This window comes from Helianthus annuus, chromosome 2, assembly GCF_002127325.2.
Source record: "Helianthus annuus cultivar XRQ/B chromosome 2, HanXRQr2.0-SUNRISE, whole genome shotgun sequence".
NCBI lineage: Eukaryota > Viridiplantae > Streptophyta > Magnoliopsida > Asterales > Asteraceae > Helianthus > Helianthus annuus.
Window position 1 is genome coordinate 131,586,808 of NC_035434.2, and position 72,089 is coordinate 131,658,896.

At 41.0% G+C, this 72,089-nt stretch overlaps 1 protein-coding gene across 1 annotated transcript; it reads right to left on the reverse strand.

The window, feature by feature from the left end:
- Window positions 1-9,993: 9,993 nt before the first annotated feature.
- Window positions 9,994-23,758, reverse strand: LOC110926798. The gene is made up of 4 exons (XM_035982170.1): window positions 22,968-23,758; window positions 22,126-22,919; window positions 10,188-10,672; window positions 9,994-10,002 (listed from the first exon to the last, which is right to left on the reverse strand). The coding sequence occupies exons 1-4, from the start codon at window positions 23,756-23,758 to the stop codon at window positions 9,994-9,996; spliced, it is 2,079 nt and encodes a 692-aa protein (XP_035838063.1).
- Between the last annotated feature and the right edge of the window lie 48,331 nt (window positions 23,759-72,089).

Here is a 72,089-nt window from a genome sequence, read left to right on the forward strand (position 1 = left end):
TTCTAGACAGAAAGAAGGTAATCAAGCGTGATTAAGAACTTGTGATGATGATGATTGATTTCCAGAGAGGACCAAAGAGAATGAAACTACGTGCTTTGTTTTGTGTGCAAATGATTAGTGAAAAGGGATTAGGGTTAAGTATCTCTAGGATTTCACTAATTTCCCTCTACCTCCCTAAGTATCATATTTTACACATGTACACCATCTCATAACAATTTCATAGTTTCACCACCAAGTTCATATATTTACCAAGTCTTTCACAATTGACAAACAACCATGCACAATCACACAATACGATTCATTGCATCAAAACGTATATAATTCCATGGCAACTAATTGTGCAAATAAACAACTAAACAATAAATGAACGTGCAATAAATGTGAAATAGGAATCTTGGAAATTCGAGTTGTCACATTATCCCCAACTTAAAAGAAATTTCGTCCCGAAATTTAGCATACGGTTACTGAGGAAGCTAGGTGAGTTGTATCATTTACTGATTTTCCTGGGGTGTCACACTTGTTGCTTCATTTAATCGCCTATAGTCTATACAAACTCTCCATCCTGTGACGGTTCTTGTCGGTATTAATTCATTTTTCTCATTAGTTATTACCGTCATACCTCCTTTCTTTGGGACTACTTGGACGGGACTTACCCACGGACTATCGGAGATAGGGTAGATTAGTCCGGCGTCAAGTAGCTTGATGACTTCATTCTTAACCACTTCTTGAACATTAGGATTCACTCTTCGTTGTGGTTGAATTACTGTTTTGTAGTCATCATTCATTAAAATTTTGTGCGTGCACATGGAAGGACTTATTCCTTTAATATCTACAAGCTTCCAAGCGATCGCGTTTTTGTGTTTTTTAAGGAGATTAACTAATTTTTCTTTTTCTATGTTACTTAATTTAGAAGAAATAATTACAGGTAAACCACCATCTTTGTCTAGAAAAGCATATTCCAAACCTTTAGGAAGTTCTTTGAGCTCAATGGGTGGGTCTTTAGAAGACACCTTATTTTGTGGCTCATCTAGATCAAGAACCTTAAAGGTTTGTTCTATGGCGATCTCTTCTTCAACAAAGTGGTCATCTTCTTTAGTTGTATCGGGTGGTTCAGCTTCATCTTCAATTAGGGGGTCATTATTGCCAAAAGGATATTTCATTGAACGCTCAAGATCTATGCTCCTTTTGAATGCCCCTAACTGAAGAGGTAGATTGTTGAATTTCCCGTTTTTCAAAGCCTTATGAGTTTGTACAAAAGGTTTTCCCAAGACTAGAGGAGCGTCATCAAGGATGACAAAGTCGGTTGGGATTACCATTTGATTTGTTTGAACCAAAACATCTTCAACTACACCGATTGATTTTATCACTTTTCGATCGGATAGAAAAATGGGTATTTGAAGTGGAGTAAAATCACTAATACTTAATTTTTCAAAAATGTAGTTAGACATCATGTTAACACAAAGATCTTTATCAATGGTGATATTACTAATAAATGAATTTTGAAAGAAACGTGGAACCGGTGTAATGTTAATTTCAAAAGGATCTTCTTTTATTAGCGAGGTTTGATCATTAGTTAACTTAACACTTACCATTTCTTTGATTTTAGCACTAGTGTTTAGCTCTTTTAAAAACTTGGCATGAGGGGTTACTAAACAATGATTTTCGAAAGTAGGTGACAAGAGATTAATTTCTTCAAAATTAGACTCTTCTTGTAATTTATCGTTATCGGCCTCACCTTTTTCGTTGTTTAACTCATGTGTCGGTTTTTCACTTTCTTGTTCTTCCATTTTTACATTTTCAACTATCTTTACGTTATTATTACAATTTAATTCTTCTCTTGCGCGGGACTCCTCTTCCCTTGCGCGAGATTCTTTCATGTAACGTTTGATAGTTTTAATGTGTTCTAATATCCTATTGGTCACTTCGGTGAGAGAAAAAGAATTTGGATCCTCAAAGCTCGAATCCGGTTGTTCGATCCTTGGCTCCTTATAGTACTCATATGAAGTAGATGGTTCACACCATTGTTCTTCATTGTAAGCATATGATGGATAAGGGTCGAAACTTTGTTCTTCATAGTACTCATATGAGGTGGGTTGTTCACGCCATGGTTCCTCATAATAAGTGTATGAAGGTGGTGGCTCATATCTTGAATCTTCAAAGTATGAGTATGAAGATTCATACCTTGGTTCATCAAAATATGAGTATGAGGGAGGAGGTTCATACCTTTGGTCTTCATAGGATGTATATGAAGTTGATGGCTCGTACCTGGGCTCCTCATAGTAGTTGTATGAATTGGATGGTTGATATGAGTTACTATATTGAACCGAGCGTGTGCTACGACAATTAGTGCAATAATTACCCCTATAATCATCCTCCTCATAGGTGTAGTTGTAACCTCCTGAGTATTGATCCATAAGAATCACTCAGCAGACCACAACTGAGTCTCGGGACCAAAAAACAAAAATAAGACGGAAACAGAAGCTGGACACGGCCCCGTGTCTGGTGAAGACGGCCCCGTGGTCAGGGTCTGTATCTGGGCGTTTTAATTAAGGTTACTGGTCACGTTGAGCACGGGGGCGTGTTGAGTGGACACGGCCCTGTGTTCAGGCTCTGTATCTGGGTATCTAACTAAAAATATGCAGCACGGGGGCGTGTTCAGCGAGCACGGCCCCGTGTTCAGGCTACTGTAAATGCAAACTAAGCTAAAATGCAGAAAAATTTGCACGCGTTTTAAAAAGGTTTTGAAAAACTGATTAGGCCGTTGATTTTAATCTTTCTTAAAATCCTTGTGTCCCCAGCAGCGGCGCCAAAAACTTGATGCGTGTGTAGTGTGTATATAATTTAGATATATAATTAAGCTCTTTTTACACCTTTAGCCAAGTTTTAAATTTATAAAACACGATATTTACTAACACTAAACACACATATGGGCAAGTGCACCCATCGTGGACGTAGTATAGTGTTGGTAAGATACCGAGGTCGTCCAAGGACACAAGAGCTTTTAATACCGGTTTACCCTCAATGTCTAATCAAATCAAAAAGTTAGAAAAATGTTTTTAAACTAAGAATATAAAAACTAACTAAATGCTGTAAAATAAAAATAAAACAAAAAACAGATAGACAAGATGAATCACTTGGATCCGACTCGTGTATTAGTATAAACTTTGATTATTTTCGCACTTTTGCACTTGTTTAAGAGATTATCTTAGTTATTGTAGTAGGCCCCTCTTTTGAAGGCGACGTTACCCTCAACCCAGTAGTTTGAGTCAGCAAGGATACAATCCTAAAAGGTTGGATTATTGGAAGATAATGAATTAAGTTATTAATGCAAATTATGGTAGGCCCCGCTTTTGGCGGTGATGTTACCCTCGACTAAGTAGTCTGAGTCAGCAGGGATACAGTCCTAAATAGCCGGGTTATAGTATTAATAGTAGTTAACTTATGAGGGGGTCAAAGAGTTTGGATCCCCGCCATCCATTACCTATGGGCATTGAAGGAGATCCTACTAAATTTGACCCAGGTCCCTTGCAGGACCTCTAAACGCTGAACAAGGGCAAGACCCTTACCAAACCGTTCCCTTAACCCCCGACCAGGTAGCCAACATACCTCCATATAGAACGTGGAGATATGAATGGTGAAAATCTTTTATTTTATATAGACAGTAAAATAATGCCAAGACACCACGGACAAACGATAAGGAAAGATCACCTTCAACATAAGCAACTAGTTATTAAAGTCATTAATACAAAACCAAATAAAAAGTGCAAAAGACTAAAAATAAAAAGTATTATACTAAACACTTGTCTTCACCAAGTGATGTAAGAGACTTAGGCAAACATGGCCTTGATTGTCAAGAAGAACTCTTACTATCAATCTTGGATCCCGAGACGACTCACACACTCTACGATGGACAATGGATGATGGTGGTGGATGATGGTGTTATGGTGGTGGTGGGTGGTGGATGAAGTGTGAGAGAGGTGGTGTGCCAAGGGATGAGTTGGAATGAAACCAAGCACTCCTATTTATAGGCTGAACAGAAGGCTGGGCACGGCCCCGTGTCCGCTGGACACGCCCCCGTGCCCATCTGACACTATCTCTCTTCATTAATTGTAATTCGCAATTACAATTAATGCGCCTGCTGTACTTTCGCCACGCCCCCATGCTCACTGGACACGGCCCCGTGGTGGGCAATAGAAGCTTCTACAGGTTTGTCTTTTCTGCTGCTTCTTGGGCACGGCCCCGTGCTGGCTGAGCACGGGGCGTGTTCAGGCTTCTGTTTTCTCTTCTTTGCTTGGGAAGATGCCGTTGAGGGTTCGGGCAGTCTACTTTTGTTCCTTTTCTTGTATTTATGTTAGAATTAGCTGTCTTTTTGCTTCTTTTGTGAATTTGAGCTCATTTCATCTTGAAAATACAAAAGGAAGACAAAAACACTCTTTTTCCAACATTAGTACTTAAAAAGGGTTAGTTTTATGCCTTATTTGATGTAATTTATATGTTGCATTTTACACACATCACAAGGACGTCGAGATTGCAGAGTTGAAATGTCGCCTACAAGAGCAGGTTAACAAAAGTGAGTCCTTGGAGATTGACCTTGAAGCTGAGATGGGAAAAGCTGCTTCTACTGAGGAGGCCAGGCAAAAGGCTGAGGAGGCGTGCGCAATAAGTTCAGCTGCCCTCAATGTGGCGCAAAATAACTATTCTGAGGTCCAAGGCATTGTTGACACGCTGGTCTCTGAAGCTGAATGGATGCGTGGCAGAGGATAAGTCCTGGTACTGTTCTCTCTCTTAACTTAGGCTTTATTTGTTAAAACCAATTTCTCATTTGTTTCTTTTGCTATAGATGGCCAACTCCATCCTAAATGTTGTAGAACTAGATGGAGTCGTTGCTACTCTTATAGATGCCTCTCGCTCGGTTGGTCACCGGGAAGGTTTTCTGGAGTGTGCGCAACATGTTGAAGCGGTGTTTGGGCAGGAGTTTGACACTAGTCATTGCTCAGTGACTAATGAAGCTGATGCCGAGCTGGCTCGCGCTGAAAATGCTTATCATCATCTATCACTGCCTGTGATGGACTTGGTCGCAAAGGCTTTAGAGCATGACGACTGGTGCCAACGTCTAAAAACCATTCTCGATCCACCAGAAACTGTTGAATTATCTGATGAGGAGGAACTAGCGGGCAATGATGGTGATGGTGATGGTGACAACCATGACGAAGATCATGATGGCGACGGTCATGAATGAATAGCATTGACAGGCTTTTGTGCCTTGTAGTTTTTGTTTTTAGATGTTAGATGTAACCTGTTGCGCTGTCGCACTTACTTTGGATTGAATCAATGATGGTTTGTTTCTATGTAACTATTGCGCGGTTGCGCTTGTTGAATATGATGTTTAAGTTTGCTTTCTTTTTGTCCAGTTACAATTATTGCATTGTTGTTAGAAACTTTGGTTAAGTTAGCGCGAATAAATGTAAGTGTGGCTCTTGTGCGAGTGTAACTTCCCGGTCTCGCGCTATGTTCGCGGAGGACCTTGGAGGCATAACTCAAGAGCTCGTAATTTACTGAAGTGTTTTCGTGCTAATCAAAAGTTTAACATGCATTTGTAACGTAGAAGTCATCATGATAAAAGAAAATATAAGTCGTATGCTTTCATTGATTAAGAAACAGGAGCTTAGGCCAACATATATCGCATGTAAGTGATGTGTGTAAAATGCAACATATAAATCACATCAATTAAGGCATAAAACTAACCCTTTTTAAGTACTAATGTTGGAAAAAGAGTGTTTTTGTCTTCCTTTTGTATTTTCAGGATGAAATGAGCTCAAATTCACAAAAGAAGCAAAAAGACAACTAATTCTAGCATAAATACAAGAAAAGGAATAAAAGTAGACTGCCCGGACCCTCAACAGCATCCTCCAGAGCAAAGAAGAGAAAGCAGAAGTCTGAACACGCCCCGTGCTCAGCCAGCACGGGGCCGTGCCCAAGAAGCAGCATAAAAGACAAACTTATAGAAGCTTCCATTGCCCACCACGGGGCCGTGTCCAGCGGGCACGGGGGCTGGTGAAAGTACAGCAGGCGCATTAATTGTAATTGCGAATTACAATTAAATAGGAGAGAGAGTGTCAGACGGGCACAGGAGCGTGTCCAGTGGACACGGGGCCGTGCCCAGCCTTCTGTTCAGCCTATAAATAGGAGTGCTTGGTTTCATTTCAACTCATCCTTTGGCACACCACCTCTCTCACACTTCATCCACCACCCACCACCACCATAACACCATCATCCACCACCATCATCCATTGTCCATCGTAGAGTGTGTGAGTCGTCTCGGGATCCAAGATTGATCGTAAGAGTTCTTGACAATCAAGGCCATGTTTGCCTAAGTCTCTTACATCACTTGTTGAAGACAAGTGTTTAGTATAATACTTTTTATTTTCAATCTTTTGCACTTTTTATTTGGTTTTGTATTAATGACTTTAATAACTAGTTGCTTATGTTGAAGGTGAACTTTCCTTATCGTTTGTCTGTGGTGTCTTGGCATTATTTTACTGTCTATATAAAATAAAAGATTTTCACCATTCATATCTCCACGGTCTATATGGAGGTATGTTGGCTACCTGGTCGGGGGTTAAGGGAACGGTTTGGTAAGGGTCTTGCCCTTGTTCAGCGTTTAGAGGTCCTGCTTGGGACATGGGTCAAATTTAGTAGGATCTCCTTCAATGCCCGTAGGTATTGGATGGCGGGGATCCAAACTCTTTGACCCCCTCATAAGTTAACTACTATTAATACTATAACCCGGCTATTTAGGACTGTATCCCTGCTGACTCAGACTACTTAGCCGAGGGTAACGTCACCGCCGAAAGCGGGGCCTACCACAATTTGCATTAATAACTTAATTCATTATCTTTCAATAATCCGACCCTTTAGGATTGTATCCTTGCTGACTCAAACTACTGGGTTGAGGGTAATGTCGCCTTCAAAAGAGGGGCCTACTACAATAACTAAGATAATCTGTTAAACAAGTGCAAAAGTGCGAAAATAATCAAAGGTTATACTAATACACGTGTCGGATCCAAGTGATTCATCTTGTCTATCTGTTTTTATTTTATTTTATTTTTCAGCATTTAGTTAGTTTTTATTTTCTTAGTTTAAAAAAAACATTTTTCTTACTTTTTTATTTGATTAGACATTGAGGATAAACCGGTATTAAAAGCTCTTGTGTCCTTGGACGACCTCGGTATCTTACCAACACTATACTACGTCCACGATGGGTGCACTTGCCCATATGTGTGTTTAGTGTTAGTGAATATCGTGTTTTATAAATTTAAAACTTGGCTAAAAGTGTAAAAAGGGCTTAAATATACATCAAAAATATATTACACTACACACGCATCAGTAAGTAACATAAGGGGCGTTAGCCAACTGAAGGGGTAAGGTCCTAAAAACTTTGTAACAAGTACTTAGGACCATACCACAACCTGGTCTCCCAGCCCTTTTTAACCTTGTGCGGCCGCGCACTGGTCCTACAAAAAAGGCTTAAGAGACAGATAGCAGACAACACTCGCGCGCCCAAAAGGAAATCATAAATCCTTGAGTTCTCTTCCATAAACAAAGGATGAAAATCCTAAGTTGAACACTTCCGCTTAATAATATCTAGAATTGGATATTATTTACTTAACTGATACCACATGATAAAGAGTCACACCAGATTACAGCAGTAATCTTCTAGAAGAATTCAATCGTGCACCACCAGGATGGTTACAACCGCCTGGACACGTGTCATCACCTCAGGCATCCCTGAAATCACAAGGATGGCATGGAATTGGAGAAAAAACCTCCACTTGATCACTTTCCACGTGGCAATTCCCCAGCCATAGATCGGATCAGCGATCCGTGTGCACTCACGTCGGATCGAGAAGGTCAAACAGAAGGAAATGTAACCGCTTACGGGGTTAGCATTTTTCGTTAACATTTCACTAACAGGTTTTCCCGCCCAAACTCTCGGTTATAAATATGAGAACAATTCAGGTATGAAATTCAAGTTACACACACTTCTTCAATACTTCTTTTTCTTCATAAACACATACTTATTCTCACGCTGGAGTCGGGTCAAGGAGAGAACCCTTTTCTCCCCTTGACGAGGCTAACGGTGCTTTGTTTTGCAGAAATTTATCGGAGTGGAAGATCAGTAACGTCGAATCAAAGGAGAGAGAACAAACCCTTTTATGCAGATCCAAACCCCCTAGATATTTCGATCCCGGTCGTTTATCTAGTGTTTCTTCATTGGCGCCCACCGTTTTTTCCTCTGTTTCATCCGTTTTTCTCTCGTTTTTTTGACTCGCTTCGTTGATTCCATTTGTATATGGAAGAAACATCAGCTCATCGACAAACCGGCCCTCGGCCGAATTTTGGTAACAACGTCCAACCTGAAGGAATTCCGGAAGAAGTCTCTGATGATAATGAAGTTCAATCCAATCGAGTAAACGAACCTGTCACTCCAGTAGTGCTACCAACAGACCCTGTTCACTCAATTTTACTACCAGGAGAAACTCCAATCTCCTGGTACGTCAAGTCTCAAGGGGCACTAAATGCAGTATACACACAGCTGTGTGCACAAACTGCACCCTTAACCCAATCACGAAGGCCAGGATCTCGTGCTCATGCTTCCCAACGGGAAGAACCATCTTACGAGAATACAGAAGTTTACTCCAGATATACATCAAGGAATGAGTACACTCAGTCAGGAAGTCATCAGAGAGAGTATTGTGGTGAACTACACCCTCACCGAAGACAATCAGTTCATACTAGGCTGGGTCCTCAACCGAACACCCACACCGGTGAATCTGATCCTACCTATCGTGTGAGTGAGAATACTAGTGTGTTTAGTCGCTTGCAGCCCAATTACAACAAGTGCAGACCTCGTGCGGTTTACCACCCTGAGGCCGAGCATAATTACGATCTGATTTACCGCCTTGCGGAAGCAACGGAAAATTCAAAATTCATCATGGAAATCGCTCTCGCGCCACTTGAGAAAGAGAAATACCATCTAATGTGGGAAATTTCAAAGGGTTGACAGACCCGGATGATCATTTAAGAGTGTTTACAAGCGCAGGGTTGGTTGGGGGCCGGACCCTACCATTATGGTGTCACCTATTCGTACAAACCCTAACCGGCGCAGCGAGAATTTGGTTCGATAACTTACCAATTGGAAAAATCACGTCATGGAAAGATCTGCGCGAGAAATTTCTGACACATTTTAGCCAACAACGGCGTTCTATTCACTATACATCTGATGTAATGAACATTTGGCCTCACGATGACGAAAATCTGGAGGACTTTATCACTAGATACAACAAAGAGGTACTGGAGATAGGCGATGTTCATGAGCAACTAATTCGCGCTCAATTCAAATACGCGGTTAGATGCGATGACATGATTAAGGTCTTATCCGGAACAGAAGGCCTCCCGAAAAGCTGGGAGAAGGTAATGGCAGCGGCAAAGGTTTACGCTCAAACTGAAAAGAACCTTACCACAAATAAGCCGCCGCCACCACATAATAGACCCGCGGACTTAAGCTCCACTGGCAGGAGGAAGTTTAGGAAATCATGGCGTGATTCTGGCTCGGGAAATCATTCGTTTGAAGATGCTCGAGCAACGATCAACAAACTTACCGCGCAGAGGGAGACCAAGCAGGAGAATAGGGAGAGACAGTGGACTCCCTTAACTAAGACCCCGGCGGAAGTTTTATGTACTGAAGACTACCAATTCAAACCTCCAATCCCCATGAAAAACAAGCGTGGACAAGACCCTGCCCAATACTGTGAGTATCACAAGGACAGTGGTCATACCACCAACAACTTCATTTCTTTACGCACAGAAATAGAAAAAGCCCTTAAGAGCGGCGAACTCACACATTTGCTTCAAAAAGTGCGCAAAGAAATAAAGCAGATAACTCAGGGTGAGGAGGGCCCAAGCAAGAGGGCGAAAACATAAAAGGCAACTCTATGACTTCTTCGCAGGAAAACATGGTTATCAAGATACAGCAGGAAAAATAGAGAGTAAGTTATGTTTCGTCTATTTATATTAGCAAACTTTGTAATGGCCTCCGAGCCATAGACTAGACTAAAAGGAGTTTTGCCAGTACTTGTTTTCGGAATGGTTCGATGAGCCCACAGGATGCTTGGGAGCTCATCTACCCATCCTCTTCTCTTTGTGCCCAGTCGGGCTTTTATCCCATCGACAATACTTTTGTTTACACTTTCAACCTGCCCGTTTCCTTGAGGGTGCGCAACGGAGGAGAAGGTGTGTTCGATTTTCATCTCTTTCATCCACTTCTGGAGGTCGTCAGACGCAAAGTTGGTGCCATTGTCGGTTACAATCTTGAGTGGGAGACCGAACCTGCAGATGATGTGTTCCCAAATAAACTTGCGTACCATCATTGCAGTAGTTGAGGCGAGAGCTTTGGCCTCCACCCATTTAGTAAAGTAATCGACAGCCACGATTATGAACTTGACGGCACCAGGAGCTTCGGGGAAAGGGCCCACCATATCGATCCCCCACTGCTGAAAAGGCCAGGCAGTGGATACAGGGATAAGATCGTTTTTCGGGCGCAGGGTTTTTGGGGAGTGCCTTTGAGAGGAGTCGCATTTGCGCAGCTCCTTTAGAGCGTCAACGTGCATCCCTGGCCAATAGTAACCAGTGTTCATAATCTTCGCAACAACCATGCGCGGGCATGCATGGATTGTAACACCCCGTGTTTTCCAAAGTCAAAGTCAAAGTCAAGTGTTGACTGTTATTGGAATTAAAGATTTATAAAGATTAATTTCATTTTAGTTTCATTTTGATTTTCGTATTATTTGGAGTAAGTGTTGTATAATCAAACTAATCGACCGATAATCGAACTGTGAATCAACGACCGACTGTGAATGGTAGGAAGTAACAATGCAATAAAGCTAGTCAATCAATAACCAAGGTGAATCGAATCAATCATTGAACTCAAGTGTGGGGATTTTAGTACTTTTATACGTGTGCGTGTGCCTTACGTGTTACTTGTGCATGTTTACTTTTATGTTAAAGTGTGTGGTGAATCAATCAAATCAATCGAGACTCAAAGGTGAGTCAAACTCAATGGAAATCGAACCCGAAATGGTTGTAAGGATGCTTGTATGTAGATATAGTAGTTGGAACTAAAAGTAATTTGATTAGGAATTCTATCATCCTCAAATCATCGTTCATCGAACTCGAAATATCGAAGATCATCGCGAAACACTCAAAAACCAGGCAAGCCGATCGAACAGGGCAACCTGATCGAACAGGCTAGCCGATCGAACAGGCTGTTCGATCGGACAGCTGCTCGATCAGGGATGCTGTTCGATCAGCAGACCCTTTCCTCTTTTGGAAGCCTATAAATAGGGCTGTCCTTATCAAGCTTTCCACTTTTGGAAAAGCTCTGACCGACCAGCCTCTTCTTCTCACTAAATCTCAGATTTCTCTCAAACCGGTAAGTATTTCGTTCTAATCCTTGTACGTTTTTGTTCATTAATCGATTCTCCTCCTTTCTATCTTTCAAAACTTGGATTTCATCCATGAAATCACCAAGATCTAGGTGTTCTTGAGTGATGTCATCATGGTGTTCTTGGTGTTCACCAGGAGCTTCATGTTCTTGACTTCATTCAACCATGAATAAGCTAGATCTAACCGATTTCCACATAAATAACCCAAAATCTTCCAAAGATCTTAACATTTCACGGTGGAAAAGGATTGGAAGATGGGTTTTCATCTATCTTTCAACTCTTCTACACTCAAACCGGTGAAAACGAGCTTGAACCGATTTACAAATCAATCTAAACAAACACATGGTTCAAGATTCGGGTTCTACCGAGAGATATACCGATTTCGGGTTAAACGTTAAACTTGGGTTCCAAACCGTCTCTGACCGAGTTTGGGTGATTCCTGCTCGAGTCAGTAGACTAAGTAGGGACTTCAGCTTGGTGGTTCAACTCGTAGTCAAAATATCTCTAAAACATCAACAATTCACGGGAAGAAACAAGTGTTAAGTGATAGGTTAACCAAATCGAGAAGCTGGCCGAACGGCTAGGCTGTTCGATCGAACAGCCCAACCGAACGACTATGCCAGCCGATCGGTTAGGCTAACCGATCGACTAGCACTTAGACCCACCAACTCACCAAAAGTGTAGTATTGACGAGGTACGGTTCGATCGACTACGCCACTCGATTGTAATCATTACTGCTCGAATCATGAGATACTATACTTCAAACACTTAGACTTTTGAAACATTGGAATGTCACCCGATCGAGCATGCCAGCCGATCGAGTGACATATTTGAAAACAATGCAATGCTAACCGATCGGTTGGGCTAACCGATCGAACAGCTGTTCGATCGGCCAACTTGAAAGGTAGTACAAACCATCGTACACAAACACATCCTTCACATCAAAGGAAGAAACAATCCACTTGAAGGAACCAGCCGATCGAGCCAGCCAGCCGATCGAATGGATGTTCGAACGGACTTTCAAACCAATCGAACAGCCCACTCGATCGAACTGCTGTCCGATCGAATGGCCTATTCGATCCAAGTACATTGTTTACTTTTTCCGCGTTACTCATCATTGTGTTATCAAACTATTCAGGCTAACCTATTCTCAGTGCTCCCTTCAATCCACAACCAACCACTGTGAGTATACTCGATCCCTTTTTGCTTTCAGCACTTTTGGGTGTTACATACGTAAACTATCAAAATCACAATCAAAACAAACTATTTGAACGCTAACCTACTTGCATGTATTACTTGTCTAAATGATTGCTGTTTATTATGTTTACACGTGGAGTGCTATCTGCCTGCTTTAGCAACGTAGTACTATAGTTTGGACTCAGCACCCGTTCACACGGGGGTTGCTAAGGACAATTACTTGCATGGATTACGGTGGTAATCATGTATTGCGAACTGTCTCGGACAGTCAACTCGAAGTCGTTGGTATCGATGGTCCCATGTTGATAATTTACATACATCGTTTGCCCTTGTGTACGTGCTTGGTTATGCGTAAACTATTCGAACTTTATATGCTATATCAAACTTGTGTACTCACCTTTACATTATATGTATTGACTGTTATTTTAACGTATGTGACAGGTGTTTAAGCTACTAGTGTGCTAGGGAAGCGAGGCAATAATAAGCTTCTAGGAGTTCGTGGCCTTAGGACAGTGTCCACGTACCTGATCCAGGGCCATAATTATCTGTAGATCTTGCACTGGCACCTGTAGTCAGTAAGATCTATAGTTAGCAGTCTAGAAGTCTTAAAACAATATTTACTTTCGGTCTGTAATAATTAAGAACATGAGTTGTCGGAACAGTTCCCATATTGTTTGGTTGATTTCTATGATAACTTGTTATTGTTTGGTGCACGGTATGGGACGTGTTATATAACTGAATTGTATGATAGTTGTTGTGGAAACTTCTGAACAATCTGTTTCGCTCAGTGCCGCGCCCCGATGATTCCGCCATCGGTTGGGGTGTGACAGATTGGTATCAGAGCCATAACTATAGGGAATTAGGTTAGACACGATCTAGTCCGGATCGCTGTCTTAGAGACCTAGACTATAGTTAGGAACCAAGAGACCAAGTTTATGTGCTTATTTTATGTTGTTTCCTTCTATTCTATCATTACATCCGAACTCCGAGCCAAATTTTGTAATTTGGACGGGATTAGGAGTGAAACCCGCAAATTCCTGCCTAAATTACAAATTTTTGCCAATTACTTTGTGCAAATTTCCATCAACAAACGGGGGAGAATTATACCAAATTAGGGCTGAAACCCGTAATTTGATGAAAAGTTTCCTCTAAATTTTCTTAAAACAAGGAAGAAATTGCTGAGCTAGGGGTGAAACCCTAACCTTGGCAGTTATTCCGATTTTATTTCATCTCGCCAAGGCAATTGACGGACTCCAACGACCTGAACTCACGAGTATGGCCTAGGATACGCATGCGTAATGCCCAAGAATCGAGGCAGAAACATGTCCCCTAGAGTCGAAAGTGACGACAAGTCAACTGTGAATAGTTAAATTGCCATGGTTAGTCAAAGTCTAGTAGCCGCAGACAATCCATTTTCCGATTTTGAGAGTGTTGCTTTGTTGATTTTATATGATTTACCTGTTTACGTGTTTTAAAATTTGTTGGTTACTCCATTTGTTATCAATCTGCGTGACCTTTGTTGCTATCCTATCTCGATTCAAATCCCTGTTGATGTGATCTAAACGAAACCAGTGTGCTATGCTACGCTATACGACTAAGTTAGACGATACAATGTGATGCTATCCGATACGCAAAACGAACGACACTCGACTTGTGGATTATAGGTCTCTGTTTTCTGACCGCCTCTGTGATAAAAATGCGTACGTGTTTAGGAAATTAAGTGCCCTACTTGCTTAATTGCTTATGTGCCCTAATTGCTTCTGTGCTTAAGTGCCTCTATGATTATGTGCTTATGTGATTATATGTGTTACGTGACGAGAGATGCGACGTGATTCTAAGCTTTAGAGATCTAAGAACGTGTGAGACTCGAATTCGTTGTGTTGAGCCTGTGACGATGTCTATTGCAGACCATGTCGTCATCTGGACAACCTAGATCACGCTCACGTCTTACCCGCCAGGAGAAAAGAGATCGACGTCTGGCTGCTATCATCTCTAAGACCCTGGCAAAAGCCGTCAGTGATGTGTTCGAGAACGCAAGCAAGTCATCTGAGGAATCCCGAACCCTCACGCCCAAAGATCCCAACAAAGCTACTTTTAGCTTCAAACAATTCAAGGCATGTGGGCCAAAAGAGTTTACCGGTGAAGATGGCCCTACGGCTCTGTTTCATTGGTTTGACTCGGTAGAAGTCACCCTTCGTCAAAGCGGATGCCCAGATCACCTCCGTACTCTCAATGCTACTGGTGTCTTCCAGTCACGAGCTTTAGACTGGTGGACCGCAGAAAGGAACAAGCGCGGGAACGACGCTGCATACGAGCTGACGTGGAAGGAATTGAAAGCGATCATGATGGACGAGTTCTGTCCTCCCCACGAACGCCAAAAGTTGGAGGATGAGTTCTGGGGTATCAAGAAAAAGGAGGGGGACAATGCTGGTCTTACCGCCCGTTTCAAGCAATTGAGTATCATATGTCCCGACCAGGTCAAGACTTCTGACATGACCATCAAGAAATACATCCGTGCTCTCCCGGATTGTGTCGCAGATTTTGTTCACGCCTCCAAGCCCGCAACGATCGAGGAAACCTACCTACTCGCCGCTGAGATTAACGACAAGCGGGTGAAGGCTGGTTTCTGGGATAAACAAACCAAGTCTCTGCATCAAGTCACCGCAGCATCAACCGATAACACCACTGCCCAAGCCTCCAAGCCTTCAAGAAGAAGAAAGAAGAACAAGAGTTGCGCTGCCGCAACCACTGCTGCTCCACTACAGTCTGTATCAGCCCAGCAGCAACCGCCACAGCGTTCAGCGCCAGTGATCAATGCGCCGCCAGCAAAGCGTGCGTACACCGGCCCCCACCCACTCTGTGCTACATGTTCTTATCATCACCCGGTGGGTGTGGCCTGCCGATTCTGTACCCACTGCAACGTCTACGGGCATTTCACTGCGAGTTGCCGCTATGGTCCCCGTCAAGCTCAAGCTCAAGCCGCTGTCAACCAGGCTCTACTCCCAGCTCCTCAAGCTCCTCAAGCTGCACAGGCCCCGGCAAACAATGTTCGGACCTGCTTTGCATGTGGTGACCCTAACCACTTCGCAAACCGGTGCCCGAACAGGGTAGTGAAACAAGAAGCTCAACAACCCCAGCAACAACAACAACAGCCTCAACAGCAAGCAGCTCACGCCAGAACCTTCAACATCAATGCACGTCAGGCTCAAGCTGACAACAACGTGGTCAATGGTACGTTCCTCGTGAATGGTATATATGCATCATGTTTGTTTGATACTGGAGCCGATAACTGCTTTGTGTCCTTTGAATTTGAGAAGCTTCTTAGACGTAAGCGTTCTTATCTTTCGACACCCTTCGAAGTAGAAATCGCTACCGGAAGAACCATTGTTGTCAATTCTGTGCTCCGTGATTGTACTCTCGAGCTCAACAATCATATATTTCCGATTAATCTCATTCCAATGCAGCTCGGAAGTTTCGATGTCATAGTAGGCATGGACTTTCTTCGTGAAAACCATGCTGAAGTTGTGTGTGCTGATAAGATGATTCGTTTTGTGCTAGCCAGTGGTGATATTCTATGTGTTTATGGTGAAACTACTGCAAAAGATCTCAAGCTCATGTCCTGTCTTCAAGCTCGCAAATATCTCCGCAAGGAATATCGAGCCTTCTTGGCCAACATTGTTGTAGCAGAGACGGACAAGAAAAAGAAAGTTGAAGTCAAGGATGTCCCCGTTGTCCGAGAATTTCCCCAGGTATTCCCTGATGATCTTCCTGGATTACCTCCAAGCCGTGATATCGACTTTCGAATCGACCTTATTCCAGGAGCCAACCCAGTAGCCAAAGCTCCGTATCGACTCGCTCCATCTGAGATGCGAGAACTCTCAAACCAACTCCAAGAGTTACTTGAAAAAGGCTTCATTCGCCCGAGCACTTCTCCATGGGGCGCACCAGTCCTTTTCGTCAAAAAGAAGGACGGGTCGTTCCGGATGTGCATCGATTACCGGGAATTGAACAAGCTGACCATCAAGAACCGATACCCCCTACCAAGAATCGATGATCTGTTTGACCAACTACAAGGTGCTCAGTGTTTCTCCAAGATTGATCTACGATCAGGCTACCATCAGTTGCGGATTCAAGAGGAAGACATACCCAAAACCGCTTTCCGAACTCGATACGGCCACTACGAATTTGTTGTCATGCCTTTTGGTTTGACCAACGCACCCGCGGTCTTTATGGATCTGATGAATCGCGTGTGTAAACCGTTCTTAGACCGTTTTGTCATTGTATTCATCGACGATGTCCTGATCTATTCCAGATCGAGGGCCGAACATGCGCAGCATTTGCGATTGGTTCTCGAGTTGCTTCAGGGAAACCAACTCTACGCCAAATTCTTCAAGTGTGAGTTCTGGTTGGAGGAGGTTCAATTTCTGGGTCACATTATGAATAGTCGGGGTATACACGTTGATCCTGCAAAGATTGAGGCAGTCAAGGGATGGGTTACGCCAAAGAATCCGTCAGAAGTTCGCTCTTTTCTCGGATTAGCTGGTTACTATCGACGATTCATCGAAGGATTCTCAAAGATTGCTGTACCGCTTACCTCCCTTACTCATAAAGACAAGCCTTTTGTGTGGGGAACCGCGCAGGAGACTGCTTTCCAAACCCTCAAACACATGCTGTGCCATGCACCAGTTCTTACACTGCCGGACGGAAGCGACGACTTCGTTGTCTATTGTGATGCTTCAAACCTTGGACTTGGCTGTGTTCTCATGCAACGAGACAAGGTTATAGCTTACGCGTCTCGACAGCTCAAAATCCACGAGAAGAACTATACAACCCATGACCTCGAGCTAGGTGCGGTTGTCTTTGCCTTAAAGATTTGGCGACACTACCTGTATGGTACAAGGTGTACGATCTTCACCGATCACAAGAGCCTACAACATATCTTTAATCAGAGAGAACTCAATATGCGTCAACGCCGATGGGTAGAACTTCTCAACGACTACGACTGTGAGATCCGTTATCACCCAGGCAAGGCGAATGTAGTTGCAGACGCCCTCAGCAGAAAGAATTACGTGATAGGTGTCCGAAACATCCAGGCTCAGTATAACCTCGAAGCTCTCATCCGCGAAGCACAACACGCTTGCTTCAACGAGCGTACGTTGAAGAAAGAACGAATCTATCACGATGGAACTCAACTTGTGAGCAAAGCCAACGGGATATTCTACTATCTGGACCGAATCTGGGTTCCGAGGAGGACAGGTTTACGAAAGATCATCATGAACGAAGCCCACAAATCCCGATATTCCATTCATCCCGGTGCGGACAAAATGTACCAGGACCTTCGCTACAAGTACTGGTGGCCTGGGATGAAAAGGGATATTGCTCTATATGTTGGTAGCTGTTTAACTTGTGCAAGAGTAAAGGCTGAACACCAAAGACCTTCAGGCTTACTCGAACAACCGCCGATACCCGTATGGAAGTGGGAAAGCATAGCCATGGATTTCATAACTAAGCTTCCGACCACGCCATCAGGTCACGACAGTATTTGGGTTATAGTCGACCGTCTAACCAAATCAGCCCACTTTTTGCCAATACGAGAAGACTACAAGGTGGCCAAGCTAGCCCAAATCTACACCGACGAGATCATTAAGAATCATGGTACGCCTCGAGACATCATTTCGGATCGCGATGCTCGGTTTACATCGAGATTGTGGGAAACTTTTCAAGCAGCTCTAGGTACGGCGCTGAATTTGAGTACCGCATTCCACCCGCAAACCGACGGGCAGACTGAAAGAACGATACGTACTATTGAAGACATGCTCCGTGCGTGTGTTATCGATTTTGGTGGTAGTTGGAGCAAACACCTGCCATTGGTCGAATTTTCGTACAATAATAGCTATCACTCCAGCATCGAAATGGCACCTTTCGAAGCCTTGTATGGTAGGAGATGTCGCTCGCCTATTGTATGGCACGAGGTCGGTCATTCACAATTAACTGGGCCCGAGATTCTGCAAGAAACGACTGACAAGATCCACCAGATAAGGGAAAATTTGGTGAAGGCCCGGGACAGACAAAAGATGTACGCCGATAAACGACGCAGGCCCCGCGAATTTGCAGTTGGCGACTACGTGCTCCTAAAGGTATCACCTTGGAAGGGAGTAGTCCGATTCGGCAAAAGAGGGAAACTTGCTCCTCGATTTGTTGGACCTTTTAAGATTCTGGAAAGGATCGGTAAAGTTGCCTACAAACTCGAATTACCGGAGGAACTCAGCAATGTCCACCCGACTTTCCATATTTCAAACCTTCGGAAATGCGTAGCCGACCACGACGCAATAATACCACTCGACGATCTTCAGGTCAATGAGACACTACACTTCGTGGAAAAGCCTGTCGAAATCATGGACCGACAGACCAAGCAACTCAGACGCTCCCGCATTCCTATTGTAAAAGTACGATGGGAAGGCAAACGAGGCGCGGAGTTCACTTGGGAACTCGAAAGTGACATGAAGGCCAAGTACCCGCAGTTATTCAGATAGATCTGAAGCATCAAATTGGTAAAATCACACGGCGATGTACGGTTCTCGGCCTAATTTCGGGACGAAATTCCCTAAAGGAGGGGAGACTGTAACACCCCGTGTTTTCCAAAGTCAAAGTCAAAGTCAAGTGTTGACTGTTATTGGAATTAAAGATTTATAAAGATTAATTTCATTTTAGTTTCATTTTGATTTTCGTATTATTTGGAGTAAGTGTTGTATAATCAAACTAATCGACCGATAATCGAACTGTGAATCAACGACCGACTGTGAATGGTAGGAAGTAACAATGCAATAAAGCTAGTCAATCAATAACCAAGGTGAATCGAATCAATCATTGAACTCAAGTGTGGGGATTTTAGTACTTTTATACGTGTGCGTGTGCCTTACGTGTTACTTGTGCATGTTTACTTTTATGTTAAAGTGTGTGGTGAATCAATCAAATCAATCGAGACTCAAAGGTGAGTCAAACTCAATGGAAATCGAACCCGAAATGGTTGTAAGGATGCTTGTATGTAGATATAGTAGTTGGAACTAAAAGTAATTTGATTAGGAATTCTATCATCCTCAAATCATCGTTCATCGAACTCGAAATATCGAAGATCATCGCGAAACACTCAAAAACCAGGCAAGCCGATCGAACAGGGCAGCCTGATCGAACAGGCTAGCCGATCGAACAGGCTGTTCGATCGGACAGGTGCTCGATCAGGGATGCTGTTCGATCAGCAGACCCTTTCCTCTTTTGGAAGCCTATAAATAGGGCTGTCCTTATCAAGCTTTCCACTTTTGGAAAAGCTCTGACCGACCAGCCTCTTCTTCTCACTAAATCTCAGATTTCTCTCAAACCGGTAAGTATTTCGTTCTAATCCTTGTACGTTTTTGTTCATTAATCGATTCTCCTCCTTTCTATCTTTCAAAACTTGGATTTCATCCATGAAATCACCAAGATCTAGGTGTTCTTGAGTGATGTCATCATGGTGTTCTTGGTGTTCACCAGGAGCTTCATGTTCTTGACTTCATTCAACCATGAATAAGCTAGATCTAACCGATTTCCACATAAATAACCCAAAATCTTCCAAAGATCTTAACATTTCACGGTGGAAAAGGATTGGAAGATGGGTTTTCATCTATCTTTCAACTCTTCTACACTCAAACCGGTGAAAACGAGCTTGAACCGATTTACAAATCAATCTAAACAAACACATGGTTCAAGATTCGGGTTCTACCGAGAGATATACCGATTTCGGGTTAAACGTTAAACTTGGGTTCCAAACCGTCTCTGACCGAGTTTGGGTGATTCCTGCTCGAGTCAGTAGACTAAGTAGGGACTTCAGCTTGGTGGTTCAACTCGTAGTCAAAATATCTCTAAAACATCAACAATTCACGGGAAGAAACAAGTGTTAAGTGATAGGTTAACCAAATCGAGAAGCTGGCCGAACGGCTAGGCTGTTCGATCGAACAGCCCAACCGAACGACTATGCCAGCCGATCGGTTAGGCTAACCGATCGACTAGCACTTAGACCCACCAACTCACCAAAAGTGTAGTATTGACGAGGTACGGTTCGATCGACTACGCCACTCGATTGTAATCATTACTGCTCGAATCATGAGATACTATACTTCAAACACTTAGACTTTTGAAACATTGGAATGTCACCCGATCGAGCATGCCAGCCGATCGAGTGACATATTTGAAAACAATACAATGCTAACCGATCGGTTGGGCTAACCGATCGAACAGCTGTTCGATCGGCCAACTTGAAAGGTAGTACAAACCATCGTACACAAACACATCCTTCACATCAAAGGAAGAAACAATCCACTTGAAGGAACCAGCCGATCGAGCCAGCCAGCCGATCGAATGGATGTTCGAACGGACTTTCAAACCAATCGAACAGCCCACTCGATCGAACTGCTGTCCGATCGAATGGCCTATTCGATCCAAGTACATTGTTTACTTTTTCCGCGTTACTCATCATTGTGTTATCAAACTATTCAGGCTAACCTATTCTCAGTGCTCCCTTCAATCCACAACCAACCACTGTGAGTATACTCGATCCCTTTTTGCTTTCAGCACTTTTGGGTGTTACATACGTAAACTATCAAAATCACAATCAAAACAAACTATTTGAACGCTAACCTACTTGCATGTATTACTTGTCTAAATGATTGCTGTTTATTATGTTTACACGTGGAGTGCTATCTGCCTGCTTTAGCAACGTAGTACTATAGTTTGGACTCAGCACCCGTTCACACGGGGGTTGCTAAGGACAATTACTTGCATGGATTACGGTGGTAATCATGTATTGCGAACTGTCTCGGACAGTCAACTCGAAGTCGTTGGTATCGATGGTCCCATGTTGATAATTTACATACATCGTTTGCCCTTGTGTACGTGCTTGGTTATGCGTAAACTATTCGAACTTTATATGCTATATCAAACTTGTGTACTCACCTTTACATTATATGTATTGACTGTTATTTTAACGTATGTGACAGGTGTTTAAGCTACTAGTGTGCTAGGGAAGCGAGGCAATAATAAGCTTCTAGGAGTTCGTGGCCTTAGGACAGTGTCCACGTACCTGATCCAGGGCCATAATTATCTGTAGATCTTGCACTGGCACCTGTAGTCAGTAAGATCTATAGTTAGCAGTCTAGAAGTCTTAAAACAATATTTACTTTCGGTCTGTAATAATTAAGAACATGAGTTGTCGGAACAGTTCCCATATTGTTTGGTTGATTTCTATGATAACTTGTTATTGTTTGGTGCACGGTATGGGACGTGTTATATAACTGAATTGTATGATAGTTGTTGTGGAAACTTCTGAACAATCTGTTTCGCTCAGTGCCGCGCCCCGATGATTCCGCCATCGGTTGGGGTGTGACATGGATGCCATAGATTCCTTCATGAATCTCCCTAACCAAGTAATTCGCATCTTGGGGGTCCACGCAGAGTGGCCCTAAGAAGGATTTTCGGTACAAGATATCGCCATTCATCTCATAATGCAAGGCCTTGTTCTGAATTTTCCTTGCCTCTGCTTTGCTCTCAGGGAGTATTCCATCTTGCAAATACTGGATTATAGGGGTCATCCAAGATGATTGCCCTATCTCTATCACATTCACTTGATGCAGCAGAACCGACGGGTTTTTTAATACTTTGATTCTTACATCTTTGGCGAGATGCTGAAAAGAAGTTGACGCGAGCTTGCTCAAGGCGTCTACTGGTTTGTTCTCTGAGCGATTAATATGCACTACCTTGTAGGACTTGAATTGTTGAAGCAACTCTTTTGCTTGATCTAAGTACAAAGCCATAACTTCGCCCTTTGCAACGTATAGTCCGCTGATTTGGCTGGCGATCAAGAGTGAATCAACATGCGCTCGCAGATTTTGAGCTCCCATCTTTTCGGCGAGGCGCAAGCCTACCAAGAATGCCTCGTATTCCGCCTCGTTGTTGGTATTCTTGAAATCCAACTTGATGGCGTATGTAAATTCATGTTTCTTAGGGCTCACAAGGCACAATCCAGCTCCTGCGCCATCTTCGTTTGAGGCCCCATCAGTGTACAGCAACCATAACTCATTGGACGTGTCTTTCACGGGAGTCTCAACAATCTCACAATCCTTGATTTTATCCACTGGGACTTCTGTGACGAAGTCCGCTAGAACTTGACCCTTGATGGCTGGGCACGGCCTGTACAAGATGTTGTGGCCCCCCAGCTCGATCGCTTACTTTGCTTACCGCCCAGACGTCTCTGGTTTTTGCAATATTGTGCCGATGTGAAAGTTGGTTAGTACTGTGATCACGTGCCCTGTAAAGTATCTGCGCAGCCTTCTAGAGGCGTGTAGCAGCGCAAGTACCAACTTTTCCATTGTTGAATATCTCGTTTCTGGATCGGTAAGCACCCTACTCACGTAATATATTGGAGTCTGCACTCCATCTCTCTCCACCAATAATACCGACCCAACCGCCTTGTCCGAAGAGGACAAGTACAGGATGAGTGGTTCCTTCTCAAATGGCGCGGTCAGAGTAGGGAGCTTTATCAAACATTCTTTCATCTGTTGAAATGCGGTTTCTGCCTCTGGCGTCCATTTGAATTCTTGATTTTTTACGCAGTTGCGCAGAGTGCTGATAAAAGGGTATGACTTTGCCGCATGGTTTGATAGAAATCGATTAAGCGCGGCTAGACGACCGACCAATCGTTGCATTTCTTTGATTGTTCGAGGTGACGGCATTCGCTCTATGGCTTGAACTTTTTCTGGGTTAACTTTAAAGCCGCCATTTGTGACCACGAAGCCCAAGAATTTGCCTTCTTCCATACCAAAGGAACATTTGGCTGGATTCAGTTTCATATTCACGCTTCTCAACGAGTTGAACGTTTTCTCGATATCTTTTAACATTTGGTCCTCCTCAGGACTTTTAATCACCAGATCATCGATGTACACCTCGATATGCTTCCCAATATCTTCCGCAAAGATTTTGTCCATCAGGCGCTGGTATGTTGCGCCAGCGTTTTTGAGACCGAACGACATCTTTGTGTAACAGAAGCTTCCGAGGTCGGTTCAAAAAGTTGTCTTGTCTTCATCCTCCAGCTTCATCTGGACTTGATGATAACCTTTGTAGCAGTCCAGAAAACATTTCCATCTGTATGGTGCGAGAGAGTCTATCTTTTTGTCGATCTTAGGCAAAGAGTAGCAGTCTTTAGGGCATGCCTTGTTGAGATCGGTATAATCGACACACATTCTCCATCCTCCATTCGACTTCTCCACTATCACGGGATTTGCAACCCAACTCTGATAGCGCACCTCTCTTAAGATTCATGCTTTTAACAGCTCACAGAGTTGCTCATTCATTGCCTTGGTCTTATCCGCCACTAGACTGCGCCTTTTCTTTGTACTTTTGGTTCAACGGAGGGATAAGTGTTCAGAAAATGCTCGGTAACGTCGCGCGGGACACCGGTCATGTCTGCCGGAGTCCAGGCAAAAATGTCCATATTCCTGAACAAAAGTTGTTTGTGGTGCGTCCTGATGTTTGGTGAGATCGCGTGGCCTATTGTCATCGTTTGCTCTAGGTATTTGCGATTTAAGACCCACTTCTCCGGTTCAGTTGTTGAAACTTTCGCCGCTTTGGTTGGGCGCGCATCCTCTGTCGACATTACCTCCTTTTTTGCATATGTGATCGCCACACCCATCTCAGTTGGAAACCCGATGGCTGAGTGGGGTGTGGAGGTTACCATGTTCAACTCTCCTTGGGTTTCTCTCCCGATCAAAACATCATGCCTTGATTTGACAGGCATCACCATGAAGTTGACAATTGTTGTTCTTGAATGTTTTCCGTCAGACAGCTTGACGGGGAAGCTGATTTGGCCAAGTGGGAAGACCATTTCGTTGCAGAACTCTGACAGAGGGTAGTCGACTGACTCAAGTCTCGCTTTATCTTCATCATCAAAATGATTAAAGCATGCTCATAGATGATATTCGCTGTACTTCCCAGATCAATGAATACGTATTATGTTTCGTAATGGCCCAACAATACCGGTAATGACGACGGGGCACGTGGCGCGTGGACCCCCGCGTACTAACGGGAAGATGACCTGTTGCTCTTGCCATGCTGGTTCGAAAGGTCGCTTGCCTTTATCTCTTGAGCTATATCTTGGTCCGTTGACCATGTGTGTTTCCAAGCGTCTAACCTTTTTCTCTCTTCCATCATTGTTGCGCTGAATCTGACGTGTCTCTTTGCGCATGTTCTTTACCAGATGGCTTAGCTTTCCACTTTTCAATGTTTTTTTGATTTCTTACCTTAAGCTGATACAGTCATCTGTCAGATGACCTGTATCCTTGTGGAAGTCACAGTACAGGTTGGGGTCCTGCCCCTTCATGTTCGTCATAGGCCTGGGAGCCTTAAAATCATGGTTCTTCGTCATGAGCACCTCTTTTGGTGTCTTTATGAGCGGAGTCCAGTGTTTTTCTTGATTCTCGTTCCTGACTGCCTTTCGATAACCAATTCGATCAATAGTGTCTCGCGCGTCTTCTCTGTATCGAGGTCGCTCGTCATAACCGCTGGAATGGCTGGCTTTCCATCCAGGGTTTTTGCCTTTGTTGCGCCTGTTGTTATCGCGCGAGCTTCCTTTGGAAAATCTATCTTCAGTGTAAGAGTTCTTGTGACTGGCCAATGACTCCTCAGTTTGCGCGACTATCTTCGCAGCTTCCTTGAGCTTATCCCATTCCTTGGGCATTCCATCTTTTCCCGTGATAGTCCTGATGAGGCTATCACAGCGAATGGATTTCTTGAAGTGAGCGCACATGAGCTATTCGCTTACACCACCGATTTCCAAACACTCCTTATTAAAGCGAGTGATGAAATCTTCTAAACCTTTGTTCTCTATGCGCCAAATGTCTGTTACCTCAGCTGTGTCGCGCTGGTAACGTCTTTGCTGACTGAAGTGATTCACAAACTGTGTTCTGAAATCAACCCACGACTTGATCTTTCCTGGAGGGAGGTTGTCAGACCAGGCGCGAGTAGCCCCAGTAAAAGTTTGGATAAAAAAATGGCACCACATAGGCATATTCCATCCTCCCATGTAACCAACGCTTGTGAAAACTCTAACGTGATCATCAGGATCAGTCAGCCCATTAAACTTTCCAACTATTGGAGGCAATTTTTCTCTTGATAGCGGCGCTAGAGCGATCTTTGGGATGAACTTTGAATGTTCTGCAGCTTCACCTGGTCGATAGGCGAGGCGGAAGTCTCGCTCTGCCTCTTCACTGTATCCGACGTGCTGCCTTGGCTTGTAGTATTCATGGTTCTTCTTTAAGCGGTTGAAGACTAAGGACCCTTCATCATCTTGCCAAGTTGGATCGTTTGGGTCTGTGTCATCCCACTCATTATTCAAGTTGCGCGCCCCAAGCCGGGTCTGAATTGGGCCTCTTTGCACATTTGACGGATAGTCATAATAGCTTTCTATCTCTCCCCGTGTGTCGCGCGTGTCATGCATGCTCGGCCTTCTCGTGGGGGGAGGTCTGTTAGCTCTTCCTTGGATGTTTTGCTGTGGGGGTATCTGGCGCGCCCCCTGACTCGGACCTGGGGGTGTAACCAAAGATGGTTCTGCTTGTAAGACTGCTTGTTGTGCGCTCAAAGATTGATACGCAGCATTGATGGTAGCAATTTGCTTGGCGTACCAAGAGGCTGGAGTTTCGCTTTCAGGTAGCCCTAATAGCGCCGAAATGTTCTGAGGTGGAGCTGGATTTGAAGTTCCAGCACCATTGTTTCCTGGGGTTACCGTCTGAGTGATGCGAGTGATGCTCGCGCGGGGTCCCCCAGTGTTGGTTACTTCGATTTCACTGATTTCTTCTATATGTTGGGCTAGGACGTTTTGATTGTCCTCCCCCAACACTACATTAGAGTTTGTTCCAAAACCAAAATCAGGAACGATTCCTTGACCAGCCATGATCGAAGGAAAATCGACTTAGAAAACTCAATAAAAGAAGATGAAAGTGATTTGCAAAAAAACCGGTGGGCGCCAATGAAGAAACACGGAACTAATTTTAGGTCAATTAGTTTGGTTTATGTTTCTACCATAAGGGTTAATCTTCTTATCACTTTCTGATCTTCTTAATGATCCGCTAATCCTGCAAAATAGAACACCGTTAGCTCGTTAAGAGGGGAATATGGGGGTTTCCCTCTTAACCAGATTCTGGCATGAGAATAAGCGACTGTTTTGAGTAGATAAATGTGTATTAAGAGTGAGAGTGAAGGGAATAGAATGTTTAACCTGTGAACTAAGGTCTCTATTTATAGCCGGAGAGGTGTAAGAGGATGTGGGCTGATGGGCCTTGGGCCGGAAGGCGACAACATAGCGGATATGCCCCTTGTCTCACTGGTGTCGACCGTTAGTGGCTTCTAGAAGTTCTCCGGTGCTGGCGCACCGTGATTAGAGCCACATGTCACTGTTGTCGGCCTTGTTGTCCCTCTGCCATCAGCAGGTAAGTGGAGATCATGGGGCAGGTGTCTCTGCCCTGTGATTGGTGCTACGTAGGCGTCCTTAAGTACTTTCTATCTCCTGCACGTCAGACGATCGTGGAGCTCTTTTTTAGAACACGGAACTAGCCCGCGTAGGGTATGGGTGGTTGGAGGCTCTTTTTCAGAATGCTAAGTGTTGAATGTGGTTTTCTCTTGTTTAGACCTCGCGCGAGATCCATATATGATGACATAACCCGCGCGAGGTTGGCAGTAAGCAATTTGAGGAATAAGGAGTATGGTCCTGCGCGCGACATGCATGAAGGTCTGCGCGACTTTTTGGGACCATACCCCTTCAGAATCCAACATATATCAGGGTGTCCGGTGTGGGTGCGACAAAGGGTTCGGCAAAGGCGGTTGCCGTGCGGCAAACACCGCCGCCTACCCTTTGCCGATGCGGTTTGTTTGCTGAATCGGTGAGGGCTTACCGTGCGGTGAAGGGAGGGTATGAGAGAGAGAGGGTAGTGTGGGGTGGGGTCCATTGCAATCTCAAACAATCACACCTTTTCTTTTAAGTTTACCACTTCAGCAAGTGTCTAAACCATTGCCAACACTTTTCAACAAAGTTTAAACATTTTTCACTTATTGACGTGGCGCACTCTAATTGGTTGTTTTTTTTTGGTTTGCCACTCTAAGGTGTTTAACCACTCCTTACACCCTCATGTATATAAACCAATGTAATAAAATAAGCAACCAATAATCTTATGCCTTTCAACTTTCCAGCTCTGATATTCGCATCATAAATATATCCTTTTAAGTTGTTTTTAAAAGGTAATTCAGTAACATATATATTAGAAATACCAAACAGAGACTAAATCACAATAAACAAATTGACGATGCGGTTATCAAAGAGCACAACAAATGCACATAAATTGACTAAAATGTAGGTTTAAATTTGTAAATATATGAAAAAAAGAAGTTACCTAAATCCTGTTAAATGTGAGAATGGCATAGGTCGATGAACATTTCCACTGCAATTCACATTTTCGTTACAAGATGAAGGCTCAAGTTTCAATCTTCCATGTAAAACCTTTGCAAGACATAAATATTCTTTCAAGTAATCTTCGTCATCTGGCACCAGATTTCATTTCAAGTATGACAAACAATCTTCTAGCAAAAAAAATGTAAATGGAAATTATCATCTGGTACCCATCATGAAATATAGACATCAATTAAGGTCGGGTACTCAGGTGAATTGTTTTCCCAATTAACAAAGATGTCCCAATGGGGCAATAACTATAACATATGATAATAATATTTTTTTGGTCGGCAAAAGAGGTCTTTATAAAACATAAGCCACAACTATAGAGTCAACAAAACCAACACAGCAAGCAACTGTGAAGGCTGCAGACGAACAAAAACAACAACACAAACAAATACATCAAAATTGAAACCCTCCCTCAAATTTCTCCAATTCTTGATTGTGAGGCCCACCAATCTAGACCATTTCACCATTCACAAGAAGCTCTCTTTTTGATCTCCTCCATGATATTGTTGACCGACACAACTTTGCCTTTCAAGATCTTCTCGTTTACATTACAAACGTGTAACTTGTCAGAAAGATTCAGTTACTTGTATGTCTCACTTAAACTATGTTTGAAGTCAAACACTTCTTAATTATCTCACCATCTTCTTCTCTTCTCATTTTTTGCTACTGTTGACTTCTCTTATCTTTTTTGCTACTGCTGTCAGAATGCATTTTTCTTCTTCCCAAATGGTATACAAAAATGTATCACCGGCCAAAAATATCAGCAAAACCGTCTTTTTGAGTACGGTTCGATCGGTTTTCAATCTTGTTTAAGATATCATCAATCCTCAAACTTCTATTTACATATTTACCATTTGCAATATCTTCAAAATAATGCCATTGCCGATGGAATGTCCGATATTGCCCTTGGAGATGCAACTTTTGAAGGTAGGTTGACAACATATCTATTTTGAAATCACCCTTTACTCAACTATAGGATGCCACATAAGAAAATTGCTCCACCATCACATGATATATGACCCAAATCATCTCATTTACTTATATATATATATATATATATATATATATATATATATATATATATATATATATATATATATATATATATATATATCTGGTACTCATTTATACTCATTTTTTATGTTCTATTTATGTATTTGATAGTTGAGTGATATAGATTCAGTGAACATTTGATGATTTTCAAGGTCTTATGTGACTGTGGATACTTGTATAAGGAAACTAAGATGGGACCCACAAAAGTTTAGGATGTCACATTGATACCCGAAAAATGTGTATGCCATTTCATTTAAAGCAACAAAAGTATGGTAGTGGGGGTGGGGTCCAAAATCAACTTCAAAAGGTAGCTCCTTGGTCGGAATCTGCAATCAAAGAACACCGTTAGTCTTAACGCGAGAGGTGACTTCCCGCGTTTAGACTCCGGCATGAAAATCAACGGACTGTTCTTAAGAGTCTTAGCGAAATGAAAGGATAAGAGTTTAGAGTGAGAATGTGAGAAGTGGACTTACTTTGGGCTGAACAAGACTCTCCTTTTATACACAGATTGCTCAGCCCAAGAGAGCCTTGTGCCAGCTGGTAACTTCTAGTCTTGGTAAGCTTATCCTCCCTTGACGTTACTTGCAGGGTTAGCCTTGCCTCTTTAGGTAAGATTCAGGTTTGTGTGTCTCAAAGACACCTTTATGTGTTTTAGGGAGAAGTCTAATCACTTTGACATGCTGAGTTCACGTTCCAAGGTTGTACAGTAACTTTAGCTCCCTGTCACCAGTTGTTGGTGCATCAGCTTCTCGTCGGGAGCTTCCAGCTTCCGACTTTCAGCTTCTTACTTTCAGTTTATGTTTAGTATTCTTTATTGTTTACTTGCGATTGCTATTAACCTTGGTTTTGCTGACTGGGATCTCCAAGTACCTACATTATCAGCCCCCAGTCATGAGTATCGGTGTTGTAAATATTGGTGCTTATGACTCTAAGTCTAGGGGTTTTTATCTTCTACCTTTTCTTTTCTTAAAAGTCATTAATTGCCTTGCTTGGTGCTTCTTTGTTGCGGTGTTTAATATTGTGTAAGTATTTTCTAAAAAAGAAAAGAGTTTCAAATCATCAAACGAAGGAACTAGAAGCATGAGGCTTTTATTCTGTGACCATGGGCTTCCCGTCGGGAGGTATTAGTCTACCCTTGGCCCTTTATTATAAGTTTTTATTATTTCATCATGTGCTCCTTTTCTTAAGGCCTACTTGCCTACTTGTGTATCCAGGCGCCCGGAGGTGATTGATGTGACAACCCCGCATGGGAGCTCTTGGTTGCCCTAGCCTCCCATCTGTTGGCAGTTACATCCCCACCCTCCACCTGTCCGTTTTGTTGGGGATATGAATTTTTGAGACTTATGACTTCCTTATAACCGTTCATTTCCTTCATTCTTCCTTTTTCTCTCGAATTCTTCCATTGATCCGACAGTTTTTTTGGTGGGATTTTCCGGTGATCCTTCTTTATAAACTTGGTAAGTTGCCTCTTTCTTTCTTTACTTTTCAAAATGGGTTCTAATAAGAATGATATGCTCGCCCAATTTTCGAAACTTACTAGATTAGAAATTGATAAGTTCTGTTTGGATCATGGCATTGATCCTTCCCTTGAGACTGATGTTCCAAGGGAAATGACTACTAATCAATATTCAGAAGGGTTTTTGGTATTATATACCTGTATTCTCGATCAACCAAATTTGCGGTACCCTTTTACAAACTTCTTTTTGGAAGTGTTGAAATATTATCGTCTTTCTCTTGGTCAGTTGGCCCCTATTGGTGTTGCACGTATAATGCATTTTGAAATCCTTTGTCGTGCATTGAGTTATGAGCCCTCTTTGTTGATGTTCTGTCATTTTCTCCATCTTGCCCGGAATGAGGACTGGTACACCATTGAGAAAACTCAGTGTTAGGCTGCCCTTCTTTCTACCATTGTCGGTCATACGTATGCTTGGAAAAACCAGTTCTGTTTCATTTCCAATCAGTTACTTCCTTTTACTGTTGTCCCTCGTAAATTTTCTCTGGGTTTAACTGAAAAAGAGCCGGAGGTCCATGAATTTGAGCATGGGTTGCTCCTCAAACTTCATGCTTCTCGTACAAAGCTAAGGGCTTATCCGGAGGAGCTTCTTGTGGTTTTGGATATTAGTCAAGATTGGGTTGATTCTGATTTTGAACCAATCTTTTGTGTTGATCGGAAGGGTATGTACTTTTATGTTCCACGTGTCCTTATACATTGTTCAAATTTTTCTTATTTTTGCCTTTGTTTGTTTTACAGAGATGAGTGCTTTGGATTATATTCTTCTAGATGATCCATCTGGTGTGGAGATTGAACAAAGAGAGATTCCTGGGGGTGGTCCATCCATAGTTTAGCGTACCGAACATGTTCGAACTGCTAGGGACTTGGAGAATGTTCCCCTTCAACCTATTATTGATGGCTTCTCTACTAAGAAGCTACCTATCACTCACACCCTGATTTCCCGGTGGGCGCGGACTTGGGGTAGATGACAAATTGATATAGATAATCACAAATAACACAGCAGAAGTCTTAGGAATATAAATTATTACAAATTACAAGTGTCCGAATGTTCCAAAATGATATACAGACGGAAGTATATAAAAGATCCACATGTGGATCGAAATAAAAAAAGATTATGTAACAGACTACTAGGCTTCAATGCATGGAGTTGCAAATTCCACTTAAGCATTTAGCGGGCAGCTTCCAGCCTAATTACCTACTTTCCAACCTGCGCTTAGTCTTTTGAAGATACGTCAGTTTACACTGATAAATACAAATAACTGACACATATTTCAAAATCATTTTATGCACACAATGGCATATGTATTTTCATAAATAACTTGGGATAAAATATATATCTTGTATTCAGTTTTACATGTTTGTCAATACATATCGGGCCCGGTACTAAACACCAAAAACATGATTAACCGACACGCCACTACAACCCATGAAAGAGTATCCCCATAAAGGGTAAGGAAAAGGTTTTATTATAATATTAGCATCTGTCGGGTGTATGCCTACACCCCGTGCTTATATCGTGGCCATTTGCAATTAAATGAGCCGATGATATCCAGGACACGGTCGCATTACCCCCCCCCACCCCAATGTTTAAGTTATGAAGTGAAACGAATTAAAACAGGTTATGTAGATTTTTAGACACAATCCGTCATTTGATCCCATACCTGACCAAGTGGTAATAATTTACCGTATCCCAATCCCGTATAGGGAAAATAGTTAAGAGTATTTACCAGTGTAAACTGACGTGTCTTCAAAAGTCTAAGCGTAGGTTGCAAAGTACATAATTTGCAACTCCATGCATTGAAGCCTAGTAGTCTGTTACATAATCATTTTGTTATTTCGATCCGCCTGTGGATCTTTTATAAACTTCCGTCTGCATATTATTTTTGAACATTCGGACACTTGTAATTTGTAATAATTTATATTCCCAAGATTTCAGCTGTATTATTTGTGATTATCTATATCAATTTGTCATTTACCCAAGTTCGGGCCGAGCGGGAAATCAGGGTGTGACAGGTTGGTATCAGAGTCAACATTTGAGTGAATCAAACACTAGCCTTTTGTGTTTAATCTCAAATATCACAATAACATAATCCTTAGACTTTCTGAGTCTGCATTGACCTAGGATTACTCATATCTATATTAAGTTATTTCTATTGTTTTTTATATTTAAAAGGTAATATGCTGCCAAGAATCAGAGGAGGAGGAAAAGGTCCAATGAGGGGAGGACCATCTGGACACGTACCCTCTCAATCCCATAGCTTGGACCACCCGCAGTACTCAAGCAAGTCACACTCGTCGTAGTCTGCGAGACACTCTATATCACATCATTCATCTCACTCATACCACTCACACCAATCTCACCATTCTCACTCACATTCTTTTCATGACTCATTTGACCCTAACCAGTATATTAACACACCACCTATTAGCCAAAATCAACAAAGCCAACAAAACCAACCAGATGACGACTCTGACCTGGAAATGCCGGGATCAGGATCTCACATGCATCCTATAGAACTCTCAAGTGATACTACATCCTATGCAGGATCTCCATACCAGGGTCCTGATGAATGGGACCGATACTTTAACCAATTTACTTTTGTTTACACACCTCCTTATCAACCTCCACAAACGCCGCCGCCTCCACAATAGGACGAGCCAATGGAGCCCACGGAGCAACCGCAACCACCACCACAACCGAGGAAACCTCGTGGTGCACGTATGCCAGTACGTGCGGGATAATGGTCGGGTTCGCTTCCACCATTGCCTCCAACTTATCCCACTATCCTAGAGGACCCACAAATGAGTGGAACCTCTAAAACTAAACCTTTTGTTGAGCCACTTCCGTAAACATCTGCTCAACAACCACCTTTGGGTTTTGATAACTCCATCCCTACATATCCAGAAGCGACTGGATATGATACTTCATATTCGGCAGCCTCAATGGATTATAATTATCCGGCGCCATCATACGACCCATATTTACAGGCGATAATGCATAATGCACTTTATCAATCTCCATTCCCTCCCGCTTATCCAAATGCTGGATATCCCAATTATGGGTACCAGTATCCTGTTGTGCCACAACCACAACCACATCAATTGCCACAACTAGAGGCTATTAATCAAGCCTTGCGGAGCAGATTCAGCGTCAGGCTAAAAAGAACGAAAAGAGAACAAACAAAATCTTCAGGAAGCTTACCAAGATATTCAGAGGGATGAAAGATGAGTAGAGATTTGTTATCTGTCTTTCTTCGTAATTTATTTTAATTTTCAAAAGTCCATGCGTGGACATGTTATTGTATTTCCTTTCAAAGTCCCTTTTGTGGACTAAGTTTGTATTTCAATTTTAAAAGTCCCTATGTGGAAAAGTATTGTAATTTTTCATATTTTAATGATAATTTTTGGAGTTATCTTATATGTATTCATTACATCCTTTTCAAACGAACGTCTCGATTTGAATTCGAACTTTATCTATCTGCTCAAAATTTCACAAAAATCATCTTAATGGTTTTTGACCAGCCATATGGCAAAGCCTATATTATTGGCAATGATAAATGGAAGTGTGGCAATGAGGAATCACACTGACCTAATAGGTGGTGGACTACGTCCAAGCCTTATAGCCTTTATGGTCAATGAGACCATGGCTAAAAATATATATATAATATCGTCAAACCATTATGACATTCTTCCTGTGTTAACATTCTAAGTAATGTTAATTTTCCTGGCAGTGTGGCAATGAGGAATCACACTGGCCATCAAGGTGATGGACTATGATATGATCGAATGAGATCATGGCTAATATCATCAATGTGATGATCGTACCACCTTCCTTTCATACCTACTAAAATTAGATTCGGCTTCCACCCAACGCCGGTATGTCTCAACCACCAATGAATTCGACTGAGCCTGATTCACCATCAAGGAATCCCAAGTTTAGGACCACTCATCTTCCGATAAGAATAATGCTCAGTAGGAGTGCTAAAATGGAACAAGGTCATCTTCGTGGATAAAGCATCAATCACCTGATCCGTGTTGGTCAGAGTCCACTAAGGAACATACTTCTGAGAGGCCATCGTTGAATCCACATCCATTGGTTCATTGGACCTACCTAACGAGCGACAAACAAGAATAATCTCAGTATCATACCATAAGGGAGAAGACGAAGCACTCTTCCCATCCTCTATTTGTCTTGGACTTGGCTTAGAGACGTTGGAAGAATCGACATTTATCAACTACTTACCCGAAAACTAGGGTTCCGGTCCACCCCCTATGCAGCATGAGTCACATCTACACACTCGAAACCAACTTCGTGCTCACATGGCCGAATGATGAAGGGCTCGAATGAACATATGGTTGATCTTGAGGGATATAGCCTTCGGAAAGATGAGTGTTCAAGTTCTCTAACACCCTACCCCACCCGACCTCAAAAAAGAAAAGGATGAATGTTGATTCGGTCCAGGCTCCACAAAAGTTTCTTTTAGGGGTAGAGTTATAGATTTAGGCCTCTTCTGTTGAGATATGTTTGCGTTGCCTTTAGCTGACCTCTTTTGACGCACCTTCAATTTTTCAGGTGCTCCGATTACGCTTTCATCTCCCAAACCCTCTGAACCTTCATCTTCCACAGACCGAGGAACGCCTCCTTTTAGCACAATCTTGCCAACATATGCACTCTCTTCATGCGACCCTCCGATTTCACCCTCCTCCAAAAACGTTTCTTTCTCCTCACTCTCAACCGACATGCTTCTCAATGGGTTCGTATCTACAACCGTTTCAGTCGGAGGCATACTTGAAGTTCCCTCTCCTGCACTTCCAGTTTTTTGGGAGTAGGGGACTGCACCGGATAGTGGGCACGGCTCACCTGCTTCAATACAGTCGGGTCACCATTCTTCACTTTTGCATCCAAGAACTCTATGTTTTCCATTTCAAACGATTGCAAAAGTGTAGAAAGTAAAAGTAATCATATTTGCAACCAGACCATACTAACTCACTCCATTCTGGCACACGATCAGATAACCATTCGGCACATTCCATATGGTACTTAAGGCTCCCATCGCTAGGATGTGTTCCGGTAGCTGTCGTATCCTACTGGAATTCTTTATTAGCTCGTCAAAAAGATCCGTATCATATTCGAAATTCTCCGGAAGAGCTTCAGGCAAAGCCATCTTTTTTTGGTCACTATTTCATCTTCACAAGAATGCACCGATCATCAATAAAGAAAAATTGGTCCTTCCAGTCTTTCATATTACTCGTAATCCAAGAACAGCACACCTTCTTTTTTTTCCTCGAACCTCGATTGTATATCAATCACCAGAACAAGTAAGTTTGTAGAAAGCTCGGAACACATCCAGACCCCGGATGGCACTTAAGGAGCGACAGGATAATTCGAAATGGCTAACCCTAGCAAGGTCAGAGGGATTCATCTGTAATAAATCGGCTCCATGGTAAGTAAGGACCCTCATCAGGAAAATGGTGAACGGAATCCGATATTTACAATAATCGAATACTTTGGTGTATAAGGAAATCTTCCGAGCCTAAAAGGGTAAATCGGTTCATTCGGTGTGAGGACCGTGAGTTCGGGACTCGAACGCGCTCAGACCGGATCTAACAGCTACCGTCTCGTGCGGAATCCAAGAAGGTAGTAGGAGAGAGAGAGACACAGTAGACACCGTTTAACATCATTGTCATTGATAATCAAAGCAGTTACAAGATCCTGAGAGAAATCCAGCAGGGCTTCGCCTAGGGTGCCAAGAGATCAGTTGCAAAACAGGAACCAGGCACACCTATTATAGGCCTTGTCCATCCGGGTGAACCTAGCTAACTGCCCATCCGTCCGGATAGGGATGTCTATCCGTCCGAATGGACTTACAACATGTACATCTCCTAAGTTTCGACCCGGATAATATATAAAACATACTTCAAACAGGTTAAATAAAGATTCGATACAGACGAAAGCTACAGACATGATGCATTCACATTCGGCTCTGGAAGTAAAGGATTAAGAGTCCTAGGGATTCGGTATGTCTTGAAGATCTCCTCAAACTTCCCCTGAGTGAGCACTTTAAAACTCGTACTCAGATTGCTTTTGTTTGCTATGTTCAAAGAGAAGGAATATAAACCGAAATTCTAAAGGATGAATCACGCTTCCTGTTGTAATTGTTCACCGGATGATGGAACAGAGATGATCAAAAAGGGAAGTGATAAAAGCAAGAAAATGAAAAGTAAAAGTGATAAAGATTCCCAACTTCAAGATCCACTTTTTATATTACCCAGAAAAGATAAAGGGATACAACTATCACTAACTCGCATGAACGAATCAGGTAACGACACGTCACCCGGTGACATAAGCGAAACATCACATCACATCTAGAGGGAATTCAAAAGTCACCCGATGATCACTCACATTAAAAGACGGTCAAAATTTTCAAAAATTTACTCATCGAACATCGCAGTTTAGTCCATAGCATTGAAACCAACGACTTAGACTAAGGGGACTTGATGAGGCGACGTCCAAATCACTGAATCGAACCAGGAAATACGAATCAACCCGTCTCTGATCATGTAGTCCGGCAACGTCCCGACATACCCCTTTAGACCAAGCTCTCCGATACTTGGTCCGGCCTCGCTCGTCCGAACTGACCAAAGGGATCTTTTGTAACTAACTCAGGGTCCACACCATAACTCCTTAAAAGCGACTGGTCCGGCCAGGACCACTTCTGCGACGTCGGCAACTCCAAAGCTCAAGCGTGAGAATAATCTCTACTCTCTCACTCTAAACTTTTCTACTCTTTCACTGACTTTCTTATACTTATTTTCACGCTTGAGCTTGGTTACAGATGTTGGGAAAATTAATGAATGGATATTTAGTTAATTTATAATTGAATGAAATTATAATTACTAATTAAACTCCATATGTGGAACTTTTGAGTAGAGTTTTATGTCACTTGATTAGCTTTTATTAGAGTTTTATGTCTCTAATTAAATCATTAATTAAGTGAAACTTTTATTAGAGTTTTATGTCTCTAATAAAATCACCAAGAAACTCTTTACTATAAACAATTCTTGTAGTAAATGGTAGGGTATGTGACTCATTGGAATGATGAGAAAACTACAAGAGAAAATAATATGTATGAAGAATTCTTGGAGAAGTGGTGAAGACTTGAACATCCATATGTTGGGCATTATAGAGAGATGAATTTTCTCTACTCGATTCCATCACCTTCGTATCATTATTTTTCCACAAGTTCAAACACTATAATTATATTCGATGTAACCTCAGGCACGTGGCCATTTCCGGCAGTACGGACTGCTTCGGCTGTTGTACCCTGGGAGACAGACGCGTCGTCTTTAGTAGAGGTGCAAAATCTGTTTTAAGGGAAGTGTGTTGAACACGTGCCTCAACCAAAATCGTCAACGTTTTAGTGTGCTCTTTGTTGCAGTCAAGAAGTATTTTTCAAGACTCAATATGATGAATACTCGAGTCTAGGATGCTATCAAGTGCGCGTGAAGGATCCACCAGAGATGCGGCTTGAATCAAGATTGGTATATATAATTATATTTTATATTCTTTTTATTTAGTTATTGCAACCGGTATTGTACTATGATATTTCCTAGGAATAACGAGAGTCTCGTTATTATATATTTTGTAGTTATATTTTATAAATGGTGAACCTAATTCCTACAACAGAGACCCCCCCCCCCCTCCTTGACGAGGCTAACAGTGTTGTTTCCTGTCCACTTTTGCAGGTTTTAGTTACCTTCTGAGACTTATCCCAGATAGCCTTCGAGCTATTGGATTACGAGTGATCAGATACCATGAAATCAGTTATGATCAATTGATGATTTCTTCATTACTTACTATCATACATATAGGGTCTGTTTGGTATGGGGTAATGGAATAGATGAGAGAATGGAATGGACGAGGTAATGGAATGGACAACGGAATGAAATGGATCATTCCATTCCATTGTGATGTTTGGTTACTCATATGTGAATAGAATGAATCATTACTTTGTACAATTTGATAAACAAAAAAGATGAAGTAACGAAACACAACTGTATTAAAAACGACAAAAATATAATTGCCTCAATAATAATAATAATAATAATAATATATTAATTATAAAAAAGTAATAATAGATTTTTGATATATATTAATATTAGTATGAATATTAATAAATATAAATATAAATACAAATAAAAGTATAAGTATAAGTATAAATATAATAATAATAATAATATTAATAATAATAATAATAATAATAATAATAATAATAATAATAATAAGAACATATTTCTTTCCATTCCTTGAAGGAATGAAAAAAAAACACCTACATACCAAGGAATGGAAATTATTATATTTGGAAAGAGTTACATTCCTTTGGAATGCTCCATTCCATTACCACATTATAACCAAACATGTTTCTTTTCATTCCATCAGAATGATCCATTGCATTCCACCTTCCATTCCTTCATACCAAACGCTACCATATTATTCAAAAGTCAAATTACAGAAGCGATCTAAGCTATCTATCTAAGGAAACAAATCAAGGGTAATAACACCCACTGACTAAATAATAAACTGAAATTGGGGTTGTAAACGAACCGAACGTTCAGCGAACAGTTCGTGAAACGTTCGGCGGGAAGTTCGTTTATGTTCGTTCGATAGCTTAACGAATGAACACGAACAAAAAAATGCGTTCGGTTAGCTTAGCGGACGAACATGAACACAGGTCTCGTTCGTTCGACTGCGTTCGTGAACGTTCGATAATATGTTCGGTTACGTTAGTTCATGTTCATTCGTTTACGTTTGTTTGATTATATTAAAAAATAATAAATAGTAAACCTTTTATCTAGACATATTGAAAACCTGAAACTCTATTTTTTCTAAGTTAGCTAAAATTTGGACATTCTAAGACATTTTTTTGGGATAATTATGTCTAAGTTAGTTAAATTTGATTCATCGTTTGGTGGTTGTAGTAGACTTCTTGTGTTTTGTTTATCATTTGATGGTTGTATTTAGCTACTTATTTCCAATGTTTAAGGATAACAATGTTTTTATTTATTATTTTCAACTTAAATGTTCGTTTATGTTCGTTTTTATTTGCTTGTGTTCGTTTGTGTTCGAGAACCGTGTTCACGAACTGTTCGTGAACAATTGAATTTCCTAAACGAATGAACACGAACATAAACTTATGTTCGGTATGCGTTCGTGAACAGTTCACGAACATGTTAATTTCCTTAACGAACGAACACGAACATGGCCTTGTTCGCGTTCGTTCGGTTCGTTTACAGCCCTAACTGAAATATATACAACATATATTCAAACTAATAATTCATTTATATGCGCTCGAATATATTTTATGGTTTAAATGATATTTTGTCGACTTGAGTGATGATGTATTCTATTCTATTCTAATATAACACAAAGGACGCCTATGAGGGATGCTTGGCATGCGTGCCACCTGGCATGTGTCGTTCCTGCATTGCGGGTGGTTTAAAAGAGTTGGAGGGTGTTTGAGATTACGTTTTGAAGTGATTATTTGATTATTCCGTTTGTAAAATATAAATAATTTAAAAAAATGTTTGGATGAAAAAATGATTATCTGCCTCTAAAACGCAGTTTTGGAGAAGCATGTACCTACATGCTTTTTCAAAACGCACACAAAATCTATTTTGAAAACGCATAATCTATTTTAAAAACGTAACACCAAACATCCCCTTAGTTATATTTCTTAAAAATCTTTCTGTAAAAGTTGAAAAAGTTACAGATTTTAACCAAGTAAAAAGTCATAATAATTTTCGCAAATTTAATTATCAAAAAATGAAGTCTAAAACTTTTTGAAAATATCTAACAAAATCTGACACATATTAGCTAACAGCAATGATACATATATGTAAACTTTAAGGTTGCACGGTATGCCAAGTCCGTCGTGGATCGTCGTTGGCGTCGAATCATCCCGCCCCCTCCCGTCACCGTCGAGGACGTCGAGTCGCGGACGGTCAAGACGGTCCACGCTGGTGGGCCCTCCTTCGTTTTTGACTGTTAAAAATAAAAAAAATAAGAAATCGGATTGAGTTGTGGGTTGAATCGGAGTTGCCGGAAATCCGCCGGATAAACCGAACGGAAAAACGAAGGTGATGAAGACAGGTTCTTTCTTTATTCTTTTTTTTTTAGTGGTCCCCCCCCCTCCCCCCCCCCCCTTCATTTTAGATCAAATTCTTTGTAAATTACACATATGGTCCCTCTGATTTAGATCAAATTCTGGTTTGGTCCCTAAAGTTCTTTATTTTTGAATTTAGAAATTATTTAAGTCTATGTTTTTTTATTAAGTCATTGTTTTTTTAAATATTAATGAAAATATTTTGTTAGTTTATTTGTTAAATGTTAAAAAAAAGTAGAAGATTAAAAAAAAATAAAAAACATAAAAGTGGTGGGGTAGGATCATCCTCCATACCCTCTAGTTTTATGGGATGGACCATCCTTGAGAATACTATAACGTGACGCCTACGTGACGGATCATCCTCCCTTGAAGGACCATCACCATACCCTCTAGCCTAATTATCTGACTTAACAAACTATATGATTTTATAACATCAAACGATTTCACAGATGTGAACAAAAAGTTTTATTGTCACTAATCCCGGTAAACCAATCGCTATCTCTCCTGTGTACAAAAAAAGAAGAGATGGCATTGCTGGCGACAGTCTCATGCTTCTTTAAAGCTCGTACAACCGGCCTTAAAACCTCCAAACCTCACATGCATCTTTTTTTTTTTTTTTTTAACGGCAAATTTGGATCACTGACGGACCACTGGAGTATCATCGTGCCACCAGCAGAACCACCCGATCATATCCATCTCCACTAGGCAATAATGCCTATACACCAATTCAGGAGGAAACCCAATAAATCTGGGAAAAACCCCCTTTGTGAGAATCGAACCTATGACCTAATGGTCATAAGCCTTATCCCACCACCAAGGTACCTCACATGCATCTTAATTTTGCTCTTTTTAGAGTACCCTTTCTGACATTAAATTTAAGGCTGTCTTCTACATGCATATAATTATATAAGACTTGTGATCAATGGGGGTGGTGGTTTAAGGATGTCCATATGTTCACACATTTGAGCATGTCATAACATGTACTTTTATAATTTATACTTCAACCAGTAGTTAGGACCCGCGCGCAATGGCAGACCCAATATTTTTTTCCAATGGGGTCCCATTTTTTCGGCGTTGAGATTTTTCACAACCATATGTTAGAATTTTCGGGTCGATCGTCGTTCGGTTCAGATCGAGACGAGGACAAAATAAAATACAATTATAGGGTTAGTCGCCATTCAAAAGGGTGTTATGATAAGAACTGCGATGCAAGCAAAAAAAAACGAAAAATATATAGCTCTCAATTCCTTTACATACCTTCCAAGTATAGACACAAAACAATCATGTACATACATTTAATAACTAACCACTATCTAATTCACAAATTTACATACATTAACTTAAACGTGGACATGAAAAAATATAATAAAAATAAATGACAGATAAGCATTTGAATCCTTATCATGCCAGAGGGGGTTGGCATGTTGATAGAGAGCCATGTTAGAGCTGAGTATGTAACTGAAAACATAAAAAAAAAATAGGTAGAATAAGGATTGAACTTGTGACCTTTTGATTAAAAGACAAGGAATTTATCCTCTCATCAAGCTTACTTTCTTTACTATGGGTTCCATCTATATATTTTTATGGGGTCCATGAAAAACTTAACATACCGCCTCTACTAAAATTTTAAAAAACAGTCCCCGGACCCGCAAAGGGTGGGTCCGCCCATGCCCGCGCGTTGCAGCGAAATCGTTATACCAAATAAAAAGCAGACGTAAAAAAGTTAAATCGCAGATTTTATACCAAAACGTAAAACGAAAAAGAATTTCCACATGTTAGACGCTGCAAGGGAGACTGGAGCAGTTCAACACCATTTTCTGGTAGCATATATATAACCCTAAAAGTAAGGCTAACTGAGGGGAGAGGAAAACCCGACCTAGGATCCATTTGGGAAACTTGAAGGGAGAAAAAATTATGATGTTTAGAGATAAAGTTAACTCGATGACATCGATGCAACTAGGAGACGACGCAAACCAGATGTGGGAGGCTATGGCGACTACGATCACTATAGTGGCGAATGAGACGCTAGGGGTCACAACAGGAAAGACTAGTGGGCATAAGGAGTCCTGGTGGTGGAATGAAGACGTGCATACCAAGATAAAGGATAAGCAACAAATTTTAGAGATCTTTTGAGGTGCACAGATGAGGAGGAGCGGCTGAGGCTGAGGGAGATATACAAGAAGGCAGAAAAGGAAGCGAAAAAGGCAGTGACCGAGACAAAAAAACACAGCCTATAAACAAATGTATGAACGTTTGGAAACGAAAGAGGGGGAGCATGATATGTTCAAGATTTCCAAAGCTAGAAAGCGAAGAAGACAAGATCTGGGAGTAGTAAAGTTTATCAAAGGAGAGGATGAACGTGTTTTAGTCAAGGCACATGACATTAAGTTAAGATGGCAAACCTACTTCCATAATCTTTTCAACGACGGTAGAGCATGCCAACAAGATAGCAGCAATCCCAGGACTCAAAGGTGACAACAGAATAATTGCTACTGCAGAAGGATCACACATTAAGAGGTGAGGATGACACTTAGGAGGATGGGAAGAGGCAAGGCAGCGGGTTTGGACAACATACCGATTGAGGTGTGGAAGTGTTTGGGGGAAGAAGGAGTCCGATGGTTAACACTTTTGTTCAATCATATTTTCAAGACTGGAAAAATGCCAGATCAGTGGAGGAGTAGTGTCGTGGTGCCTTTATATTTGGGAGTGTAGGAAATTATATAAGAGTTTTGCTTGAGGACAAGGAAAGATTCAAGTGTGGGGATATTTGATATGCACAAAATGTAACATATAAATTGTATCAACTACGGTATAAAAACAACCATTTTACGTATTAATGTTGGAAAAAAGTGAGTTTCTTTGTTTACTTTTGATGCGTGTGTAGTGTAATATATTTTTGATGTATATTTAAGCCCTTTTTACACTTTTAGCCAAGTTTTAAATTTATAAAACACGATATTCACCAACACTAAACACACATATGGGCAAGTGCACCCATCATGGACGTAGTATAGTGTTGGTAAGATACCGAGGTCGTCCAAGGACACAAGAGCTTTTAATACCGGTTTATCCTCAACGTCTAATCAAATCAAAAAGTGAGAAAAATGTTTTTTAAACTAAGAAAATAAAAACTAACTAAATGCTGAAAAATAAAATAAACTAAAAACAGATAGACAAGATGAATCACTTGGATCCGACACGTGTATTAGTATAACCTTTGATTATTTTCGCACTTTTGCACTTGTTTAAGAGATTATCTTAGTTATTGTAGTAGGCCCCTCTTTTGAAGGCGACATTACCCTCAACCCAGTAGTTTGAGTCAGCAAGGATACAATCCTAAAGGGTCGGATTATTGAAAGATAATGAATTAAGTTATTAATGCAAATTGTGGTAGGCCCCGCTTTCGGCGGTGACGTTACCCTCGGCTAAGTAGTCTGGGTCAGCAGGGATACAGTCCTAAATAGCCGGGTTATAGTATTAATAGTAGTTAACTTATGAGGGGGTCAAAGAGTTTGGATCCCCGCCATCCAATACCTATGGGCATTGAAGGAGATCCTACTAAATTTGACCCAGGTCCCAAGCAGGACCTCTAAACGCTGAACAAGGGCAAGACCCTTACCAAACCGTTCCCTTAACCCCCGACCAGGTAGCCAACATACCTCCATATGGACCATGGAGATATGAATGGTGAAAATCTTTTATTTTATATAGACAGTAAAATAATGCCAAGACACCACGGACAAACGATAAGGAAAGATCACCTTCAACATAAGCAACTAGTTATTAAAGTCATTAATACAAAACCAAATAAAAAGTGCAAAAGATTGAAAATAAAAAGTATTATACTAAACACTTGTCTTCACCAAGTGATGTAAGAGACTTAGGCAAACATGGCCTTGATTGTCAAGAACTCTTACGATCAATCTTGGATCCCGAGACGACTCACACACTCTACGATGGACAATAGATGATGGTGGTGGATGATGGTGTTATGGTGGTGGTGGGTGGTGGATGAAGTGTGAGAGAGGTGGTGTGCCAAGGGATGAGTTGAAATGAAACCAAGCACTCCTATTTATAGGCTGAACAGAAGGCTGGGCACGGCCCCGTGTCCGGTGGACACGCCCCCGTGCCCGTCTGACACTCTCTCTCCTCATTAATTGTAATTCACAATTACAATTAATGCGCCTGCTGTACTTTCACCACGCCCCCGTGCCCGCTGGACACGGCCCCGTGGTGGGCAATGGAAGCTTCTATAAGTTTGTCTTTTATGCTGCTTCTTGGGCACGGCCCCGTGCTGGCTGAGCACGGGGCGTGTTCAGACTTCTGCTTTCTCTTCTTTGCTCTGGAGGATGCTGTCGAGGGTCCGGGCAGTCTACTTTTATTCCTTTTCTTGTATTTATGCTAGAATTAGTTGTCTTTTTGCTTCTTTTGTGAATTTGAGCTCATTTCATCCTGAAAATACAAAAAGGAAGACAAAAACACTCTTTTTCCAACATTAGTACTTAAAAAGGGTTAGTTTTATGCCTTAATTGATGTGATTTATATGTTGCATTTTACACACATCAAATACCCCCACACTTGAACTTTTGCTTGTCCTCAAGCAAAACTCTTTAAATGTGGCTTACACTCCCAAATGGAATAGGTAGAAGAGAAAGTTTTTGGCTTGTCATAGAGTGTCGGGAATCCAAGATCTTTGTAAGTTTTATTTTTATTTATTTACAATCCTATTCGTTATGATTTATTTAGAACGTTTCACAGGATAAATTACTTATTCGGGCATAGCATGCCTTATTAAAATTCCATTTATATACAAGTTCACATACCTCACGGGAGATCACTCAACACTCGGCCGAAGGTGTATTTTTTTTTAGTGAATCACTCGAGAGCGGCATGGAACTTACGCCTTCCATAGGCTTGCCAAGCAATCAATCCTCCTCCTTTTTAACTTTTTACCTTTGTAAATATCAAGAGGACTTTTTGGGTGAAGAGTTAGGCTTGGGTTAAAGGTGGGTGGTTGGGTTAGTGGTTAGTAAAAGGGCGAAAATCGTAAAAAGCGTCGGTTTTCGTGACACACCTTGTTTTTAGTGACTCTTTATTTTGAAGTATTTCTCCAAACAAGCTTTTATATAGCTTTTGTTTGTTTTTTACTTCATCATATATATATATATATATATATACATATATATATATATATATATATATATATATATATATATATATATTTGATAAGTCACATAAAATAGCGAGCTTACGAAAAACCGAGCTTGTTACTAAAATAGAGGGTGAAAAATAAAAAAGGGTTTTTGGTGGGTAAAAAGGGTTTTAGGGTAATGAAATGAAAGGTTTAGGCTCAAAGGGGCTAACTAGGGGGATTTTGGGTAGGTGGTAAAAAATGAAAAATAATGGTGTAGAAAGAAAAATATGGTTAGTCCTAATGCCTCCATCACTTACTTACTTGGGTTTAAGTTGGTAAGGACCGGGAATGTATCGTCGTGGCAAGTTCTAGAGTTGTAAGAACCAAGCGGCTATTCACACAAGAAACGAAAAATGAGCATTTAGTCTAAAGATGTATATTTGTATGCTCAATAAAGGCTCAAAACACACTTTTGTGGGAATGGGTTTTTAATGCGATCAAGTATATATAATCGAATTTTTAACTAGACTTGTTATGTCGTTTCGTAATTTTCTTATGTTGGTTCTTTGTTATCACGACGCTATCGGTTGTAAATTTGTAAAAATATAACCTTTTTAGAACTTGTTATTCCCAAATAAAACCAAGACAAGTAAAAAAAAACGAAAAGTTTTTGAAAAAAATTTGGGGTATTTAGCGGTTCCAATAAAGTTTTGTGTAAGGCTTGTAATTAGGATTTGCAAAATTCAAGGTTTTAGCATCCCCCCCCCCCCACACTTAAATTACACATTGTCCTCAATGTGTCCCAAAAATAAGATTTTCGGTTGATTAGAATGTGTAAAAGTGGGTTAAAAAGCAAAGATTTATGTTACTGGCATCCTGGACACGGCCCCGTGTCCACTGGACACGGCCCCGTGGCGAACTGCCAGTAATGAAAACTTACAGAAGATGAACACGGGGGCGTGTCCACTGGACACGGCCTCGTGTCTGGCAAATAATTGCAGGTCAGTAACCAAACAGCAGATCTGGGAGATGAACACGGGGGCGTGTCAGCTGGACACGTCCCCGTGTGGACAGTCTGTGAGCCTGAAAAACAGGTTTTGTCTCCCGGTTTCTCCATTTTGGGGCTGCAAGTGCTAAGGTTTAGCACTCTAACCCTTGCATTGTACCTGTTTAATCACTCAATACCACACCAAGCAAACATAAAACATCCTAATTTACCAACGTCAATTGTCTCCAAGCATAAAGTGAAAATAAAACGAAAATAAAAAACAGTTAAAGAAAGTAAATTGTTCAACAAGCGGCACGCAGGCCGTAAATTGTTCGATAGAGAAGGGTACTTAAACCTGTGGGCTCATCACCAACCTGCCCCTTGTTCCTTCAAACCTCTTACTCCATGTCTTCATCGCTATCTCCACCTCCACCCCCATGTCCCGCCATATACTCCCGGATGCTGCCGATATCATCTTGTATATCGTTGATGTTGCGCTCAATAGCTCCGACCCGGTGGTAGGTGTTGTTGGCGAGATTGTAGGCGTTCCTGGTGCACATAAGGTTTTCCTGCAAAAGATCATGTAAACTTTGAAAGTTAGGAAAACCGCCTCCTTGTGAGGAGGATTGACCCGGATCGCCATGGGGTTGGTACTGGTATTGGGGAGGTGCATGAAGAACTAGAGCCTCCTGCGGGTTCCATGCATAACCTTGCGTCCTTTGAAAGCTCACCGTCCCGTCTTCTGCCTCATAAAGCAAGTTCATGGCCCGGCAAATGTGGTAGTCGACTCGTCCCGACCATGGACTTCTTTGAAAGGACCTTGGAATGTTCGTGAAGTGCTTGAAAAGACGGTACACCCATCCCCCAAAGAAGATAGGTGTTGGAGCTCTAGCAAGGCGGTTGAGATGCATGTTTCACAGTAGGAGATATGGAACATCGAGAGGCTTTTGGTTGTGGACGCAGTGAAGGACAACCAAATCTTTCAACCCCACAACGCCACTACTGTCGTGACGCTGGTTCAGCGAGTAAGAGAGGAGCCTGTGAATGTAGCGGTATAGCGGGTCCCCCAGTTTGGTGCTTTTGGTGCTGCTAGGGTTGTAGATTCCTTCACCTATTTGAGCCCATGCGGCTTGGCGTTCGGTTTCATCCAAGTCTCGTAGCCCCCCAGTATTCTCTTCATTTCCCGATTCCTCTTCACCATATAGCCCTATGATAGATCCAAACTGTGCCAGGGAGATTGAGTACGTTGTCCCTCCACATCGAAATGTGACCCCCTCATTGTCAAACGGGTCACACCTTGAGTTGAAAATGAAAGTACTGTAAAACTCCATTGTGCATTGATGCACCGACCGAAGCCGGGTGTTCAATGCAACTGCAAGTGGCCCTCTCACGATGTTGTTGAATCAGTCAAGTTTATTCACCATGGTTAACAAGTCGGTACATGCCCGCCTAGGGTACTCCTCCGGTCTTGTTTGTAGTATCTCATACCGCGCCCTAGCGTCAAGTTCGCTTGCGTTGAACCTTGTGAATTTTGACATCTGAAAGAATACATTAGAAGTTAGTATGAAACAAAGATATTTGAGGTGAAACTGCAGACAGTGGGCTGGACACGGCCCCGTGTTCAGCGGACACGGCCCCGTGTCCAGGCGTCTGTAACCCAAAAAGTTCATTTTTCGTCCCGGTTTCGAAAACCTGAAAATTTTTAGCCCAATAGTAGCGGTTTCCCCCGAAAATGAAACCCTAAGTGTCGTTTTTCCCAAAACAAACCGTTTACCCTTCCAATTTCGTGTTTTTCGGTTTAAAAACAAGGGTTTGGGGTTTTAGTGGAAAATCAAACGAATCTATCTACAATACATGTTTATTTACTTTCTACTACACTAATCTAAACTAATACTAACAGATTTCACCGATCCGGATGAACACGAAGAACCCTAGATTTTTCCCCAATTTTTGATGTTTTAACTACATGCAAGTAACTAATCTAACTACTAAAGATGATAGAATCATACCTTGATGTTGTTAAACTCGGTAGTGACGTCGGAAATCTGCGGAAAATCGCCTGAAACCAGAGCGTTTTCGGCAATACGGGGCGTGTGGAATGAGGTAACTGTTATGAAAAGAGGGTTTTATCCCGACAGTTGCCTCGACACGGCTCCGTGCCGAGCAAAGTTTTTTTGAAATTTTTTTTTTTGTGCTCGTGTGCATTCCCCTTATTTCCGAAAATGGCTAGAAGACTTACCGGTTTTTAAACGTACACTTACCTGTTCGTAACATGTCGGGTATGAGTTTATTCGTTAACCGTTTGAAGTAAGATCTCCTCTTCCTCATCCTCAATGGATCCTCGGTAGAGTTTTAGCCGTTGGCCATTGACTTTGAATGGTATCCCATTTCGAGTTTTAATTTCTACTGCACCGTGCGGAAAAACATAGGTGACGGAAAAAGGTCCTGACCACCTAGATTTTAGCTTACCAGGGAATAATCGAAGTCGTGAATTAAACAATAGAACCTGATCTCCTACCCGAAATTCATTAGATTTAATATATTTATCATGTAAATTTTTTATTCTTTCCTTATAAATTTCGGAGTTAGAATATGCATAATTCCTTAGCTCGTCTAATTCATTTATTTGACAAAATCGATTTTTACCGGCAGTTTCTAAATCTAAGTTCACATTTTTTATTGCCCAGTAGGCTTTGTGAGCTATTTCTACTGGCAAGTGACAACTTTTTCCATAGACAAGCTTATATGGGGTTGTGCCTATAGTGGTTTTATAAGCAGTTCGAAAAGCCCATAAAGCATCGTCTAATTTGTCGGCCCTTCTTTTTTATTTATTCCTACGGTTTTTTTCAAGTATTCGTTTTAAACCTCGATTAGTCACTTCGGCTTGCCCATTTGTTTGAGGGTGATACGCTGTTGAGACCCGGTGATAAACCCCATACCTTGTTAATATTTTTTCGAGTTGATGATTGCAAAAATGGGTACCTCTATCACTTATCAAAGCCTTTGGTGTCCCGAAGCGAGAAAACAGTTTTTTCAGAAATTTTACCACTACTCTTCCATCATTTGTTGGAAGAGCCTCGGCCTCCGCCCATTTAGACAAGTAATCGACTGCCACAAGTATATATTTGTTTCCCTTTGAAGGCGGGAAAGGTCCCATGAAATCGAGTCCCCACACATCAAAGATTTCACAAACGAGAATGCCATTTTGAGGCATTTCGTTTTTGGAAGAAATATTACCTGATCTCTGGCAGGCGTCACATGTCTTTACAAGGTTTTGTGCATCCTTGTAAATGGTTGGCCAGTAAAATCCTGAATCAAATACCTTTCGTGCGGTACTTGCAGCACCATGATGTCCTCCGTATGGACCTTCATGACAATGACGGAGAATTCTTCGTGCTTCATTACCATGGACACACCTTCGGATGAGCTGGTCGGCACACATTTTGAAAAGATAGGGGTCTTCCCAAAAGTAATGCTTTACATCAGCAAAGAATTTCTTTCTTTGATGATGTGGCCATCCCTTGGTGACTATACCGCTAGCTAGGAAATTAGCGTAGTCGGCATACCATGGCTCTTGTCTACTCTCCATCATTTCCAAGGATTCTGTGGGAAATTTCTCGTTGATTTGCTCGTTGGTCGTTTCCAAAGCTGGGTCTTCTAAGCGTGAGAGATGATCTACAGCAGTGTTTTCTGCTCCTCTTTTGTCCTTGATTTCGATGTCGAATTCTTGGAGGAGTAGAATCCATCTGATCAAACGGGGTTTTGCGTCTTGTTTCTTGAAGAGGTACCTGATGGCTGCATGGTCTGTATAGACTACAGTTTTAGAAAGAACAAGATAAGAACGGAATTTATCAAAAGCAAACACCACTGCTAGTAATTCTTTTTCTGTAGTTGTATAATTTTCTTGTGCATCATTAAGAGTTTTACTAGCATAATAGATTGGGTGGAAATGCTTTTCTTTTCTTTGTCCCAAGACTGCTCCAACAGCAAAGTCACTTGCATCACGCATGATTTCGAAAGGAAATTTCCAATCTGGTGCTATCATGATAGGTGCATTGACTAGCATTTCCTTGAGGGTTAGAAATGCTTGATTGCATTCCTTGTCAAAGATGAAGGGTGCATCTTTTTCAAGTAATTTTGTTAGAGGCCTTGAAATTTTTGAAAAGTCCTTGATAAACCTTCTATAAAATCCGGCATGCCCTAGGAAACTTCTGATTGCTCTTACGGAGGATGGAGGAGGTAATCGAGAAATAGTTTCTATTTTTGCTCGATCAACTTCCATTCCTTCGCTTGAGATTTTGTGACCGAGTACTATTCCCTCTGTTACCATGAAATGGCATTTTTCCCAGTTAAGGGCGAGGTTAGTTTCCTCACATCGGGATAGCATTCGTTCAAGATTATCGAGGCATTGGTCATATGAGTCTCCAAAGATGGAAAAGTCGTCCATGAAGACTTCCATTGTCTTTTCTATCATATCATGGAAAATGGCCACCATACAACGTTGGAATGTTGCAGGCGCATTACATAGACCGAATGGCATGCGTCGATATGCGAAAGTTCCGTAGGGACATGTGAAAGTTGTCTTCTCTTGGTCTTCGGGTGCTATCGGTATTTGAAAATAACCTGAAAAACCATCTAAGAAACAATAAAATTTATGACCGGACAGTCGTTCTAACATTTGATCAATGAATGGTAAAGGAAAGTGGTCTTTCCTTGTTGCTTCATTTAATCGCCTATAATCTATACAAACTCTCAATCCGGTGACGGTTCTTGTTGGTATTAATTCATTTTTCTCATTAGTTATTACCGTCATACCTCCTTTCTTCGGGACTACTTGAACGGGACTTACCCACGGACTATCAAAGATAGGGTAGATTAATCCGGCGTCAAGCAGCTTGATGACTTCATTTTTAACCACTTCTTGAACATTGGGATTCACTCTTCGTTGTGGTTGAATTACTGTTTTGTAGTCATCATTCATTAAAATTTTGTGCGTGCACATGGAAGGGCTTATTCCTTTAATATCTACAAGCTTCCAAGCGATCGCGTTTTTGTGTTTTTTAAGTAGGTTAACTAATTTCTCTTTTTCTACGTTACTTAATTTAGATGAAATAATTACAGGTAAATACCATCTTTGCCTAGAAAAGCATATTCCAAACCTTTAGGAAGTTATTTGAGCTCAATGGGTGGGTCTTTAGAAGACACCTCATTTTGTGGCTCATCTAGATTAAGAACCTTAAAGGTTTGTTCTATGGCTATCTCTTCCTCGACAAAGTGGTCTTCTTCGCTAGTTGTATCGGGTGGCTCAGCTTCATCTTCAATTAGGGGGTCATTATTGCCAAAAGGATATTTCATTGAACGCTCAAGATCTATGCTCCTTTTGAATGCCCCTAACTGAAGAGGTAGATTGTTGAATTTCCGGTTTTTCAATGCTTTATGAGTTTGTACAAAAGGTTTTCCCAAGACTAGGGGGCGTCATCAAGGATGACGAAGTCGGTTGGGATTACCAGTTGATTTGTGTGAACCAAAACATCTTCAACTACACCGATTGATTTTATCACTTTTCGATCGGATAGAAAAATGGGTATTTGAAGTGGAGTAAAATCACTAATACTTAATTTTTCAAAAATGTAGTTAGGCATTATGTTAACACAAAGATCTTTATCAATAGTGATATTACTAATAAATGAATTTTGAAAGAAACATGGAACCGGTGTAATGTTAATTTCAAAAGGGTCTTCTTTTATTAGTGAAGTTTGATCATTAGTTAACTTAACACTCACTATTTCTTTGATTTTAGCACTAGTGTTTAACTCTTTTAAAAACTTGGCATGAGGGGTTATTAAACAATGATTTTCGAAAGTAGGTGACAAGAGATTAATTTCTTCAAAATTAGACTCTTCATGAATTTTAACATTATCGGACTCACCTTTTTCATTGTTTAACTCATGTGTCGATTTTTCACTTTCTTGTTCTTCCGTTTTTACATTTTCAACTATCTCTACGTTATTATTACTATTCAATTCTTCTCTTGCGCGGGATTCCTCTACCCTTGCGCGAGATTCTTTCATGTAACGTTCGATAGTTTTAATGTGTTCTAATATCCTATTGGTCACTTCGGTGAGAGAAAAAGAATTTGGATCCTCAAAGCTTGAATCCGGTTTTTCGATCCTTGGCTCCTCATAATACTCATATGAAGTAGATGGTTCACACCATTGTTCTTCATTGTAAGTATATGATGGATAAGGGTCGAAACTTTGTTCTTCATAGTACTCATATGAGGTGGGTTGTTCACGCCATGGTTCCTCATAATAAGAGTATGAAGGCGGTGGCTCATATCTTGAGTCTTCAAAGTATGAGTATGAAGGCTCATACCTTGGTTCATCAAAATATGAGTATGAGGGAGGAGGTTCATACCTTTGGTCTTCATAGGATGTGTATGAAGTCGATGGCTCGTACCTGGGCTCCTCATAATGGTTGTATGAATTGGATGGTTGATATGAGTTATTATATTGAACCGAGCGTGCGTTACGACAATTAGTGCAATAATTACCCCTATAATCATCCTCATCATAGGTGTAGTTGTAACCTCCTGAGTATTGATCCATAAGAATCACTCAACAGATCACAACTGAGTCTCGGGACCAGAAAACAAAAATAGAGATGGAAACAGAGGCTGGACACGGCCCCGTGTTCAGTGGACACGGCCCCATGTTCAGGGTCTGTATCTGGGCGTTTTAATTAAAGTTACTGGTCATGTTGAGCACGAGGGCGTGTTCAGTGAGCACGGCCCCGTGTTCAGACTCTGTATCTGGGTATCTAACTAAAAATATGCAGCACGGGGGCGTGTTCAGTGAGCACGGCCCCGTGTTCAGGATACTGTAAATGCAAACTAAACTAAAATGCAGAAAAATATGCGCGCGTTTTGAAAAGGTTTTGAAAAACTGATTAGGCCGTTGATTTTAAGCTTTCTTAAAATCCTTGTGTCCCCGGCAACGGCGCCAAAAACTTGATGCGTGTGTAGTGTAATATATTTTTGATGTATATTTAAGCCCTTTTTACACTTTTAGCCAAGTTTTAAATTTATAAAACACGATATTCACTAACACTAAACACACATATGGGCAAGTGCACCCATCGTGGACGTAGTATAGTGTTGGTAAGATACCGAGGTCGTCCAAGGACACAAGAGCTTTTAATACCGGTTTATCCTCAACGTCTAATCAAATCAAAAAGTGAGAAAAATGTTTTTTAAACTAAGAAAATAAAAACTAACTAAATGCTGAAAAATAAAATAAAATAAAAACAGACAGACAAGATGAATCACTTGGATCCGACACGTGTATTAGTATAACCTTTGATTATTTTCGCACTTTTGCACTTGTTTAAGAGATTATCTTAGTTATTGTAGTAGGCCCCTCTTTTGAAGGCGACGTTACCGTCAACCCAGTAGTTTGAGTCAGCAAGGATACAATCCTAAAGGGTCGGATTATTGAAAGATAATGAATTAAGTTATTAATGCAAATTGTGGTAGGCCCCGCTTTCGGCGGTGACGTTACCCTCGGCTAAGTAGTCTGAGTCAGCAGGGATACAGTCCTAAATAGCCGGGTTATAGTATTAATAGTAGTTAACTTATGAGGGGGTCAAAGAGTTTGGATCCCCCCCCCCATCCAATACCTATGGGCATTGAAGGAGATCCTACTAAATTTGACCCAGGTCCCAAGCAGGACCTCTAAACGCTGAACAAGGGCAAGACCCTTACCAAACCGTTCCTTAACCCCCGACCAGGTAGCCAACATACCTCCATATAGACCGTGGAGATATGAATGGTGAAAATCTTTTATTTTATATAGACAGTAAAATAATGCCAAGACACCACGGACAAACGATAAGGAAAGATCACCTTCAACATAAGCAACTAGTTATTAAAGTCATTAATACAAAACCAAATAAAAAGTGCAAAAGATTGAAAATAAAAAGTATTATACTAAACACTTGTCTTCACCAAGTGATGTAAGAGACTTAGGCAAACATGACCTTGATTGTCAAGAACTCTTACGATCAATCTTGGATCCCGAGACGACTCACACACTCTACGATGGACAATAGATGATGGTGGTGGATGATGGTGTTATGGTGGTGGTGGGTGGTGGATGAAGTGTGAGAGAGGTGGTGTGCCAAGGGATGAGTTGAAATGAAACCAAGCACTCCTATTTATAGGCTGAACAGAAGGCTGGACACGGCCCCGTGTCTAGTGGACACGCCCCCGTGCCCGTGTGACACTCTCTCTCCTCATTAATTGTAATTCGCAATTACAATTAATGCGCCTGCTGTACTTTCACCACGCCCCCGTGCCCGCTGGACACGGCCCCGTGGTGGGCAATGGAAGCTTCTATAAGTTTGTCTTTTATGCTGCTTCTTGGGCACGGCTCCGTGCTGGCTGAGCACGGGGCGTGTTCAGACTTCTGCTTTCTCTTCTTTGCTCTGGAGGATGCTGTTGAGGGTCCGGGCAGTCTACTTTTATTCCTTTTCTTGTATTTATGCTAGAATTAGTTGTCTTTTTGCTTCTTTTGTGAATTTGAGCTCATTTCATCCTGAAAATACAAAAAGGAAGACAAAAACACTCTTTTTCCAACATTAGTACTTAAAAAGGGTTAGTTTTATGCCTTAATTGATGTGATTTATATGTTGCATTTTACACACATCAACTTTTGATTTTCAGGATAAAATAAGCTCAAATAAACAGAAGGAACAAATTAACGACAAAAACCAACATAAAAGACGAAGAAAGGAAGTTGACACATTATACCGACCCTCCAAGCTTCGCCCTAAAGCAACAAGTCAGTAGCCCAACACGGAGTCGTGCCTGCCAGGCATAGGTAGTGCCCAAGTCAAGATTCCTTAAAGAATAAAGACAAACAGAAAACGGCAAGGGACACGGGGTCGTGTCACCTCAGCATGGGTCGTGGTAAACTCTCAAATTTGCATATTTGGGTTCATACAACAAGTACAAATGCCACAGTGTTGTGTCGTTGACACACGGGGTCGTGTGTGAAGAAGAGCTGACAAGAGCATTAAGTCGCAACCCCCGTCTCCTAACAACCCGGGAACGGGCGGCCGCGGCAAGTTTCGGTAGTATCTGTTGTTTTATCAATTTTGGCAGCGGAAATTACATCAGGATCGTAGTTAGGAAATATTTTATCAGAGTAAAATACCACACTTTCATAATATTAAACACATGGGATAAAACCCAAGTTTTAAGTACACACATTTGCATAGGATTAAATCCTATTTTTATTTAATAAATCATCTATTTATTTTAGGTAACTTTATTGCCACTTTTCCAAGCCTTCAGTGCTGTCCAACTGGCTTCTATTTGGCTTTCACATTTTGTTACCTGAAACGCGTTTTAAAAACATTTTGTCAGTGGGAAATACTGGTGAGTGAATCCCAGTTTAATCAAGTTTAAATAAAAACCAGGGGATGAATCATGAGAAAACTAGTTTAAATGAGAAAACCAAAAAACTAACTAAAAAAGCCAAATACCAATTTTTTTTAAAAATTTTTATAAAAAAATCGGAGGTTTTTATACATGGAAAAAAATTTTCAAAAAAATAAAAATAAAAAAAGGTTTTTTGTTATATTGCACATGTGCACTATTACGGATATAGTGCACATGTGTAGTACATGTGTAGTACACATATAATCACATATAATGCACATGTGCAGTACAACAAAAAAAAGTTTTTTTTTTTTTTGAAAATTTTTTTTATATATAAAAAGTAGCGATTTTTTTATAAAAAATTGTGAAAAAAAAATTTGGTATGTTTTTTGGCTTTTTTTTAGGTTTTTTTAGTTAGTTTTCTAGTTTTCTCATTTAGATGTAGTTTTCTCGTGATCCTCTCCCATAAAAACCGTTGTACAGTATTGAGGGCGGTCTCGCAATTACATTTGTTTCCAAGTCATATCAATTACCACCTACGGTACTGTCAACCCGACTTGTGGTCATGTTACTCCTCGCAAGGCAGTAACAAATTTTGTATACAAAACCCCAACATACCGACGATAGTTGTATCCTTACAAATACTCAATAACTGTTTAATATATAATTAATTGTGTGAGGTTTAGTAAAAACAATTTGCAAAAAGGATATTACTCACATTGCTGTCTTTGAATTTCCTTTAGGGTTTGCCTGGTGATTATCTATTAAATACACAAATGCACACGTGTTAGTATAATAACCCATTTTAACATTAGTAATACCCTCCCCGAGACGGCATTCCAACGACTATGTCGGGCAGAACCACTACAGCCGTTACGGAACCCTAGATCAATCGGGCAGAGTATTCAATACGTATCCAGGGGTTATGATACTTACAACGGAGCAGAACTTCGTTATTTAGGGGGTATTATGCGCAGAGATTATGCCTACTATAAGAAAATTTCGAGAGAGAAAGAGTTTTGAACGAGTTTCGACTGAAGGCCCGAGCTCCAGCTTTATAGGGGCTGATTTTGGGTCTTACGCGGCCCGCGTAAGATGTAGCAACGGGCTACGCAGCCCGCGTAGTAGGGGGTCTAGGCCGTAGCTGATCCGGGTCACGAGTATAGGTCCAACACGTGTTGCCACTAAAAGTTTATGAAACTGAATAATTGTTATTGATTTACAAACCCCCTTATATAGGGATGATACAATCGTATAATAAGGAAACAAGATATACAAAATATATACAATTCAATATATTCCTAAAATAATGGCTAATATTCTTTCTGGAATATTCATCGGCTAAGACTCCCCCGCAGTTTGAATGTGGTAGGGACCAACGCTCAAACTGGGTCAAAACGACTGGAATAACTGCTTGGAGAATCCATTTGTGAAGATACCAGCATATTGTAAGGCAGACGGAACATGTAGAACTCTAATGTGACCGATGCGAACCTTTTCCCGTACAAAGTGAATATCAATCTCTACATGTTTGGTACGTTGATGCTGCACTGGATTATCAGAGAGATACACAGCTGAAACATTATCACAATAGACAATAGAGGCCCGGCGCAAAGGGGGTGGGGCCGTGGCAGTGGGGGGTGGGGTTGTGGCAGTGGATGTCGTAAGTGGGGGGATGATAGGAGGTGGTGGTTTTGGGCGTCGGCTGTAGGTAATTGGAAACGGAGTGATGGTGGACCGGTGTGGGAGGTGCGGGTGTTTGAATGGGTGGTGATGGAATAAAGGAGAAGCCAGGAGGAGGTGAGTCGTCTAAAAAATCGTAGGTAGTGGGTGTTTGTGGCAAGGTGTAAGGAAAGGTCGATTCGTCGAAGGTTACATGACGAGAGATATGAACTTTACCGGTGGTTGGGTCAAAGCACCGGTAACCCCGGATATCCAGGGGGTAGCCGAGAAAGATGCAACAAATTGCACGAGGGTGAAGCTTGCGTGGTGAAGTAGCGGAGGTGTTGGGGTAGCAAGCACACCCGAATACGCGTAAATGATCGTAGTGAGGATGCCGAAGGTATAGGGCAAATGTGGGTGTATAAAAGTTTAAGCGTTTAGTGGGTAAGATGTTGTGTAAGTAGGAGGCGGTGTGTAGAGCTTTGACCCAAAAAACAGGGGGGTAGGTGTGCGTGAATGAGGAGGGCACGTATGATGTCATTTAGACGAAGGATCATACGTTCGGCCCGTCCATTTTGTGAGGATGTTTGAGGGCACGAGAACCGAAATAGCAAGCCATGATGATTGGCAAAGCTTTTGAAAGCATGATTATCAAATTCGCCTCCAAGATCGCATTGAAAAGTTTTGATTTTTCTTTGAAATTGTGTTTCAATGAGTGTATGAAATTTAGTAAAGGTGGGAAAGGCCTCGGATTTAAATTTAAGTGGGTATACCCAAATAAAGTGAGAAAAATTATCAACAAGCACCATGTAATATTTGTAACCTGTTTTGCTTGTGACGGGTGATGTCCAAAGGTCATAATACACAATATCAAATGGGGCAAACGTAAAAGAATTTGATGCGGAAAAAGGTAAACGTTTACTATTCGAAAGTTGACAAGAGTTGCAAACATGAGACAAAGTGACTTTATTACATGAAAAATGAAAATTACGACGTAATAAATCTAAAACTTGATTCCCGGGGTGACCGAGACGCTCGTGCCAAGGGAGGGATAGTGTGGTGATGAAGCAGGCTTGTGGAGGTAATTCAGGCGGAGTGAAAGGATAGAGGTCCCGGTACTGTTGTGTCTTGAAAGAGTCCGTTTAGTGAAAAGATCCTTCAAAGAAAAACCAAACGGGTCAAATTCGATAGACACATTATTATCACGAGTAAAACGTCGTACAGAAATAAGGTTTCTAATTATGTGTGGGCTGTATAGAATATTTGGCAAAATATAGGTTCGGTTGGGTAGGGTGTGGAAGCCAGTGCCCGTGCTGCCAATTGGTATACAAGTGCCATTACCAACCCTAATTGAACTGCGTACAGGACAAGATGTGGGAATTACAATTTTGCCTGGATCGCGTGCCGAATGCGATCCTGCCCCAGTATCCATGATATCATTATTCCATGATGCATTCGGGTTCATCTGTAAATTATTAAAAGCTGCACTTAAATCAGAGGGGGACAATGCATCATACCCATATTGGTTTGGCCCGAACTAGGGAGACGAGTAATAGCCCGAACCAGCAAAGTGGGCCTGGGACTGCTGAGGAGGGTTGGGCCGCCAATTGTTTTGTTTGGGTAAGGGCATGGAGGTGTGGTCCACCAGGCCCAATTTGGGTATGGAGAATTATAGGCTGAAGGGTTGCCAGCAGTCCAAAAAGAGCGGTCGTATCCTGATGAACCGCCTCTGTTTCCGTAACGACCGCCACCCCTAGAGTTGTTTCTGCCGCGTCCGCGTCCGTGTCCCCGGTTCTGATTGCTGCTGTTCGGATTACTGCTGTTCGGTTCAGGTGTGTGGTCAGGGACAGTAGTAGTGAGAGCCGGCTGTGAAGATGATGTATTGCTGATCGGCGCTACCAAGACTGACGTGGTAGCTCCTTTTTGTGCTTCAATACGAATAGCATCATCTTTGAGAAGGGAGATGGCGAAGTCCCAATCAGCATCTTTGTTGTTGATAAATGAAGCAGTAGTGTTGTACTCGGGAGGGAGACCACGGACGAGCTGTAAGACCAGCCGAGAGTCAGACACAGGTTTGTTGACATCGGCTAGTTGGGAGGCAAGACTTTGAAGTTGTTGACAATAGTCATCTAAAGAAGCACAGGCACCAAGGGTCATGTTGCAGAATTGTGTTTCGAGAGCAGCAACCTGTGCCTTCTTATTACTGAGGTATATCTTTTCCAGCTTGGCCCAAGCATCATGTGCCGAGGCATTATTATCAATGATGCGTTTGAGGATGTCATCCGATACAGTGCTGAAGATCCACTGCATTACAAGGGCATCAAGTTCCTTCCATAGATCATAATCCGAAGTTGTTTTTGCAGGGGCTGGGCTGCCATCAATGTGGTCTGCAACTTTGTAGGTGGTGGACATGAAGGTTAAACAGCTTAACCCAGTTAGAATAGGTTACATTCGTGCCATCTAAGGTGCGGATTTTAGCGTTAATATTAGTAACCGAATAGGCGGGGTGCAGAGTGTTTGATTTGGTGGCAGCAGAGGCTTCAGGTTTATCGTTGATGGCTGTGATGAAGAACAGAAAAAAAATCGGTGATCAGGGGTGAAGAAAGAGGCTGCCGATAATAAACAAGGATCGAAACCCTAGAAAAAGGTTAAGGCTGTGATACCATAAAAGTTTATGAAACTGAATAATTATTATTGATTTACAAAACCCCCTTATATAGGGATGATACAATCGTATAATAAGGAAACGAGATATACAAAATATATACAATTCAATATATTCCTAAAATAGTGGCTAATATTCTTTCTGGAATATTCATCGGCTAGGAGCCACGTGTCAACACCGGGTGAAGCCTCGTCTTTCATCGCTCGCGGCCCGCGTAGGCAGTAGCCAAAGTCTAAGCGCCCCGCGATAGCCTCAATTTCCTTGTTTTTATTTGATTTTTAATGTTATATCGTATTTTGGGCTCGGTTTTCATATACGGGGTGTATTTTAAGACATATTGGGATATTTTAATTATATTTAGGGTGTCGAAAAAAAAATTCAGGAGGGTTGTTATATCCTCCCCACCTTGTTTTAGAGCTCGTCCTCGAGATCTACTGGAACAAGTGTGGATATTTCCTACCAGAACTAATCTTTTATGCTTGAGGTTCTTAACTTTCCTATCCTCAATCTGTAGAGGCCTCTCTACAAATTTAAGTTGTTCATTTACCTCTATATCCTTAAGAGGTACTACCAGTAATTCATCAGCTAAGCATTTCTTGAGGTTAGATACATGAAACACAGCATGTATCCCTGCCATTTCCTCTGGTAGCTGTAGCTGATAGGCTACAGGTCCTATTCTTCTAATAATTTCAAAAGGTCCAACATACCTGGGACTTAGCTTTCCTCTTTTGATGAATCTTATCGTTCCTTTCCAAGGAGAGACCTTTAATAATACCTTATCTCCTACTTGAAATTTCAATGGTTTCCGCCTATTGTCAGCATAGCTTTTCTGTCGATCACGTGCTGCTTTCAGTCGTTCCTTGACTTGAATGACCTTGTCGGTTGTTTCCTGCACTCGGGTCCAGATAGTTGTTTTTCCCCAATTTCTGCCCAACAGACTGGGGTTCGGCACTTTCGTCCATACAGTGCTTCGAATGGTGCAGCATTGATACTTGGGTGATAACTGTTATTGTAAGAAAATTCTATTAACAGTAAGTGATCGTCCCAACTACCTCCGAAATCAATTACACAAGCTCTAAGCATGTCCTCCATTGTCTAAATTGTCTTTTCACTTTGTCCATCTCTTTGAGGATGATAAGCTGTGCTTAGATTTAGCTTGGTTCCCATTGCCTGTTGGAAACTTGTCCAAAAATGAGAGGTAAAACGGCTATCCCTATCAGACATAATTGATAAAGGAATTCCATGTAATGAAACTATTTCATTTACATATAATTTAGCTAACTGTTCCATACTGAAAGTTTCCTTCATTGGTAGGAAATGAGCTGACTTGGTTAGCCTATCTACAATAACCCAGATTGTATCATTGTCTTTCCTTGTTTTGGGTAATTTGGTAACAAAATCCATTGTTATCAGTTCCCATTTCCACATTGGCATTTCTAACTGTTGTAATAATCCTGAGGGTTTTTGATGTTCAGCTTTGACTTGTGAACAGGTTAAACATTTAGAAACATAAACTGCTATATCCTTTTTCATTTCTATCCACCAAATTTTTTTTCTTAAATCCTGATACATCTTATCACTTCCTGGATGCATTGTATACTTAGACTTATGGGCTTCTTCTAATATATGGTGACGTAGGTTTCCTGATTTAGGTATCCACATTCTTTTCTTATGGAATCTCCAAATTCCATCTGTTCCTTGCTCTAATTCCTTAATCTTTCCTTTTAATATTTCAGTATCATCCTTGATTACTGATTCTTGTGCTTTTCTAATTTGTTCATTTAAATCTACTTGTAGATTTAATTTAAGAGAACGTACCCTTTTTGGCTTTTCGTGATACTTTCGACTTAAAGCATCAGCCACAACATTGGCTTTTCCTACATGATACTGGATATTACAATCATAATCACTTAGTATCTCTATCCAGCGTCTTTATCTCATATTTAACCCTTTTTGCCCAAAAACATATCTTAAACTCTTATGATCTGTGAAAATGGTAAACTTACTACCGTAAAGGTAATGTCACCAAATCTTAAGGGCAAAAATTATGGCTCCTAATTCGAGATCATGGGTTGAATAATCCTCTTCGTGATTCTTAAGTTGTCTAGAGGCGTAAGCTATAACCTTCTGTCGTTGCATTAACAAACATCCAAAACCTAATTTAGAGGCGTCACAATAGACTACAAAGTCTTCAGTTCCTTCTGGTAACGCTAGTATGGGTGCATTGGTTAATCTTTGCTTAAGAATTCTAAATGCTTCTTCCTGTTTTGGTCCCCATTCAAACTTAATGGATTTACAGGTTAACTTTGTTAAGTGAATAGCTATTCTAGAAAAATCTCGAATAAATCTTCTATAATAACCGGCCAATCCTAAGAAACTTCTAACCTCGGTTGGTGACTCATGGGTTTCGGCACTTGGTAATTGATGTGTACAAAATGCAACATATAAATTACATCAATTGTGGCATAAAACTAACCCTTTTTTAGTACTAATGTTGGAAAAAGTGTGTTTTTGTCTTCCTTTTGTATTTTCAGGACTAAATGAGCTCAAATGAACAAAAGAAGCAAAAAGGCAGCTAAATCTAACATAAATACAAGAAAAGGAACAAATGTGGCATGCCCGACCCCCCAACAGCATCTTCCCAAGCAAAAACAAGAGAACAGAAGACTGAACACGCTCCGTGCTGAATGAGCACGGGGTCGTGCCCAAGTGTCAGCAGAAAAGACAAAGTTGTAGAACCTTCTATCACCCACCACGGGGGCGTGCCCACTAGACACGGGGCCGTGGTCAACAGACTGGGGTTCGGCACTTTCCTGCACTCGGGTCCAGATAGTTGTTTTTCCCCAATTTCTGCCCAACAGACTGGGGTTCGGCACTTTCGTCCATACAGTGCTTCGAATGGTGCAGCATTGATACTTGGGTGATAACTGTTATTGTAAGAAAATTCTATTAACAGTAAGTGATCGTCCCAACTACCTCCGAAATCAATTACACAAGCTCTAAGCATGTCCTCCATTGTCTAAATTGTCTTTTCACTTTGTCCATCTCTTTGAGGATGATAAGCTGTGCTTAGATTTAGCTTGGTTCCCATTGCCTGTTGGAAACTTGTCCAAAAATGAGAGGTAAAACGGCTATCCCTATCAGACATAATTGATAAAGGAATTCCATGTAATGAAACTATTTCATTTACATATAATTTAGCTAACTGTTCCATACTGAAAGTTTCCTTCATTGGTAGGAAATGAGCTGACTTGGTTAGCCTATCTACAATAACCCAGATTGTATCATTGTCTTTCCTTGTTTTGGGTAATTTGGTAACAAAATCCATTGTTATCAGTTCCCATTTCCACATTGGCATTTCTAACTGTTGTAATAATCCTGAGGGTTTTTGATGTTCAGCTTTGACTTGTGAACAGGTTAAACATTTAGAAACATAAACTGCTATATCCTTTTTCATTTCTATCCACCAAATTTTTTTTCTTAAATCCTGATACATCTTATCACTTCCTGGATGCATTGTATACTTAGACTTATGGGCTTCTTCTAATATATGGTGACGTAGGTTTCCTGATTTAGGTATCCACATTCTTTTCTTATGGAATCTCCAAATTCCATCTGTTCCTTGCTCTAATTCCTTAATCTTTCCTTTTAATATTTCAGTATCATCCTTGATTACTGATTCTTGTGCTTTTCTAATTTGTTCATTTAAATCTACTTGTAGATTTAATTTAAGAGAACGTACCCTTTTTGGCTTTTCGTGATACTTTCGACTTAAAGCATCAGCCACAACATTGGCTTTTCCTACATGATACTGGATATTACAATCATAATCACTTAGTATCTCTATCCAGCGTCTTTATCTCATATTTAACCCTTTTTGCCCAAAAACATATCTTAAACTCTTATGATCTGTGAAAATGGTAAACTTACTACCGTAAAGGTAATGTCACCAAATCTTAAGGGCAAAAATTATGGCTCCTAATTCGAGATCATGGGTTGAATAATCCTCTTCGTGATTCTTAAGTTGTCTAGAGGCGTAAGCTATAACCTTCTGTCGTTGCATTAACAAACATCCAAAACCTAATTTAGAGGCGTCACAATAGACTACAAAGTCTTCAGTTCCTTCTGGTAACGCTAGTATGGGTGCATTGGTTAATCTTTGCTTAAGAATTCTAAATGCTTCTTCCTGTTTTGGTCCCCATTCAAACTTAATGGATTTACAGGTTAACTTTGTTAAGTGAATAGCTATTCTAGAAAAATCTCGAATAAATCTTCTATAATAACCGGCCAATCCTAAGAAACTTCTAACCTCGGTTGGTGACTCAGGGGTTTTCCATTTGGTAATTGATGTGTACAAAATGCAACATATAAATTACATCAATTGTGGCATAAAACTAACCCTTTTTTAGTACTAATGTTGGAAAAAGTGTGTTTTTGTCTTCCTTTTGTATTTTCAGGACTAAATGAGCTCAAATGAACAAAAGAAGCAAAAAGGCAGCTAAATCTAACATAAATACAAGAAAAGGAACAAATGTGGCATGCCCGACCCCCCAACAGCATCTTCCCAAGCAAAAACAAGAGAACAGAAGACTGAACACGCTCCGTGCTGAATGAGCACGGGGTCGTGCCCAAGTGTCAGCAGAAAAGACAAAGTTGTAGAACCTTCTATCACCCACCACGGGGGCGTGCCCACTAGACACGGGGCCATGGTCAACTCTAAGATTCACAGAATCTGAGGAAATCTTGATAGTACAGATACGCTTCTGCACACAGGATCGTGCCCAGCGGACACGGGGGCGTGGTCAACTAATGCAGACAAACTGCAATTAATGAAGAAAGAGAAGAGAGATGGACACGGGGCCGTGCCCGAGCTTCTGTTCAGGCTATAAATAGGGGTGCTTGGCTCACTTGCAAATCATCCCTTGGCACACCACCTCTCTCACACTTCACCCACACTCCACCACCACCACAACACCATCATCCACCAACATTGTCCATCATCCATCATAGAGTGTGTGAGTCGTCTCGGGATCCAAGATTGATCGTAAGAGTTCTTGACAATCAAAGGTCATGTTTGCCTAAGTCTCTTACATCACTTGGTGAAGACAAGCATTTAGTGTAATACTTTTTATTTTTAATATTTTCTCACTTTTTATTTGGTGGTATAAATGACTTTAATAACTAGTTTTATATGTTGAAGGTGATTCTTCCTTATCATTTATCCGTGGTGTCTTGGCATTATTTTACTGTCTATATAAAATAAAAGATTTTCACCATTCATATCTCCACGGTCTATATGGAGATATGTTGGCTACCTGGTCGGGGGTTAAGGGAATGGTTTGGTAAGAGTCTTACCATTGTTTAGTGTATAGATCCTGCAAGGACTTGGGTCAAATTTAGTTGGACCTCCTTCAATACCCAATGGTATTGTATGGCGGGGGTCCAAACTCTTTAATCCCCTCATATGTAAACTACTATTAAAACTTTAACCCGGCTACTTAGGACTGTATCCCTGCTGACTCAGACTACTTAGCAGAGGGTAACGTCACCTTCAAAAGAGAGGCCTACCACATTATGCATTAATAACTTAATTAATTATCTTTCAATAATCCGACCCTTTAGGATTGTATCCTTGCTGACTCAAACTACTGGGTTGAGGGTAACGTCACCTTTAAAAGAGGGGCCTACTACAATAACTAAGATAATCTCTTAAAAAGTGCAAAAGTGCAGAAATAATCAAAGGTTACACTAAAGGCGAGTCATCCAAGTGATTCATCTTGTCTATCTGTATTTTATTTATATTATTTTTATTTTCAGCATCTTAGTTTTTATTTTCTAGTTTAAAACCTTTTTTCCTAAATTTTTGATTTGATTAGACGTTGAGGATAAACCGGTATTAAAAGCTCTTGTGTCCTTGAATGACCTCGGTATCTTACCAACACTATACTACGCTCACGATGGGTGCACTTGCCCATACGTGTGTTTGGTGTTAGTAAATATCGTGTTTTATAAATTTAAAACTTGACTAAAGTGGTTAAAAAGGGCTAAAAATATACATAAAAATATATCACACTAACTACGCATCAAGTTTTGGCGCCGTTGGCGGGGACACAAGGATTTTAAGAAAGCTTAAAATCGATGGCCTAATCAGTTTTTCAAACCTTTTTCAAAACGTGCGCACATTTTTCTGCATTTTAGTTAGTTTTGCATTTACAATAGGTTGAACACGGGCCGTGTTCACTGAACACGGGCCCGTGCTGCATATTTTTCATAAAAACACCCAGATACAGAGTCTGAACACGGGGTCGTGCTCACTGAACACGCCCCCGTGCTGCACAGAACCATTTACTTTTATTCAAACGCTCAGATACAGACCCTGTACACGGGCCGTGTCCACTGAACACGGGGTCGTGTCCAGCTTCTGTTTCCGTTTTTATTTTCGTTTTCTGGTCTCGAGACTCTTTTGTGGTCTGCTGAGTGATTCTTATGGATCAATACTCAGGAGGCTACAACTACACCTATAAGGAGGATGATTATAGGGAAGACTATTGCACTAATTGTGGTGACCCGCACTCGGTACAATATTGTAACTTATTTCAACCATCCACTTCATACACCTATTATGAGGAGCCCAGGTACGAGCCATCGACTTCATACACATCCTATGAAGACCAAAGGTATGAACCTTCTCCCTCATACTCATATTTTGATGAACCAAGGTATGAGCCCTCATACTCATACTTTGAGGAACCAAGGTATGAGCCACCACCTTCATATACTTATTATGAGGAACCATGGCGTGAACAACACACCTCATATGAGTATTATGAAGAACAAAATTACGACCGTTATCCATCATATACTTACAATGAAGAACAATGGTGCGAACCATCTACTTCATATGAGTACTATGAAGAACCAAGGATCGAACATCCGGATTCAAGCTTTGAGGATCCCGATCCTTATTCTATCACCGAAGTAACCGAAAAGATACTAGAACACCTTAAGACTATTGAGCGTTACATAAAAGAATTCCGCGCAAGGGAAGAGGAGTCCCGCGCAAGGGAAGAATTAACTTGTAGTAATAACAAAGAAATAGTTGAAGAGGTAAAAATGGAAGAACAAATAAGTGAAAAACCAACACATGAGTTAAACAACGAAAAAGGTGAGTCCGATAACGTTAAAATTCAAGAAGAGTCTAATTTTCAAGAAATTAATCTCTTGTCACCTTCTTTCGAAAATCATTGTTTAATACCCACTCATGCTAAGTTTTTAAAAGAGCTAAACAGTAACACTAAAATTGACGAAACAGTAGGCATTAACTTAACAAATGATCAAACTTCGCTAATAAAAGAAGACCCATTTGAAATTAACATTACACCGGTTCCATGTTTTTTTTTTAAACTCCTTTATTAGTAATATCAAAATTGATAAAGATCTTTGTGTTAACATAATGCCGAACTACATTTTCGAAAAATTAAGTATCAGTAATTTTTCTCCACTTCAAATACCCATTTTTCTATCTTATCGGAAAATAATAAAATCAATCGGTGTAGTTGAGGATGTCTTGGTTCAAACAAATCAAATGGTAATCCCAACCGACTTCGTCATCCTCGATGACGCTCCTCTAGTGTTGGGACGACCTTTTGTAAAAACACACGAGGCCTTGAAAAACCGGAAGTACAACAATCTATCTCTTCAATTAGGGGCATGTTGGGCCGCGTTGTGACCCTAAACAGTCAGTAAAGGCAGTTCATCTTCGTTTATAAAGGCGGAATCAAAGTAAACAAAGTCACACAGGTTGTATCCTTTTAATTTCTTTCTATTACTGCTTTTCCAAGTCTTTACACGTGTTTCTGACTGAATTTTGACAGCAATTCGACACCTAACACATGACCAGATTTCGCTCCAACGTTCCGAATGAAATCATCACACACATATATATAGGGGTTCTGATTCCGCTTGAAACTGTTCAAGCGGAACCCCATAATGATGTCTAATCTCGAGCGGAATCACCATGAACACTTAGAGCGGAATTACAACTTGCCATCTGGAGCAGAATTACAAGATAACCTGATTTCGCTTGAAATGACTTCTTGTCATTTCAAGCGGAATTACAATCTAAAACCACTTTTTCAATTCCAAACTCCTAAACAATCTATCTAGATCTAAGACTCGATTAAGACATAGTCAGCAGACATTCAGTGCACCAACAGACTCCCACTTGGATGTTGACGAAGTCTTCGGCGTCGAGTCTTCAGTCTTTATCTCTTTCCAACTTTGTCTTCTCATTGTAAAAACTTTCTCTCCACAGGTTCAAGATCTTGACCTAGCTCTATCTTCAGTCTCCCCTTTGACTGTTGATTCAGAACTCTAGACTCCCCCTTTCACAAACTCCCCCTCTCGGTATGTTGGGATCTAGGGTCTTGGTCTGGTTCAAACTTTAACTTTTTGATTCATGGGGATGATAAAATCCACAACTTGTTGCTCAACCAAATAACATTACAATCTATTGATTTTCAATAATAAATCACAATATCTATCAGTTTAGAAATCCACTCAAGTATTCAGGTCCAAGTTAATGACCCTGATTACTCAATTAATCTACCAAGTCCAATTTAATGACCTTGGTTGATCTTTAGACAAACAAACTGATTTTTGTTTAAAATTTTCAAACATTTTCTGAAAATAACAAGAATCAAGTTAATGAACTTGTTTTTGACTTTTCCAACAATCTAATCTTCATCAAGATAAGCTCTCCCCATTCTCCAGTTCAGAAATTTTCCTGCATCTGCTTCATCTTTGAGAATCCAACGATCAACTCTCCACTTTGGTTTGTCAGAAAATAAAGCAGAAATAAAATCTTTTTGGATTTTTAATAAAGTTTTCTAAACTAGAAATGAAATACAGAAACTTAAATTGCAGAAAGTAAAGAAATTAAACTATTTACAAACATATTTTTGGTGAGTGTGTCAGGGAATCATATCAGCTATCAGACAAGTTACTAGTACCGTTAAGCTTCAATTTCATACTCAGAATTAAACAATTCACGTAGATTATCGATATACTGATCCACTTTAAATTTTCACACAAATTTCAATTTATTCAGGATACGAATTAGATGTTTTAGGAACTTAACTCATTCGTGTGTCCCACCTCTTGAATATACTCCCGTATCCAGATCCCAATATTCAGTCTTACAAGTGAGTATACCACAGATGATATTTGTAAGGGGTTAGATGCGAAACCGTGAGAGCTCAGGTCAGAACTTCCGTTCAGCAGAGAGATGACGGTTCGACTTTCGGTGTGTCCCCTTTAGAGGATCTTTTGTTACAACAGCAATGACTATCAATTTTATTGTTTCATCAATTTGCTGAGGGTTGTGCTATTTTTCAAGCAATTGCGGAAAGTATTATTCGGGGACTAGGTCAAAACTTTCATTCAGCAGAAGTCCCGGAATAATACCCCAGATATCACTGAGTATAAAGACCTAGTATTTCAGAAAGAGTGACCTTTCAAACAAGATTTCAGGGGTTACCTATATATCCAAGTAGTGTTCCCCACGAATTACGCAAGTTTGAATTTTTTATGTTTATATCCCGAACAAATCTACTAAATGTGTAAAAACCTATCGACACATCATCAGCGAGACTGTTTAACTCTTTTAAACTTTACAAATCTTTAGCATACTGTAACTGTCAAGCCGATGTACTATCATTTTCCCTTTTTACACAAGCTCTTTTTTCAGTTTTCTATTGTTTTTGGATTTTGAAATTTTATTATGATTTTGTATTTTTGAATTTTTTACTGTTTTTGAATTTTCTGAAAATATATCTACTCCCCCTAAATACCAAAACAAGTAAAAAATCGACAAACCATTGCAAATTGTTTCTCATCTTCATCCACAACAGTACCTTCATCAACGCCAATAATACCATCCGGCACCGAAAGAAGCATCATACCATTTAGTTTTAAAAGATATTTAAAACGTGTTTTGTCAAAAGCTTTGGTATGTAAATCAGCTTTCTGTTCGTCAGTGTGGAACTTCTTCTCGAAGCAATCTCGAATGAAGTGATGTCGAATTTCTATATGTTTAGTTTTAGCGTGATGTACTGGATTCTTAGTAATATTTATTGCGGCCTCATTATCAACAAAAAGAGGTGTGTTAAGAAACTGCAAACCGTAGTCGCGCATCTGTTGCTGTATCCACAAGATCTGAGAGCAGCAACTGCTAGCAGACACGTACTCCGCTTCACATGTGGATAGCGCCACAGACGTTTGTTTCTTACACTGCCAGGTAACCAAGTGAGGTCCAAAGAACTGGCATCCTGCAGTTGTTGATTTTGCATTGACTTTGCAGCATCCGAAATCTGAGTCGGAATACCCTTCGAGCATAAAGTCGCCTTTTCTAGGATACCACAACCCCAATGTAGGAGTTCCCTTTAGGTAACGTAATATCCTCTTCACAATAATCAAATGAGAAGCTCTCGGGTTAGATTGATATCTTGCTGCGAGGCACGTTGGGTACATGATATCGGGTCTTGAAGCAGTTAAGTACATCAATGAACCGATCATGGAACGATAAAACGTCTCATCTGCCCTGTCTCCGGTGAGATCTGGGTGAATCTCATGATTTGTTGCTAAAGGGGTTGCAGCTGGAGTAGAACTTGACATCCCAAATTTCTCCAGAATATCATGAACGTACTTCGTCTGGTGAATGAAAATTCCATCAGGTAGTTGTTCAACTTGAAGTCCCAAAAAGAATTTCATCTCCCCCATTGATGACATTTCGAATTTTTGCTTCATCACTTGTTCAAAATCTTTGCACAGATTCTCATTCGTTGACCCAAATATTATGTCGTCCATGTAAATTTGAACTATCAGAAGATGTCCGTCGACCTCTTTAGTGAAGAGAGTGGCATCCACTTTTCCACGAATGAAGCTGTTGGCTAGTAGGTGTTGAGACAAAGTCTCGTACCAAGCTCTCGGGGACTGGTGTAAACCATACAACGCTTTGTCCAGCAAGTAAACCTTGTTCTTGTGGATCGGATCGGTAAAGCCCGGTGGCTGTCCGACATATACCTCCTCTTTGACCTTCCCATAAAGAAACGCCGATTTCACATCTAGCTGATATACTATGAAGTTCTTCCAAGATGCAAATGCCAGGAAAATTATGATTGTTTCTAGTCGTGCTACAGGAGCATAGACTTCAGTAAAATCAACTCCCTCCTGTTGCTTC

What these genes read in the sequence shown, in the direction of transcription:
- LOC110926798 (XM_035982170.1), bottom strand. Translation starts at nt 23,758, where the DNA reads ATGTCGTTCGGTCTCAAAAACGCTGGCGCAACATACCAGCGCCTGATG. An exon ending in AAACCAGAGACGTCTGGGCG is followed by an intron (nt 22,920 to 22,967) that starts GTAAGCAAAGTA and finishes CATCTTGTACAG; the next exon opens with GCCGTGCCCAGCCATCAAGG. An exon ending in GATTCATGAAGGAATCTATG is followed by an intron (nt 10,673 to 22,125) that starts GCATCCATGTCA and finishes ACTATTGGCCAG; the next exon opens with GGATGCACGTTGACGCTCTA.